Source organism: Chenopodium quinoa, unplaced genomic scaffold (genome assembly GCF_001683475.1).
Source record: "Chenopodium quinoa cultivar QQ74 unplaced genomic scaffold, ASM168347v1, whole genome shotgun sequence".
In the NCBI taxonomy this organism is placed as follows: Eukaryota; Viridiplantae; Streptophyta; class Magnoliopsida; order Caryophyllales; family Amaranthaceae; genus Chenopodium; species Chenopodium quinoa.
This window is the reverse complement of record NW_018743937.1, coordinates 913,304-985,392: the sequence shown is the minus strand read 5'-3', so window position 1 is coordinate 985,392 and position 72,089 is coordinate 913,304. Positions and strand designations below refer to the sequence as shown.

Genomic DNA, 72,089 nt, shown 5'->3' with positions numbered 1-72,089 from the left:
GATTTGCACGAGCTTGAAGAAAAGATAACAATAAAAAAAAAATTCATGGATTTCGGATGCAAAAACAGCAGGTGGTTTGTACTGAGTTTTCGGAAAAGTAAACTCCTTCGGCCTTTTCTCCCTGGCTCTATTACCACCATCACTCCTATATAAAAAAAAGTGGTATTCATTCCTTTCTACACCAAATCAACTCCCTTCTTCTTCTTTCAAGCTTTTCAAGTCTTATTTATTCTCTCCTCAAAATTCTAAGAAAAAATGAATGCCATATTTCAAGAATTCAATGAAATCAGTGCAGCTAGAAAGCTCCAACTAAAAGGGGTGGTAGAAAATATTTCTCCACCTCGCCTTTCCCCTTACACAAGTGTCTTCACCAGAAACATTACCCCTCTTCTAGCTATTCAACCTCGGTATGATATGATTCATGCTGCTGTTGAATTTTGGGATGAAGAACGTCATGTCTTTCGTTTTGGAGAGACGGAAATGGCTCCTCTTCTAGAAGAAGTGGAGGGTTTACTAAGTCTTTATAAAGAAGGCCGTGTGATTACACCCGCTGACCCAAGGGCAACCAATGCGGCCATGAGGGATTTACTAGGCATACCATTAAATATGGAAAGCAATTATCGCCTGCTTGACAGCCTAATCTTAGAGAATTTCCTTGAGACCTTCTCTTTATCTCATTGGGAATATGCCAATAATGAGGATTTCAAAAGGTGCCAAGAAAGAGTTTGCATCCTTTTATTGCTCGGCCTTGTTTTGCTCAAAGAATCATTATTTCCCTATCATGTTCGTTGCCTTTCTTTGCTGTCACAGATTGAGTCAGGGAACCGTTTAGGGCCTCTTATCCGAGGGGAACTTATGATGGGGCTTGACCATTTGAAACAAAATCCAGGTGGTTTCGTTAAAGGGTGTCCAATTGTGCTTCAACTTTGGTTATGCGAGAAATTCAAGCTGTCTAGACCACCTTTTCGAACTCCTTACCAAACCCGACATATTCGGGAGAAAGGCTTTTTTCCTATATTCCGTCAATGTTGCAACCAAGGTGGATGGACATAACTTTTTGCCGCAGCTGATGTGGAATGGATCATTTCATTTCTCAATATAAATTCCATAACAATTAGCACTAGCAGACGCAAGGGTGTTCAACTTCCAGGATTATGTCGCGTCACCTTCTATCTTCCTTGGAGATGTTTGAGACAAGCGGGCCAACTCCAACGACTCCTAGAGCTTCATGAGCTTCCAGCGGTAACTTGTACCACCTATGAGATTGGTAATGTGGAAGCTCTTAGGGCATCATCTCGTGTATGGCAATTTGCACGAATGATCTCTGCGTTTACAGTCCTTGAGAACGATGTTCCAACCCCATCCTACACAACATGGTTGTTGGAAGACCTCGAGGGTGATGCTTGAATCAATCCTTAGAAGAATTTCTTTATTGTAATTCAATACTTGTACTTGTGTTTCCTTTGTTTATGTATTTTCAATTCCAAAAGAAAAATCGTATCCGAAGGCGTTGGTCTTTAGGGTATGGTGTATGTGGTTGTTGTTTTCATGGTTTAAAGTGGATGTAATCTCGCTAAAAAGCGAGAGAGTTTGCGTTAAAAAAAATGTTTGTCCATTGTAATCATATTTTGTTAAGTATTGACTTGATCATGATCTTTTAATAATAATGAATATTTCTACATGACCATTAAGCATGCAAGGCAAACATGAATGAAATCTAAACTTTAACATGATACACATAACCATCTAAAGCTAGTAGGAGATTCAAGATTTTTTTTTTTTTTTTGGGAATCCCATAAATACAACACTGTACCAGTCAAGTATAATACTTTTTTAACTGATCAAGGTTGGTGAAATGAACAAATTCATTTCCATCAAGATCCATCAATTTTACTTCTCCCGCTGGTGTAAGATGTTTGACCAGGAAGGGACCAGACCAGTTTGGCTTGAACTTTCCACGTGGATCATGAATCGGTGCTCGATTTTCCTTAAGTACGAAATCTCCTTCTTGGATATTCCTTTCCCTAACCTTTTTATTAAAAGCCCGAGCAATGCGTCTTTGATAAATTTGAATGTTGTGAAGGGCTTGTAACCTTCGTTCACTTGCCAAAGAAAGTTCATCATATTGTTCTTTAAACCATTGTTCTTCAGATATCTCGCTTTCATTCATTACGCGAAGCGATTGAATCTCCGTTTCGATTGGAAGAAGCGGGTCCATTCCATATACCAAAGAATATGGAGTAGTCCCAGTTGGTGTTCGAATGGAAATTCTGTATCCCCAAAGTGCATAGGGAAGTTTATCAGGCCATTCTCGAGCCCTATCTGTCATCTTGGCGATCATCGTCTTGATGGTTTTGTTAGCTGCTTCAACAGCTCCATTGGTTTGAGGAAGATACGGTGATGATTGGTGATGTCTGATTTTGTACTTCTCAAGGGTTTCTTTGAGATGGCCTTCAAATTGTGAACCATTGTCTGAAATAATTTCAAAAGGTATCCCATACCGACAGATAATGTTATTGATTACAAATTTTGAAACTTGTTTTGCCCCTAGTTTCAAATATGATGATGCCTCTACCCATTTCGAAAAGTAATCGACCGCAACCAATATATATTGATGCCCGTTCGAAGCTTTCGGATGTATTTGCCCAATGATATCTATGCCCCAGCTGGAAAAAGGCCATGGTGAAGTAAAATTATTTAGGCTAACTGGCGGAATATGATTAAGGTTTGCAAATAGCTGACATTTTGTGCATATTCGTACGAAATGGATGCAATCACTTTCCAAAGTGGTCCAATAATACCCTGCTCGCAGAATCTTTCGAGCAAGCATTCGTCCATTCATATGAGGTCCACATTCTCCCCCATGTACCTTTTCCATGATCCTTTGTGTCCGCTCCCCATCGATGCATCATTGCAAATTTCCATCGAAACTTTTATGATACAACAAACCTTTCAATATTGTGAAATGGGAAGCTAGCCTTCGAATAGCCAAATGATCCTTCTTGTGACTTCCTTTAGGATATTCTCCATCGATTAAATACTTCTTAACATCAGTATATCAAGCATCCTCATTATCTTCTTGGGTCAATAAAACAATTGTTGGTTCAAAATTAACCACGGGAATTTCTTTTTCTACAATTGTTACTGACTGTACCTTCACATCATCGTCCCAAGTTAAATTTACCGCTAGATTTTCCAAAGCATCAGTGAAACTGTTTTGTTCGCGAGGGAGATGTTTGAACTCTATTTCTTCAAAGAATGGGATAAATTGTTGAAGATACTCCGTGTACATTTGCAACCTTTCGTCCCGAACTTTCCAAGCTCCAATAGTCTGGGAAATTATGAGAAAAGAATCACCGTACACCGTGAGATTCTTGCACCAGCTTCTAATGCTGCTTTGATTCCATAGATGCAGGCTTAATATTCAGCCGTGTTATTCGTCATTGGGAAACTAAGCTTCACATCGAAAGGAATATGTACTCCATAAGGATCGATCAATAATACCCCTGCACCATTTCCCCTTCTATTTGAGGCTCCGTCGAAATACATCTTCCACTGTGACGTACTAAGACAGAAAATATGTTCATCTGGAAAATCATCATCAAATTCATCACCCGATATAGGTCCATCAGCCAAAGCTTCAGATATAGCCCTCCCTTTGACAGACTTTTGATTCACGCACTGAATGTCAAATTCTGACAATATCGCATGCCACCTTGCTATTCTTTCACTCAAGATTGGTTTCTCAAAAATGTACTTGATTGGATCTAACCTTGAAACCAGATAAGTAGTATGTGCTTGCAAATAATGTCGAAGCTTCTTTGTCGCGTAAATAAGGGCAATGCAAGCTCTTTCTAAAGGAGTGTATCTAGTTTCATACTCAAGGAACTTTTTACTGAGGTAGTAGATAGCTATTTCCTTCCTCGTACCCTCTTGGTATTATGCCAAAAGAGCTCCCATGGCTGTTTCTGTAATAGTAAGATATAATATCAAGGGCTGCCCTGGTTTCGGCGGCATTAAAACCGGAGGATTGGAGAGATATTCTTTCATTGAATCAAATGAGGCTTGGCATTCATCATTCCATTTTATAGGAACATTTTTCTTAAGTAACTTGAATATAGGTTCACACCAAGTTGTCAATTGCGATATGAACCTACTAATATATTGAATTCTACCAAGAAATCCCCGAATCTCCTTTTCTGTCCTTGGCGGAGGAAGCTCTTGTATGGCCTTTACCTTGTCAGAATCGACCTTAATTCCGTCTTGACTTACGACGAAGCCTAAAAGTTTTCCCGAAGTTACTCCAAATACACATTTCTAAGGATTCAATCTCAGGTTGTATTTCCTGATTCTATCTAAGAATGATTTTAAAGCATCAAGGTGCGTCTCACGATCATGACTTTTGACAATCATATCATCAACATAGACCTCCACAATATCATGGATAAGGTCATGAAAAATCGTCGTTGTGGCCCGTTGATAGGTTGCCCCAGCATTCTTTAATCCGAAAGGCATTGCTCTATAACAAAAGGTTCCCCATGGGGTAATAAAAGAAGTTTTGGACATGTCCTCTTCCGACATAAGTATCTGATTATATCCCGAGAATCCATCCATGAATGAGAACATGGCGTGTCCAGCAGTGTTATCAACCAGAACATCAATGTGGGGCAATGGAAAATAGTCTTTTGGCGATGCTGAATTTAAATCCCTAAAATCAATACACACTCTGACTCTTCCATATTTTTTGGGTACTACCACCACATTCGCCAGCCATTCCGGATGCTTGATTGGTTTGATGAAGTTGGCATCAAGCTGCTTTTGAATTTCTTCCTTAACTTTGAGACTAACTTCTGGTTTCATTCTACGAAGCTTTTGTTGCTTTGCCTTGCTATCAGGGTAGAGTGGTATACGATGTTCAGCAATATTACGATTGACACCAGGCATGTCAGCATAAGACCATGCGAACACATCCACATATTCTTTAAGTAAAATTATAAATGCATTTTGTTCATCGAGGGAAAGGGAAGATCCTATCTTGACTTCTTTTACATCATTATCCGTACCTATGTTTACAGTTATAGACTCTTCCATGGGTGTCACGCATGATTTAGGTTCATTGAAAAGTTCATTATTAGAAAATGCATCATGATCAAGATCAATTTCTTGTACGCAAATATGTTTACAAGTAACTTTATTGATATCTTCATGATATGAGATATCAGGCAATATATGAATAGGCGATTGGCTAGATGATGAACTATCGGTTTCATAACCGTCTGAGGTAGAGGATCGAAAGGGATATAGTTCGGGGAAAGGAAGGAATTGTTCTTGAGTTTCGGGTCGAATATCATTTTCAACTTCTGTTCTTATTGGAGTGATAAGTGTAATGGGATCGAATCTAGCTTCATAATCAGAATTTGACGAAAACAAGCCTCTTAGAACTCCTTGCTTTAGATAGTCATCCCAATCAACATCTTTCTTAAATACTTGTTTCTTATCAAACCATTTCTCAATAAATTCTTCATTCCTTGATTCTGCAAAGAAAATTTCTAACCCAGGGTGAGTTTTCTCTTTATCCAAGTCACGCCAAGGTTCAAGAAACTCATAAAACGGCTCAGTGTCGTTTTGCAACACAAATTGCCCATTCAAGGTGAGAGACTTCCTTTTTACGACTTTAAAACCCATTTTCTCGTCAAAACCCAAACCATGACGATTTCGCTTATCAATTATTGGGATTGGATGCCTCATGCCTTCACCATTTCGTCCTAAACCAGTTCCTGGAACATAACCCATTTTCAACATCAATTGAAGTCCTCTGGTAAGTGTTTGTGGTATTGGGTCTTGGATTTCTTGAATGGAATTTGGGGGTAGAGTAGATTTTCGAGTTTGGTTGGTCATGGGTTGGCAAAGGATACCTAAACATTACATACTGAAGATTAGGATTTCCTCCTTTTTTTAAAAAAAAAATAATTAAAAAAAGTAAACGATAAATGCAAAAATGCATGCGGAAAAAAAAAACTACGTAAAAATTAAAGGACGTCTATTAAGTTAGATAAGTTAGTGGGGTGTTCATTCCCAAAAAAAAACTTTTTAATTATTTCGGGTCGCGCCATTAGGCTGCCTACGTATCTCCAAATAGATTTTTTTGTATTTTCACATTTTTTCTTCTTCTCTTTTTTTTTGGAGAATCAGACCCGTCGTAGTAAAAACGGAAGAAGGAGGTTTTTTTTTTAAACAGCTGCACTTGATCAGAGTTGCCTACGTACCCCATTAACAATGTCCGTGCAAGTACAATTTTGTGTATGATCATGAAATAGTGCTTTAGGGGATCAAGCTGTACGTAGTTCTTTGTACCAAAAGAAAACATAAGGAGAAAAAATAAAAAAATAAAATAAAAATGCTTGGTTTACAGTGCTCATACTACCCCTTTTATCCATCCTTCTTAATGGAGGGTAAGATAGAGGTCACCATGTCGTTGTAGATGCTTCTTTTCCCATGTATAGATTTCTTAGGCTTCAAGGTTTTCAAAAGTCTTTCTCGTAGTCCGAGCAGTGACGAGCAATCAAAAGAGTGGGATCATCTTCATGTGTCCAAAAAGAAAGGGAATTTATAAACATTTTCTAATTCGGGCAGGAAATTCCAGTTGTGCGCTTTATACACCAACGGAGGGCGTGACACTCGTTAGTATCATGGCCATGTAACTGATGATAGTGACAATATTTGTTGAGATTTGGTCCAACAAGATCAGCTCCTGCTCGACGAGGTAGTGGCTTGATACGACCTTCTTCGAGTAGTTGAAGGAACAAATCAGCTTGAGAGGTCTATGGCTGTGCTGGGCTTGTCTCTAGTACGCTAGACTGAGGATGGGCCGGAGTGATGATCCCACGATCAATAAGATCCTGGATTGCACATTTAAGGTCGTAACAAGTATCGATTCTATGCCCATATAGATGACAATAACTGCAATATTGTCTCATATCTGTCCCATGTGGTGGTAACGAATACACATAGCTTTTTGCCCGAAGAATACCCTTTTTGCTCAAACGATCGTACACCACACTCAATGGTTCGTCGATTCGAGTGAATATCCTCATGTTAGCTCTTTCACCATGAGGGTGCACCTTAGACCTTCTTTCCTGTAGTCGATAGGCATCAATTTCGTAACCATATCTCTCCATGTGCGAGAGATCGGCGTATTTGATGGAGACCATATGTTGATAATAAAAATCATTAAACTTCCTCAATAATATCAACATGAACTCCCGATCAGTAATAGGTAAACAAAGTTGAGCTCGAACGTAAGAACATCTTGAAAAGAGATGCGAGAATGATTCCCGGTCACTTTGCTCCATATTTACTAGCTTCAGCTTTTTAGTGTCAGTCTGTCGAAACTCAAATCCCCAATCACTGAATGCTTGAGCAATCTTTCCCCAAGAACTTTTAGTTGTTACCCCTGAGGTGTAATACCAAGATAACGCATGTCCATCCAAACTCCTGTTGAACAACATGGGAAAATGCTCTTCTGGAACATTTAAGGGATATAAGGTGTTCACAAAGTTGTATAAATGGATGATGGGATCTCCCAACCCGTTGAACTTCTCAAACTGGGGAAGATTATGGTAACGATCATCATGCCTGTTGTTAGGGAAAAGAACCAACTCCTCCGGGTACACTAACCTTCTATAGCACAGGATATTGAAATCCAAATCAAAATCCTCGGCCCTAGATCTTTTCCGAGATCCTTCATCATGACCCCGTCTAAAAGAATTACTTGTCCAAGACTCTCCTCTAAAACAAGGACCGTTGTCTTTTGGAGTTTTGGGCTCTTCTTCTGCCTCATCTTCATTGGACCAATTTATTCCACCTCTAGCTTCTTGGGAATTAACTTCAGAGTCATTGTCATTCTCTCGAAATTCCTCTTCTGGATCTTCCTCAGTTTCTTCTTCCGGCTCTTCGTCGGTTTCTTCGTCTTCCTCCAAGTCCTCCTCCGGATCTTCCTCCGTTTCTTCTTCTTCTTTCCATAAGTCTATTGAATCAAATCCAATATTGTGAATAGTGAATCCATCTAATCGACTACCCTCTTCTTCATCTAAATGGAGCACCGATTTTCCAAGAATAGAAACATTCATAACTTCTGGATTACCCACAAGTGTCACTGCACCATGATCCGTGAGCAACTTCACCTTTTGGTGTAATGTAGAGGCTACTGCCCTGTTCTCGTGAAGCCAAGGTCTGCTGAGCAAAAGGTTAAAGCATGCTTAAATATCAATTACCACAAATTCAACATTTCTAGCCACCGGCCCATATTCCAAAAGTAACTCAATTGACCCCAAAACATCTCTTTTGGCGTTGTCATAAGCCCTAACAACCTGGCTTGAAGGTGTCAAATCTTCTTTTTGAAAACCGAGCTTTGTCATAACTCGATAAGGACACACATTGATGGCGGAACCATTGTCAATGAGTACCCGAGGTATCGTCCAACCATGGCATTTAACAGTTATGTGCAAAGAGTTATTGTGGTCGACACTTTCTGGGAGATCATTGTCGGTAAACATTAAAGTGCGGTCGGCTCCATGAATAAGTCCTACCATTTGATCCAGTGTTATGGATGGATCAATTGAAACTTCATTGAGATGTCTCAAAACGGCGGCCCGATGAGGTTGTGAATGAGTTAATAACTTCCATATAGAAACATTTGCATTAACCTCCTTCATGCGCCTAATAGCATCATCTTCTTCCTTATCCTCCCTTGCTAATTCCTTGTCTTTTTCTTTCCTCTTCAAGGCTTCTACGGGGTTCTCATCCTCAAGATATGAAGGTTCAAAGTGACGACCTGCGCGAGTCAAATGAGCCACCCGTAGATCTTCATCATCACTAAGATCATCAAGGTAGATTGGACATTGAAAATTACTAGGAGTATTAAGGCGTGCCCCAGCATTTTTCTCAGCAATTGACAGCAATGACAAAGCATCCTCTTCATCATCCATTAGGCAAAATGCCCCATTATACCATAGTGGCGCAGACATCAGAGAACGGATCCTTTTTGAAGATAACATCCGAACCCTTGTATGGCACAAGCTTCACCTTTTGTTGAGTGGAGTGATCATACACAACACACACATAATTCTCGGATAATGGCATATCATATATTCGAGGGGAATTTCGAACCATTAATAATGTTGGATCAATTTGGTTACTAGAAGTGGAGATGGTGTTTATGGAAACAGGAGTCTTATGATTGGGAAGAGGATTATTAGTGATGCTTGGTTGTGTGTTTTTAAATTTATCAGAGGATGCCCCGACTGAAAGCCTTCCTCCATCCACTAGATCTTGAATACGGTGCTTGAATGCTGTGCAATTTTCAATGTCATGCCCAGGCCCTTGGTGGAATTCACAGTGTTGGTTTGGGTTGTAACTGGGAGGAGGGTTTCTTGGGGGTGTCCTTGGGTTCAAAGGTTGAACGAGGTTGGCCTTTTTTAGTTTGGAGAAAGCTTGAGCGTAGGTCATGTTCAAAGGAGAAAAATTCCTTTGTGGCCTAAGTTGGAATGTTGGAGCGGCGCCAATATTGTGTATCAAGTTGGTTGGTTTTGAAGGTATTGAATCATTGTTATTGGTTTTCCTGTTGCCCCCAAACTTAGGATTGTAAGAAGTATTACTACTGCTCCCTTCATCCTTCTTGATGTCTCCCTTTTTTATGGCATCCTCCACCAAGGTTCCTGTTGATATGAGAGCCTTGAATGACGGAAAATACTGGAAAGCCATTCGTCCTTGATAGACAGGAAGAAGATTCTTCACTATCATTTGTAATTGTTTTTCTTCGTTTGGCCTATTTACCATGTTTGCAGCCTTGTTTCTCCACCTAGTGATGAAGGCAGAAAACGTTTCATTGTGATTTTGGGCAGTTGTCTCCAAATCCCTCCTTGTTACATCGATCTCTTCGTTATATCTATATTGGCTAGAAAATTCTCGCACTATATCAGCCCATGAAGTTTTCTTTGAATTTTCCAGATTAAGAAACCAATGAGCAGCAGCCCCATCTAAATATTGCTGAAACAATTGTGCCATTAAAGGTTCATCAACACCCCAAGGACTCATAGCCCCTACGTACAATTTCAAGAAATTGGTGGGACTTCCTGTACCATCGAATCTCGTGAGATTCGACATCTTAAACCCAGGTGGTATTCGTGCTTTCGGAAATAAGGTGAGACCATGAATATCTAACCAAGGTTCCGCTTTGGTCATACCCTTCAGTACTTCCTTGAGCCTAAGAATATCTTCCTCGATTTTGGTAGGAGCTTCTCTATCACCATTTCCATCATCTAAATGTAATGGTGAAACTATCTCTGAATCATGATGAGGAGGAGGAGCACTTGCACTCTGTCTTAACAAACTCTGTATTGTTTGTTCCATAGTATCTTGACGATCAAGGATAGCCTGCATCATCCCTCGAAGATCATTAGATGGATCAGGGTTTAGCGTACTTTCATGACCAGGAATCTCAGACATTTCGCTCAGTGGTGGAGAATAAATTTCCCTTGGCGTTGAATATCCCGGTGAGAAGGACACTGAATCAGACTGTAAACTGTGAGAAGAGGTTTGCCGGACAAGCCAAGATCCTGTGCGGGTCCAGGTAGACTTCCTGGGGTAAAAAGGGAACATTACAAAAACTTCTTTGACAAGTTAAATAAATAAAAGATTTTTTTTTAAAAGAAATGAACACCCCTTTTTCTAAAAAAGAAAGATTTTTTTTTAAAAAAAATAATTAAAAATTATATAAAAAAAATGGGCCCTATTATGAAGATTCCTTGCGTGTCGAGCACACCGTTGGTTACTGGCTTATAAAAGCCTAAAACCTGAATAAGGATCGTTCACTCAAACTTCTTCTCTCTCTAAAATCTCAAGTGTTTTCCTTTGAGGTCTTCCTTTCTTTGCTCAAAGTCGAGTTATGGACCCTAATGCCTCACGCGTTAGAGATTTAATTCACTACTTCTCAGACACTTCACGCTCTTCTCTCCAAGAATTACGGGAGAGAGAACGTATCAAAATTCTTAATGCAACACGACCAGAAGATCATCCATCTCAATTCTCTAGGGAGAACCTCTCTCTCCCCTACGATCAAAATTCTCTGGCCATTCCTCCTTCAGTTCCTCTAGTGAAACTTGCACTAGTGACTGGTCCACCCCAAGTATTTGAGATAAATAGCTCCCTAGAGTCACTTTCCTTATTTGTGGCAGATACAATGGTGCTAGCTATGTCTCTATCTCTACGTTTCTCTGAAGACTCGTTTTACCCTATCATAGCTACTATAAACCAACAAAACCTCCCTTTCTCTAGCCAACTCGTAGAGAATCCAAACCTATCATCACATTACCCTTTTAATTTACCCATGTATTCGTCTCTCAGGCTATTGTTTTGGGATGCTCGTGGGTATGGTACGAGTCAAATATTACATAATATCTCCCTATTACACAAAACACATATTCCTACTTGTTTGGTCTTACTCATCTCTAATTTGTCGATTGGCAAGGAGGTCTCTGAAAACATAGATGTAACAAGGTCTTGTATTCTCGCAGGGCATAATTCTCTCCCATCAATTCTATTCCTATGGAGTGACACGTGTTTCCTTTCACTCACTCGATTTTCTGAAGGATCAATAGCCATATCGGCTTACAATACCCCTCGCAGTATTTATTCTGGGACTTCCTCGCGCCAAGGGAGAGGCCCACCCCCAAGCTCAGTTAATCATCCCTGGTTGGGTGTATCAGACTTCATAACCTACAATCACTTAACAATGATGATGGGTGGTCCTTCAAACTATCGAGAATCTAAGGAGAATTTTCTTCAAAAACTACCTCCGCGTCATAGGCGTTACGTGTCTCGTCTCCCTGAGACTTTATGGTCAATAGGTCAAAGAAGTCTCTTCATAATAATAGATAGATTAACTAAGGCATTGTCGACTACTCCTTGTTCACAAGAAGATCCTCATACTCTATCTCTAGAAGCCTTATCGGATAGCTCAGATGGATGTAGAGGTGGGTATATATTGCGAGAGCCCGGGCATGTTTGGAAGTTTGGTTTTGGTTCAAGGCTTAGAGGACCTAAATTTTCCTTTTTCTCGCTTTGTTTACTTCAAAATGGATTGCAAAAGGCTCGCTCTCTAGAGGTGAAACAATTAGAAGTAGTGATGGACGTTAACCGCTTCATCTCATCTCTGTCTAAGCTTGATGTCTACCCAACAAATACCGAGCAAAAGTTGTGCGACATACTGCTCCTAATGCGCTCTCGTGGTTGGGAAGTTAGTATTCGACATTTCCCTCAAGACATGATTCGAGGAGTCTGTCTTATGGTTGATCATTGCCAAGGGTTTACTTGGGGTCAAACAGAGGTGTTCGAAGCTCCCCCGTCTCCTGAGATTCAGTTAGGGCCTTTTTGACTTTTGCATTATGTATTTTTTTTTATTTACTGTTATGGTTATATCACTATGTAAATATGAATTAATTTTCTTTTTCGTCTATTTTCCACCTCATGATGAAGGAAAGAAAAATAAATAAATAAATCAATGAATAAATAAGTGAATCCTGCAGCAATAACAAACTGTTAGTGGCCGGGCCCGAAGGCTGCCTACGTATTCCAGAGTGCGGAAATGTGCTGAGTGTAATGTGATTCAGGAAATCAGGCCTATCGTAGTTTGACACAATAAGGAAACCAACTTTTAAATTTTTGCGACTACACTCAAAGCGAGCTGCCTACGTACCCTGTTACAAGATTTTTTTTTCATTTTTTTTTAATTTTTCATTTTTTTTAGGGATCAAGTCGCTCGTAGTTCGCAACAAAAAAAAAACTTTTACAAAAATAACTTTAATGAAAATGACACTACCATGCATCTATTTCCCCGGTCAAAAGTCGCTTCTCCCAAGCAGCTTTCCGTTTAGCAACATAGAAAGGGTTATCTTCTTTGTCCAAGATCCATGATGCCCATGCTTTACATACTAATGTGCACGATTCCGTTGTAAAAAGGTCGATGTTGTCGAGGAAGATGTAGGGTTCCATGATTTCTCGAAGAGATGCCACTTTATTTGCAGATGTTTCAACCCCCTCACAAGGAACTGCTATATCTTGGTCGTAAAGCCAATTAAACCTTCTTCGGATATCATCGGCCTTTGCCTTATTAGGCATCCAATTTGGCTTGTCCCGTTCATTCTCTGGAATAGGAAAATATATTGTTCTTTTTGCAAAGGGTGGACGCCTTATTACCTCAACAGCTTCACTATTTTCTATGCAATAACCTGTTGTGCTTATGGTGTTTATCCAACCACCATACTGTGACGAGCTTTCTCCTTCATAGGCTCCCCTGCTATAGTCACCACATATAGTGATGATGCCCCATGACGCTCTCATTCTTAATTTTTTATGTAAGCTAGACGAGACTGCTTTACACCCGTGCAGCCATGGTCTCCCTAGTAAAAAGTTGCATGAGAGTCGAAAATCCACTACCATAAACTCTATGCTGAACAGAGCATTCTCATGTACCAAAGGTAAGACTATAGACCCCGTCACTTCCCTGGGTAATTGGTCAAAACCTCTGAGAAGAATGGAGCGGTAAGTGATATGTAAATCATTGTACCCTATCTCATACAGGTATTCTCGGGAACAAAGATTAACATCAGATCTGGTGTCAACCAAAATGTGATTAATATAACTTGCACCGTGTCGAAGAGTGATATGCAGTGGTTCATAGTGATAGTGATTAGGGGGTAAATCGCTATCTGTGAAGGTGAGTCCTGGATCAATATCGTGATGTTCGGCATTTTTCCCTTTTCGTGAAGAAGAGTGAAAAGCGTCTAAGGTTTTAAATATGTTTTGAGAATACATTGATTCATGGACAGGCACATCATATAATAATTCTGGGCTAGTTTGACGAGAATGGGGGGCAATGTTTTCTTGGCGAGAGGCCTTGGATCGTTCTATAGTGGAAACTTTTGGATGTGGGCTTTTATCATTTGGAGATTCAGGCCTTAAAGTTAAACTCTTAGAGCCATCATGGAAGGTCAAGTATTCACGAAGTTGGGCCGGCGTCTTTTGGGATTGAACTAACATAAGGGGATGAAATTGGTAAATCCAAGGCTGACCAAGTTTGATATCATAGGGAACTGGTATATCACAAATTATGAAACTTGTGGTGAAACTTACACCTTTGTATTTAACGATTGCATCAATTTTACCACATACATTTTCATATAAATCATTGTTACAAAAATCATCTATTGTTACAGGTTTAAGTTCTTCTTCCTCGAACTCCCAATCAATAAATGTATGGTACGGGCACATATTAATGGAAGATTCTTCATCAATGTGAACATGATAATACTTGATGTTATGACATATCATTGCATGATCCAGTGAGTCATTTATAAAACCCTTTGTAATCAAATCGTCTTTGACCTAGTGCGGATCAAGTTTGAAGATTTCCCTAAAATCTCTAAAAGGGGTTGAGGCGTTTATGATTGTTCTTTTGAGATAATCACTAAAAGCCCCACGATACATTGAGGAATTTGATAGTAAATCTCATAATGATTTTTCACAATTCTCCTTCTTTGGTTTCGAAGTCGAACCTTCCCCAAGGCTCACCATATTACACACCGTGGTTGTCGTGTGCGGTAGGAATGCATCCCCATGAATGGTTATTACGCCGCCCGGGGTTGAAAATCTGACTTTCTGATGGAGTGCAGAGGCAATTGCCCCTATGTGTTGTAACCATGATTTTCCCAGGGTAAAGGTGAGGCTTTCCGGGTCATCGATTACCTGAAACTCAGCATTACAAACCCAATCATGATATCCTAATGGAAGGGTGATTTCTCCAATTGCCTGCATAAAAGTGTGATTTCTTGTTCTAACCACCTTTTTTGAGGGTCTTAAAGGAGCATCTTCACACCCCAATCGCTCAAGAATAGTTTTGCTGTAAATGTTGAATGCGGACTCATTGTTCACCAAAATTCCTGAGACTTCATAACAATCCGATATCAAGGTAATGGACAAGGGCCGGTCATTGTTGTAGTCATCTAGCAAATCCGCATTGGTGAATCTTATAGTAGGTGGAGTCCATGATCTTGGAATGGGAATTTTCCCATCATCAATCAGTTCTTGGACAGCATGCCTTATATCACTACAAACATTTGTGTTGTGCCCATAGTCATGACTGTAGTTGCAATATTTTCCCATGTCAGCCCCAAGAGACGGCATAGTGTAGTTATTGTGTTTTGACTTGAGGAGACCTTGTAACTTCAACCGATGATATATAGCACTTAGTGATTCACACTTCCTAGAGTAAATCTGGCGGATGGAACCCCAACGTCGTCCTCCAATACACATTTGTGCTCCTGTATTCATATCTCGATCTCTAAACAACAAGTAAACTGGTTTTTCAAAAACATGGTTAAGAAAACCTTCAAGGTGTTGAGGGGTATAAGACTTTCCTTTAAAACAACATTAACTCATATATTAATTCATCAATAGTGATTAAACCATTCTTTAGGTTGAAAATTAAGGTTTTAAAGGAAGATTTTGGCACTGCTTAATGCACCACATGTGGTGTTAGTAGTCTTTAAAAAGTTAAACTCTCTTGAAATCAAATGAGGGAAGGTCTAAGGATAACTCTTAGTTTATTATCGGGTCCTTAAGTAAGCTTTCTAAAAAAGTTTCACTTAAAACAAATTTTTGTTGAAAAAAAAGAAAAACTTTCATGACAACACGAATGAATCATTAACACAAATGACCGTAGAAACTTCATGTATGTATTGATGCACATGTTTCTTAATCTAAAGGTCAATCCATTTTGAGGAAATTATTAACCAAGTGGCCTCGTATCACTTCCAACTGTGAACACCGAGGTTGGACGTTCCTAATAGAGCCGATTGCAGTAGCGCACGGATGTAGGTTTACGCCCTTAATTCATTAATTTTGTTGTCTAAATCCGACCTTACCAATAGGAAGAGGTGTCAGCCTAAAAAAAGAAAAAAAATGAATGCTTATGCTCATGACAATTGATGAATGATGAACGACCACGTGCATATACTTAAACAAATTAGCAACGCAAATTCAGGTTTAAACCACTACACATTTAAAAAAAAAAATCCCCAGTGGAGTCGCCAGATTGTGGTACCTGGTTTTTAAGGGACAGAGGGTAGTCTATAAAGGTTCCACTAAGGTATCTAATAAGACTTATAAACAAAAATTAGAGTCGCCACCTTATTTTTATCCGAATAAGGACGGATTTTAAAACAGTCAAATTTAAGAAATAAAATTAAATAAATAAATAAAATTAACTGCTAACTCCATAAAAAAAGGCACAGGGTTCGGGGTTTAGGTTAAGAGAATCGAACGTCTGGAACTCGTCTTCTCTTCCGTTCTAAGGAACGGGCTCTTACTATTGCGTTGTCAAAAATCAAGTTTTAAGACATATTAACCACATAAAAAAAAATTAATACAAGGTAGGTTTGAGCACCAAAGTTGCACTACGTACCGATCATAGTGAGATTTTGAATTCACTCACGGATCAAAACCTTCGTAGTTCGGACAAATGTCATGTTTTAAATAACCAATTCCATTGGTTTTTTTTCTGGGTTGTTGACATAAACGTCATTTTTGTAAGTGGGATTTTAGTGATCTTTGACGGATTCACACATAAAAGTAAAATGAACCACCTTGGTTGAGGAAAATCACCCCGATTAATGATCACCAAAAATGTCTTTTGAATAATACAATTCAACAAATGCGTCCCAATTGACGACTTTTTAGTGGGTCAAGGTATTTTTTGGAGCGAAACTGTAAGGGTTCACTATATAATCTCACTTTGGGTTTAAATTCACTCAAGGTTAATTTTTTGTAAGGTTTTAAGGGTTATGTGTTTAGGCTTAATGGAATTAGTCAAGTAAAACACGACACCTGTCAAGGCCTTTCTTCCAAATAAAAGGAAAACTATTTAATCATATCCGATTGTCAATTAATCCATCGGGTAATTATAATGGGATGTAAGCTTATTTTCATGGAGATGGATAATTGTTACAACCTTATATGACTAAATAATTAATCTTAACCTCATGTTTGGAAATGAGGCCATAACCTCATATTAACTATTATTACTTATTAAAAACAAACAATCAAAGTTATGATTCATTCTTTTTCACAAAAGGGTTTGAAATAAGAAGGTTCACAAAATTATAAAAGAAAAATAAAATTTGTTAAAACTTTTATTTCTAAAGTCTTAAAAGAAAATTAAAATCCTTAAGACATCATTTATTTCAAAAGTCATCTTATAATAAGATTAAAGATTTTAAAACAACAACATTTAGAATTAAAGACACTTATTTCTGAAGTCATCTTTAAAATAAGGTTAAAGTTTCTTAAAACAACACTTAGAAATAGGGCTTGTTAAAACTCTTATTTCTAAAATCATTTTTAAAATAAGATTAAAAACATTTTTATTAAAACTTCATAAGTTAGGAAATATATATATAATGTGGTGTAATATAGGTTTCATGCCACCATTAATAAAAATTTTAAAAGGCAATTAAAAAAAACGTGCATATATCAATTTTTTGATAGTTTAAACTAAAAAAATCATTAAAAATTATAGAAAAATCGAAAAATTATTGTGAGATATGGTTGAAAAGCTCTTGAAAAGTTCTATCACTTGAGCTAAAGAACTGGAACTGATTCTGGTCGTAAAGGTTCTTTCATAGGCCATATTTGGGACGTGGTAAGTAACTCACTACTCTTGAATAAACTCTTAATTCATTAGGTCTTTAAACTCACTTTAAGAAATAAATCATCCTTAAAAATATGCTTTAAGAAGAAATATGAATTTATTAATATTTCATATTTAAAATGCATTATAAAGAGATGCAATGCAAAATGCAATTACCCCCCTCTTTTAACCTATCACCTCACCAATAGGCTTGGCTTTCTAATGTGGAGTAATGAAAGATTTAGGGCTAATTTAGCACCTAATACCATCATTACCCCTATTGGTAACATCACATGGAAACAAACATGTTAGTTAGCATAATAATAATAATTAAGGAAATTAAGAAAAGATTGAAGATAATACCTTGAGCTAGATGTAGCAATTTTTTGATAACCACTTTGGTTTAACAAGGATGAAAATATGATCACTCCTTTAAAATTAAATTAAAGAGTCTAAGTAATTTTTTTTAATTTTTGATATATTAAAGAAACTAAATCAAAAAGAAGCTAATGAACTCTTTTTTTTTATTAGAGAAAATAAACTTGAAAAATAAAGCTAAACTTAAGAAATAAACTTTTGTTTTTGGTTTTAAGATAGAATAAGAATACTTAAGCAATTAAACTAATATTTTTAACAAAGATAATAATAACAACAATACTTGAACTTGAAATATTTTTGTGTTTTTTTTATAGGAATTAAAGATAATAACAATACTTAAATAAAAATAGCAACTTAATTATAAGATGCTTTTTAATAAGCTAATAACTTAATAATAAAGCTAAATTAGAGAGATTTTAACTAAAATTAAGATTAGAGGAGAATTTTTAGAGAGAAGAGTTGTAAGAATTTTTTTTGTGTGTTAAAACTTGAGAATTAGGGGGGTATTTATAGGTAAATAAAGATAAAAAATTAAATAAGTTAAAATTCAAGGATTACTTTGGTAAATATTAAGATCTTGGTAATAATAAGAATCTTGATATTAAATTCTCTTGTTTTACATGTAACAAACTTGCTAATCTGTTTTGCAACGCTTAAACTGATAAAATAAAGAAAACCGTAATAAAATCAACTCTAAAGGTTCTAAAATGCCATGGTATATATATATATATATATATATATATATATATATATATATATATATATATAATATGTATGACCAAGTCGTGTCATAACTCAAAAAAAATAATAATAATACTCACATGGTATATAATAAAAAAGCGCCTAAATTTAATTAGTCACGATTATACTCACCAAGGTGTTAAAACAACACTTATATAAAAAAAGTTAGCTCTGAGATGTCAGCTCTAAAAGATATACAAAGACATTAGGTTACAATACTAAAAGGGTTGGACAAAATATCTCAGAGTTAGTAAAAAAAGTAAAAGAGAAATAACCCCTACCCTTATTAGATAGTACATATAAATTTACCCAAGAACATCTGAACATACAACAAAACCTTATACATACGAGCATTTCAAATAATAACCCTTACTAAAAAAAGTGGATCATATAAAACCATAAGATTGACATGGTCAACGTGAAAATACATCATACAATACTAAGTCATACAACCTGAGTTTAAGGTGGTCAAGAGTAAAATATATTCCCTTAACCGAATGACCTTAAAAAAAAAAAAAAAAAGTGAATTCTTATCTTACTTTACTCTACTAAAACGCGAATTTATATTTATCATAGTCGTAAAAAAACCAAAGACAAAAGATACAAAACTAGATCAAAACAACAGGAAAACAAATAAAATAGAAGCCAAGTATATGTCGGCAAAATAAATTTTCATAACAGAAATTACTATTTGGAATAGTGCCAAATAGTTTTTGCATAGTGTCAAATAGTGTTTCGAATAGTAAAATACAATACAGGACGCGTATGAAATCCTGCTATCCCAATTAGCGTCGGATAAATATTGATACAATTGATCCAAATTGAAATTTATTGGATACCACATTAACCGCGGGGGATAAAAAAAAGGTAAAGTTAATTCACTTTTGACAATTGCTTATCAAAATTGAAGAAGGAATACACAAACTAGACTGAAATATACAACATAAATAATAATAATAATAATAAATAATAATAATAATAATAATAATAATAATAATAATAATAATAATAATAATAATAATAATAATAATAATAATAATAAGGGTGTCAGACGTTCCATGCAATAATGCATGAACTTCTAACAACAACAACACACAAAAAAAAATAATAAAAAAAAGTAAAAGAAAAGAAAGTAAAGGCTACCACGCAATGAAACATAAATGCCAAAGAAAATGTCAGAGCAACGTAACGAAATGAAAACATAATCCGATATTATCGCTGAAAAAAACTATTCATCTGAAGCTATACACAATTATACACAATTATACACAATTATACATATGTATCCCTCGTCTAAACTCGTCCATACAACTCCTAGATAAATATGGACAGGTTAGGTCCGGATTTGTATTTATCGGATCAAGTATTAACTGCGGAACAAAGATATTAGAACAGGCGTACATAAAAGGATGTCCCTTTAGCACTACAACATATAGTACCCATTTAGATGTGGGAATATTTGTCATTTCCCTATATTGGTTGGACACGAGTCTTTAGAGCAATGGACTTTATAGCTTAGGTAAATTGGTCATATGATAGGATAGTGCACAAATAAAAAAAAAAAACTAGATAAAACAAAAAAAGCACCCTAACGGTCTAAGTGAACATATTAATATACTTACTATACTCTAAAGGGTTAAACAATACTTGTTTATAAGGAAAATGACATATTCCCCTAGCGAGATAAAAAAAAATATTGTACTTTATATTATACGATTATTATACAAATACGTACAAAAATACGATTATTATACAAAAATACTTACTTTTTACTATAAAAAGAAATTACACTTATCCAAAATCTCCACTCACCACTTAATTCTTATCTTCTTCCATCTTCCTCCTTACCCGAAAAAATCAAACAAAAACCACCATTAAACTACCACCCCCATGTTTCAAGAAAACCAGGAAAATCAGCCTATCTTCACCTTTGAGGAAGACATGAGGATGATAAGGGTGTATTTCATGTACATTGTGGGGCTAGTGGTCCTCCTAATGGTTGTATTAATTTACCTGTTAATCCATAAGTAAAAACCCGAAAATTACTTCGGTGGAGCAAGGTAGAAATGTATGTAGTGTCAGTTGTACTTCAATATTTTGTAATTTAGTAATTTAGAAGTACAAATTTTAACATGTATTTTGAAAATTATGAATAAAAAACATTGTTATTACTCGTTTCCTTCGTTTTATGATATAAAACAAACGTCATTAAGTTTATAAAAATAATTAGCAAAATAATAATTATTATTTGCAAAAAAAAACAATAATTATAAAAATAATTAATAGTAATAATTAAAAAGGTAGGATCAAAATTTGGTGTCTACAAGTTGTTACCGCAATGTTTTTGGATTTGGCATTTGCATGCACCATTCCTTTCCCAGGGACCTCCCTGAAGTGTGTCTTTATGAAAAGCTCATGTGCAGTTGGTAACTGCCCTTTGTTTTTCGCCTCCTTTGAATGTACATGCACCAAAACAAATTAAACTTGTCATTTCAATGTAAACCACAATTGTTACCTATTTCACTTGCCTTACAAAAAACTAACCATCCTTTTTGCATGTTGTACAGATGAAATTGAACCCTGGTAGTGGGTTGGTTCAACCACATTGTCCATCGATCCACCTCTTCTGAACTTCTTGTTTTGTTAGGATCGTTTCTTGTACGTATTATCATTGGCAACAATGTGCATCATTTTCCAGTGGACATCCTCGATCAGCCAGTCCGTCTTCTCACCTTTCATCTTGTGTGTGATTGTGTGAAACATGTCCTTCAGCCGATATGCGAACTTGGATTCGAAGGTTCTCTTCACATGTTCGTTCAACACTTAAACATTTAAAGTTATCAACCACAACTCAATCAATACATTTAGTAATACATAGTTATAAGTATAAAATGTCATACGCAAAACAAGTTCCACCAATGCTCCTTTGTTTTAGCATCAACCTCTCCGTAATTCCTCCAAGGCTTTCGATAGTAGCCTGTTAGGGTACCGGAGATGGCCTTTACCACGGGTTTATCATCAAACCTATTTTAACGTACATTAAGATCAAAAAGTAAATAAGTAGTTCATGTTAGAGTAATCCATAGGTCATGATATAAAATATGGATACAAAGGGATTGAAATAACAACTAAATACAAACCAGCACGTGGCAGGGTCTATTACCACCCTCTGAGAAGACCGTGAGGCTTGTTTCCCCTGAAGCTGTTGAGCCTGAAGCTGTTGCTCATGATGCTCAATCTGCATCTGTGTCAAAAGATCCTCGTCGTCACCCAAATCTTCCGCGTCCTCCATTTCCTCGTCATCATCATATAACAAAACTTGTCTTTTCTCCTTTCCCTTTCTTCTCTTCGACGTTTCTCCTTTTTTCCCTCCCGCCATTGCCACCTGAAAAAGATGTTAGTAACATGATATGATATTATTAACATTACAAAAATTAGAAGTACAATGAGATGTAAAAGAAATAAAATAGAACGACAAACTCTTTAATTGGTTTTACAATAACAATCAAATTAAACCGATAATTACATTCAAAGTACAAGAAAATGCATCCTATTTATTTTACAATAACAACCACATTCTCCTAGTCGTGGCTTTCATCGCTACTATCGCTACTGGTATTATCACTACTATCATCTAAAAACACATCGATGTCATCCTCGTCACTGTCACTAGAGTCGACGCTGGATTCATCATCTGATTCGCTTGAGATTATTAAGTCTCCATCATCATCTTCGTCGTCATCCTTAACTAGGTCGTAGTCAGGAATGTCATTCGGTGGACAAAGCGTTGCATGTACTCTGGGGACGGTGCCTGCAAAAACTCAAGGTCTACTGGAGCATCAACCACTGACCTTGCTTGTGTTTTAAACACAGACCACCATTGAACTCGATCCCGTTTTAGGCTAGGGTAGGATGTGTAGTACACTTGGGTCACTTGATAAGATAATACGAAGGGATCATACTTGGGGTATTTCTTAGTATGATTCACTTCAACAAGCTTGTATTGTTCATGTATGTTCATACCCCTACCACAATCCATCCAACTACACTTAAACAATATAGTCTTATACTCTTTTTTTAGACCAGTGTAGACAAGTTCAATTATATCGTCTAGAATGCCAAAGTACTCTCCACCGTCCTCACTAGACACACAAACTCCATAATTCATCGTAGACTTGTGTTTTCCATAGGAATGTGTATGGAAATTAAATCCACCAACAAAAATCTACCTCCAAGTTTGAACACGCTTGAAAGGACGCATGCACAATGTTTGGAGGACATCCGAATTTGGTTTCTCTTCAACCACCTATTTACGTCACAATAGAAGAATTAATTAAAGTTAATAGAATGTCCCTTTCACAAATTCCGGATTAATAGAATGTCCAACCTTCCTTTCATACATCCAGCTACGTTCTGTTTGTTTCATAATTACAACTTCTACACAACTCACGAATATGTATAATTACATTAGTCACAATGCGTATTGAATATTCATTATCCATAAAAATGTTATAAATATGCAAATAAGATTGTAAATGATGTCCAAAGGTCCTTATCACTCCAACCTAACCTATCCTTGTTTAATCTCACTAGCGAATGTATGCCAGGTTTTCAATTCTATGGAAAATCCGGCAGCATTTCCCTTAAGTTCTCCAAGTACACGATCTAGGCTATTAGATAACCCGTCATATGTACCCAGAGAACATTGTAGAGAAATGACAAGCCAGGTGTAGACACCAAATTTTGATCCTACCTTTTTAATTATCACTATTAATTATCTTTTACTACTATAATTACTGTTTTTTTTTTTTGCAAATAATTATTATTATTATGCTAATTATTTTTATAAACTTAATGACGCTTGTTTTATTATTTAAAACGAAGGAAACGAGTAATAACAATGTTTTTTATTCATAATTTCCAAAATACATTTTACAATTTGTACTTCTAAATTACTAAATTACAAAATATTGAAGTACAACTGACACTACATACATTTCTACCCTGCTCCACCGAAGTAATTTTCGGGTTTTTACTTATGGATTAATAGGTAAATTAATACAACCATTAGGAGGACCACTAGCCCCACAATGTACATGAAATACACCCTTATCATTCTCATGTCTTCCTCAAATGTAAAGTTCTTGGTTTTCTTGAAACATGATGGTTGAGTTTAATGGTGGTTTTTGTTTAATTTTTTCGGGTAAGGAGGAAGATGGAAGAAGATAAGAATTAAGTGGTGAGTGGAGATTTTGGATAAGGGTAATTTCTTTTTATAGTAAAAAGTAAGTATTTTAGACCGTATTTTTATATGTATATGTATAATAATCGTATAGTATAAAGTACAATATTTTTTGTCTCGCCAGGGGAATATGTCATTTTCCTTATAAACCAGTATCGTTTAACCCTTTAGAGTATAGTAAGTATATTAATATGTTCACTTAGACTGTTAGAGTGCTTTTTTTTATTTTATCTAGTGTTTTTTTTTTTTTTTTGTGATTTGTGCACTCCCCTATTATATGACCAGTTTACCTATAAAGTCCATTACTCTAAAAGACTCATGCCCAACCAATATAGGGAAATGACAAACATTCCCACACCTAAATGGGTACTATATATTGTAGTGCTAAAGGGACCTCCTTTTATGTACGTTTGTTATAATGTCCTTGTCTTTTTGTTCTGTGGTTAATACTTGATCCGATAGATATAAGTTCGAACCAAACCCATCGATATTTATCTAAGAATAATTGAGTATTGTATGGATGAGAGTAAAAGAGGGATACGTATGAGTGTAAATGTATAGTTGTACGTATAATTATTGTATGAATAGTAAAATCACCTAAAAAATAGGATCATGTCTTTGCTATTATGAAAAATTATCACTTTCTGACATTCATGTTACTTCCTTTTCGTTTTTTTCCTTTCACTTTTTTTTTTGTTTTTTCTTTTTTGTTTTGTTCTTTATTATTTATTTTTTTTTTCTCTAATTTGTTTACTCGGTCTAGTTTGTGTATTCCTTCTTCAATTTTGATAAGCAATTGTCAATAGTGAATTAACGTTACCTTTTTTTTATTCCCCGCGGTTAATATTGTATACAATGAATTTCAATTTGGACTGTATCAATATTTATCCGACGCTAATTGGGACAACTGGATTTCATACGCGTCATATATTGTATTTCACTATTCAAAACACTATGCAAACACTATTTGGCACTATTCCAAATAGTAATTTCTGTTATGATAATTCACTTTGCCGACGTGAATTTGGCTTCTGTTTTATTTGTTTTTCTGTTGTTTTGATCTAGTTTTGTATCTTTTGTCTTTGTTTTTTTACGACTATGATAAATATAAATTTGTGTTTTAATAGAGTAAAGCAAGATAAGAGTTCATCTTTTTTTTAAGGTCATTCGGTCAAGGGAATATATTTTACTCTTGACCACCTTAAATTTATGTTGTATGACTTAATATTATATGATATATTTTCACATTGACCATGTCAATCTTATGATTTTATATGATCTACTTTTTTAGTAAGGGTTATTATTTGAAATGCTCGTATGTATAAGGTTTTGTCGTATGTTTAGATAAACTTGGGTAAATTTATATGTACCATCTAATGAGGGCAGGGGTTATTTCTCTTTTTACTTTTTACTAACTCTGAGATATTTTGTCCAACCTATTAGTATTGTAACCTGATGTCTTTGTGTATCTTTTAGAGATGACCACTCAGAGCTGATTTTTTTTTATTGTATAAGTGTTGTTTTAACATCTTGGTGAGTATAATAGTCACTAATAATTAAATTTAGGCACTCTTTTATTGTATACCATGTGAGTATTATTTTTTGAGTTATGGCACGACTTGGTCATATATATTTTTTTATATATATATCATGGCATTTTAGAACCTTTTTTATTATGTGAATATTTGAGTTGATTTTATTACGGTTTTCTTTATTTTATCAGTTTAAGCGTTGCAAAACAGATTAGCAAGTTTGTTACATGTAAAACAAGAGAATTTAATATCAAGATTCTCATTATTACCAAAACTTAATTTACCAAAATAATCCTTGAATTTTAATTTATTTACTTTCTTTTATTTACAAATTAACCCCTTTATTTTCCTATAAATACACCCCTAATTCTCAAGTTTTAAACACATCAAAAATTCTTACAACTTCTCTCTCTAAAAATTCTCTCTAAAAAAATTCTCCTCTAATCTTTGTTTTAGTTAAAATCTCTCTAATTTAGCTTTATTTTTAAGTTATTAGCTTATTAAAAAAGCATCTTATAATTAAGTTGTTGTTTTTATTTTTATTTAAGTATTGTTATTATCTTTAATTCCTATTAAAAAAAAACACGAAAATATCTCAAGTTTAAGTATTGTTGTTATTATTATCTTTGTTAAAAATATTAGTTCAATTGCTTAAGTATTCCTATTCTATTTTTAAAACAAAAAAAAAAATTATTTCTTAAGATTTAGTTTTATTTTTCAAGTTTATTTTCTATAATCAAATATAAAAAAAAAAGAGTTCATTAGCTTTATTTTGCATTAATTTCTTTTAATATCTCAAAACTCCAAAAAAAAATTACTTAGACTCTTTGATTTCATTTTAACTAAGGAGTGATCATATTTTCATCCTTGATAAACCAAAGAGGTTATCCAAAAAATTGCTACATCTAGCTCAAGTTATTATCTTCAATCTTTTCTTAATTTCCTTAATTATTATTATTATGATAACTAATGTGTTTGTTTTCATGTGATGTTACCAATAGGGGTAATGATGATATTAGGTGATAAATTAGCCCTAAATATTTCATTACTCCACATTAGAAAGCCAAGACTATTGGTAAGGTGATAGGTTATAAAATAGGGGGGTAATTGCATTTTGCATTGCATCTCTTTCTAATGCATTTTTAAATATGGAAGGATAATACATTCAAATGTCTGCCTAAAGTATATTTTTAGGAATGATTTATTTCTTAAAGTGAGCTTAAAGACCTAATGAATTAAGATTTTATGTAAAGGTTGTTCAAGAGTAAGGAATTACTTACCACGTCCCAAAGATGGCCTATGAAAGAACCTTTACGACCAGAATCAGTTCCAGTTATTTAGCTCAAGTGATAGAACTTTTCAAGAGCTTTCCAACCATATCTCATAATCATTTTTTCGATTTTTCTATGATTTTTAATGATTTTTTTTTTAGTTCAAGCTATCAAAGAGGTGAAATATGCACGTTTTTCTCTTAATTGCTTTTTTTTTTTTTTTTTGAAAACAAGCTGCGAATTACCATTAGAGAAGATCAATTTCCGCCAAAGTTGTCAAGCTCTGGGGAAAAGGACCAAGACGCATTTGTTGAATTGTCAAGCTCTGGGGAAAACAAGCTGCGAATTAACTCAAAAAAATACCTTGACCCACTTAAAAGTCGTCAATCGGGACGCATTTGTTGAATTGTCTTGTTCAAAAGATATTTTTGGTGATCACTAATCGGGGTGATTTTCCTCAACCAAGGTGGTTCATTTTACTTATATGAGTGAATCCGTCAAAGATCACTAAAATCCCACTTACAAAAATGACGTTTATGTCAACAACCCAAATTAAAAACCCAATGGAATTGGTTATTTAAAACATGGCATTTGTCCGAACTACGAAGGTTTTGATCCGTGAGTGAATTCAAAATCTCACTATGGTGCTCAAACCTACCTTGTATTAATTATTTTTTTAATGTGGTTAATATGTCTTAAAACTTAATTTTTGACAACGCAATAGTAAGAGCCCGTTCCTTAGAACGGAAGAGAAGACGAGTTCCAGACGTTCGATTCTCTTAACCTAAACCCCGAACCTGTGCCTTATTTCTTTTTATGGAGTTAGCAGTTGATTTTTATTAAGTTTTAATTTCTTAAAATTGACTGTTTTAAAATCCGTCCTTATTCGGATAAAAATAAGGTGGCGACTCTAAGTTTTGTTTATAAGTCTTATCAGACACTTAAGTGGAACCTTTTATATACTAATTTTTGTCCACTAAAAACCAGGTACCACACCAGGATAATCCCTAGAATCGATCAATAACAAGGCATACATTCACCACCTAAGTGAGAATAAACGTCTAAAGACAGTCCCAATCGGGGACTATTCAAGACATACTCCTAATGAGTATGCCTTGAACGGGTATCTAGGCAAATGATTATGCAAATGATTCATTCAAAAATATATAAAGTTAAAAACACACCCATTGTTATAACACATTCATTATAACACATCCATCATTATAACACGCTCATTTTAAAATATGCCAAGCAAATAACACAACAATTATAAAGTAAAGAACAAAATTAATTAAATTATAATAATAATTATAAGTAAACCAAATATATCATAATCATCATTAAATTAATATAAATAATCATATATAAACAATTAATATTCATAATTAAATTGATACAAACAATTATTAATCATTACATTAACTAAACAAAACTAATGAACATTATATTAAATTAAACAAAACTAACATACATTATTAAATTTTAATAAATTAAACTAAGCTAACATACATCATTATACTAAACTAAACCAATATAAACTAACATATAATGCCGTACGTTATTATAATAAAATATCAACCTAAACTAACATATCATGTCATACATTATTATACTAAATCAAAGCAAATTCACATGTCATGTCTTACATTATTATAATAAACCAAATTATACTAACATATCAACCATTATTATTATACAAAGCAAAATAAAAACTTGAATAAACTAAACTAAGAATTTTAAAAATTATAATGTCACTAACCTCTAGATCTGCACTTTTTATTGAGATTCAAAGCAAGTAAATGTTCAAATCCTACAAATAGTAAAAATTAAAATGTCAATTACCGGCTGCAGAACGACGGGAGGTGAAGATGGTGGTTGTTCTAATCGGAGCAAGGACAAGATTGGAGGAACCTGTAAAAAAAGGGTGGTGGTGGTTAGGGTTTTAAAAAAAATAACCAGAAATAAAAAAAAATAAAAATAAAAAATAAAAAAAACAAACAAACAAAACAAAACAAACCGGCGGTGGTGGCTAATTGTAAAGGCGCCGACTGGAGTGACCTGAGACCGGCGGCAGTGGTGGCTGTTCAAACCAAAGGTGGCATTTTTAAATTAAAATTAAATAAATAAATAAAATAAAAAAACTAAAACAACACTTACCGGCGACGGAGAACTGCGTGAAGGCTGGGCGACGCGGGAGCTCTGACCTGCGGCGGTGGTGGCTGTTCAAAGGGTTCGGTTGTGAGTGGAGGCGTTTTTTAATTAAAATAAAAAAAAACCAAAACTACACTTAACGGCGGCCGAACAACGGAAGGGCTGGGCGACGGTTACCTCCGGTGGCGGAAGACCGGCTGCGGCCTAGGGCAACGGTTCGACGGCGGCAGATCTGAGTTTTGCTGCTTCCCTCCCTTTCTCCCTTTCTTTCTTTCTCTCTCTTCCCCCTTTTTTCCCTTTCGTAAAAATGATTTCAAAATTGTGAAACCTGATTTTGTTTTCCAAATTTTCTGACGGAATTAATTTCGGTCGGAAAATTTAATTTCCGACGGAATATTCCATTGGAAAGTTTTACGACGAAATATTTCGTCGGAAATTAAATTTTCCGACCGAAATTAACTCCGTCGGAAAATTTGCGAGGGAAATTCCATCGCAAGGCCAATTTTTCGACGGATTTTAACGACAAACGTAGTTCCGTCGTTGATTTTATGTTTTGCGACGGAAAAAATGGTCCGTCGGCATAATTCGATCGAAAACTGGCCATTTTCTAGTAGTGATTTATAACATGTACAAGTTTTCTCAACCAGATTCACCACAAACCTATCACTGTAGTAATCCACTTCCTATATGTCCATCCTGGAAGGCATTACATCACAGTTTGCAGCCAAAGTTGACACAAATTAGAACACTTTGGATACATAAGGCATAAATCTGCCTTCATGAATTTGAACACCTTCCTATTTCAGAGTGTTCCTCTTCATGACATACCTCCTAATCCATTCTAGACAAGTGATTATAGGTTTGTCTCTAGCTTCCTTCAAAACAGCATTGAAACTTTCACATATGTTGTTTAACAACATATCAGATTTGCTATGAGTGGAAAATGCATACTTAACCCAATGCCTAGGAGGAATTGCAACTAAATAGTGGAATGCATCTTCAAACAACTCTTTGATCTTCAGCATGTTCAATTCAAAATCAACCTAAAAATGATTAAAATGATGTGTTTTAGATCAATATGAAAACATTGCTCAAAGTAATAACACACAGTGACCAAAGTTAAAGATCATTACCCTTGTTGTTGACCTTGCTGACTTCCAGAAAAATTCTTTAAAGGCTTCACCACCAAACTTGAGCTTAAAATTGGCCCAAATGTGCCTTACACAAAACCTGATTTCAGCATCAGGAACCACAACAGCAAAAGCTTCCAATAGTCCCTGTAAAAAGGCATAACTTAGGCAATTCATTACACAAATATTGGTAACATGTTAAAAAAAAGGCAATTACAGAAAAACTAAGTACCTTTTGCTGATCTGACATCAAAGTAAGGCTCTTCCCCCTTGGTTTCTCAATGTCCTTGATTAGGAGCTCCAAGAACCATATCCATGTATCCTTGTTTTCCACTTCAACCACTGCCAAGCCACTGGGTAGATATTATTGTTACCATCCTTACTGACAGCAACTAGTATCATACCAGGGAAAGCACCCTTCAAATGACACCCATCTACTCCAATCACAGTCCTGCAGCCCCTCTTGAACCCAACTTTGCATGCTTCAAAGCACACATACATCTTCTGAAAAATGGGGGAGGGTTTTCAATCCCTTCTAACACCACAATGGGTGAAGAACCAGGGTTGTATTTAAGCATAGCCAGTCCATAATCACACACCCTTGCATACTCCTCAGCGGAATCACCATACAAAATGCCCTTGCCCTAGCAAACCAGACCTTATAGTATCCAATATGAACCCCTAAATCCCTATACACCCTGTGTATGAACACATTCAACTTCCAAGTAGGGTCAGATCTCCATTCATCTAAGTATTTATCTGCTAGATACTCTAATGTAACTTTAGAACTCTCATGATGAAATCCACAAGTATGGTTCAAGTTCAAATTTCTGATTTGGAGAGTATGCTCCATTCTTGGCTGCCTCCACAGAATCTTGAAGTTACACTTGTTCTCATAGTTACATGAACAAACTATCTTCCCATGCTTCTTGTCCCATGGACACTCACATTTGTTTTTACAGTAAACACTCACCTTACACTTCCCATTATGCAAAAAATAATAATCTTAATTGTTTTCAATGCTATGACACCTAATTTCTTTTCTAACAACTTCAACAGTAGGGAACTTTAACCCTTCAACAAAACAAATCTTTCTCTTGAAATCAACCTTAGGATAAAAGTGGGATTAGGATCTACCTCATCATTTGAGCCTTGTAGAGACCTTAGCTCTTCTGAGTCATATTCCACCTCCACAGCATCACCTCCATTGAATTCATCCTGGCTAATTTCAGGTTCAGTTGTTTTCTGGTCAGCTTCCTCTTCTAAGATGTCTTCATCTTAAACAGCAAAGTCTTCATCTAAATCTGACTACTCAGATTCATGAGACCACTCACCCTCCCCACTCCAATCTTCCCCATCAACACTTAAATCAGTCACTCTTTTTTATTTTGTTTTTCTGTCAACCTGTCCTTTACCCTTACCCTTACCCTTACCCTGAGCCTTAACTTGCTTACCCTTTTTTGCTACAGTTTTCTTTGAATTTCCCTTTGAACAAAGTGTTTTCTTTCTAGGGGTAGGTGTTTTTAGAGGGGATGAGCTGCTAGGGTTCACTGGAGGAATACAAGAAGAACTGGGCAGCTGACTTTTTATTTTTGGACTAACAGAGAAAGTAGGGGGAGGGCTTTCTGTGGATATCATTAGGCTTTTTTGTAGCTGGCTGATATGGCTGTCATACTCAGCTTGGGAAATCACAACAGCTTCCCCATCATCACCATCATCAACATCTAGTTTCCCTTTTTTAGGAGATAACCTCAAACTCCACCTAACAGGCTTCACTTCTTGGTTAATGGTCTTCAATTTTTTGTTAGGTGGTAACAAAGAACTATTAGGAGGTGGACTGGGTTGAATGTTTGGTTCTGGTTTAGGTGTGACAGATTGTAGCTTGGTTGGGTTCTTTGTCCTTGGACCTAGGCCATGTTGAATAGGCTGGACTGGGTTTGGTTTCTCAACTAAGGCCCAAACTATAACTCTATCATTCAGATCCCTATTGTTGACCAAGTTAATAATGTCATCAAATGTCTCCACCTTCCTCCTTCCATTTGTCAAGTTTCTGCCATGTAATCTGTACCACACACTGAAATGTTGGGGTACCCTACTACACACTAAATCATATGCATATATTACCCACTTCCTCAAATTCAAAACATTCATTTCCTTCAACCAACAACTCATCCTCATAAACATTCCTCCGCCAACATAAGTTGTCCTACCCTTGTTGTATTCAAATTCCCCCCCCCCCCCCACAACCTAGATATTCATATCAACATATTCTGGAAGCTCCCTACATCATTCATGAAAGAAATTATTTCAATACCAACACCAAGATGCACAATTATCTAAGCTCAACACCTATCCAGTCAAACAACATGCACAACAATAAAAGAAAAAAAAGCAGGGCAAAGCAACCAAGCAACAGATGCACAATTATCTAAGCTCAACAGCAACCTAAATAAAGTTTGTAGGTTATTGTTAATTAATTATGTGATAAAGCATTTCAATTGTTTAATTGTCCAACCAATTTTATCAATTAAAAAATTAGGGTTCCAAATTCGAGTATTAAAATAATTAGGGCTTTCTAATTTTCTTCATTATTTATGGAAAAGGACAGAAATTTATGGTGAAAACAACAATACCTTGAAGGTCCTCTTTTTGCTGCAGTCAATTGAGTATTTACATCGCTTTCCCCTTTGTCCATTTCTGTAAATTACCTCAGTTAAACCAACTTACCCAAAAAAGTTAAAACATGAGTTGGAAGAGAGAGATAAAGCAAAGACAAGGATGGTAGGGCTACGAATTTATGAAAAAGGGACGAAGATGATGTTGAATATTCGCTTATTAGGTCAGAATTGGTTGTAGGTCAATGAAGAGAGTGAAAGGGTAGAGTGGAGTGATAATTGAGGGAAATTGAAGAGGAGAGAGAAAAGGTAGTTGGGGGAAATTAATTAAATTTGGTGGGTTAAGTTAACTGTTGGGCCCCACTAACATCTAAAATGAACGGAAAACGTTATTGGGTAGTGCTACCCAAACGTTTTCCATCTTCCGGGTAATTGTAAACAAATAAAAAAATGGGTAGTTGTTAACAAAACATCCTATCTTCCGGGTAGTTTTAGACAAAATTTCCAAATTTGTGAGAGTACATAAATGAAAATAAATAAACCTAAAATAATCAAAAGTTCAAGTTCATTTCTTACTCCACTTTCTCTCTCCCCACCTTTTCTCTCTTTAATTTCCCAACCCACCATTTTAACATCATCATATTCTTCATTCATCTCAACAAAAACCAAAAAAATTCTTTTGATTATTGTTTTAAACACTCAAACAAGCACAAAATTGCTCAATCCAAGTTGAAAATAAATTTTACTACATAAAAAATGATTGATATTCATAAATAATATAAAGATACGAGAATCGCGAACAAGATTGAGCAAAACAAAGTAAGTAGATTTCATTTGTTTTTGTTTTTACTTAAAGTAACCGAAAATGTACTGCTAATTTGAACTAAATATGTTCATTTGATTTGATTCAATCGAATCTTTGTTATTTTTGAATTTGCTAAAAGGTTGTGCTATTTTACGAAAACTTTATTTTATTTTACTAATTAAAATACTATGTAATTTTGATAAAACATTATGTTATTTTACGCAAATCTTGTGTTATTTTGCTAAAATAACCTTGTGTTATTGTAGGCGCCGTTTGAAGCGCCCCTACGTTAAGCATGTGTGAATATGTTAGGCACTCATAAGAAGTGAGAATTGACATAATACAATTAGGGACAAGGAAAGTAGGGAGTCGCCAACAAGTTTTTAAGGAACTTGTAAACCGTTCACGGATCATAAAAGACAACCACAATAAAGGGACAACGAAAGGTAACAACGATTGACCCGTGAAGGTTACACCCCATTCATATGGTTTGGAACCACGAAAGTAGGATCGGGGATGATGGTACGAATGAGTGATTCATGGAGTCACATTCGCCCGTATTGGCCTCTACTCGATTCTTATAGCAAAAAGTATTCCTACGATCTCAAAGGCATGCAAACAAAATATTCAATTTGCTCCAAACTATTATTAAGCTAATATTAATGCAACACATAATTCTAAAATATTTGTAATCACTTGATTAAACAACAAGTTCAAAAAGGAACCTAAACTGGTCGCCCAAATTATCTTATAAGTCGTGATTTTCAATTATATATTCCCTTTAAACATGCAATATGGTGATCAATAAAAAATAATAGAATAAACATTAATATTGGAAGCAATTCAACAATAAATTGTTAGTCAAATCAAATATAAATTAACCTAATCATGATACTATCAATATAAAAAATAAAATACGTAATTAAAATAATTAATTACTCACATTTCGCGCGCTTCTTTAAATTGCTACATGAATAAATTGTCAGTAACTTCAATAAAAATATAAATCAAATGGAATTTAAATCAAATAAATGTAGAGTTGATTTGGTCCAACCTTTCACACCTTAGTTTAAGGACGGAATCTCGGGTCGAGTGTGGACTCCTTGGAGTGCTTAATGGAATAATGGTGTAATTAAGAATATAGGTTTAAGGCTTAGAATATGAGAGAGAGTGAAGAGAATGATTTTTGGTGTAAAAGAGAGGAAGAGAGAATGATTTGATGCCCCAAACTACAGAAAGGACAGGGATATTTATAGATGAAATGAGTAGGGGATCACACGGAACCCTAGAAAAGATAAAAACCCTAGTTTTGGGGCACCGTGACACGGCAGATTTATGCCGCGACATGAGAAGAAATCCCGTGACACGGGGGGAAATAGCGTGACACGGGACAATTTGGTGTGACGCGGGACAAAAAACAGGGTACAAAAGATAAAAATCATTTAGGGATTACGCGCAGAAAACAAGGAGTAACCCCATGTCACGGGATGGGCACCGTGACACGGTACTGGTCGGGCACCATGACACGGTACTGTCCACCGTGGCGCGGTACACAATGCCGTGTCGCGGTGTACATTATGCCCTAATCGTGTCCAGATTCATAAGCGCGTGAGAAAACGCGGAAAATACACCGAAAATGCACGGCAACAGGTATCGTGCCACGTCAGTTTTTTCCGCGACGCGGCATTTTTATACTGTGCGCGGTAATTTCTGTTTTTTACGCGTTTTTAAAACTATGATAACTTTTGATCCGTAATTCGGAATAAGGCATATAATATATCATTGGAAATCTTATCAAGTCTACTTTCCAACTCAATTAGAATCAAGTCAAAATAATTTTTAGATTTTAAGATATGGCCATTTTAGTAGAAGGGTGTCGATTTTGGGCCGAGTTTAGTATTTTGCTCATATCTTTTTCGTTTTAAATCAGAATTGGGCATATGATATATTGTTGGAAATCTTATTTCAAGACCTATCCAACCAAATAATAATTGGACCAAAATTATAGGGCCACAAATTAGTTTCTTTCGATTTTGCGATATGGACACGAAAAGAGGAAAACAAGTTATGGTGTAAGGAAATGAGCTAGGAAATGGATTGGTTTATGAAATGTATTGAATGGAAACATGGATTTAAGAACTCCAAAGATTAAATACTCAACCCGACCAATAAAGGCGATGAAAGGTTGTTCATTATCGGGTTTGGTTTTGGGGAGACATTTTAGGTGTCTACAGTTATTTTGCTAAAACATTGTGTTACTTTACGTAAACCATGTGTTATTTTGTGTAAACCTCAGCCCGTGGTGCAGATACTCCGTGCCTATATTGTCACATTTTGGGAGCTCTTCTTTTGTATTGTTTCTAACTAATAGAGTAATAGACGGTTGCCTAAATATTTCTATCTTGTTAATCATCGAAGCAAGTAAATACATTCTAAAAATTTATTAGACATGATTTGGATTTTTAGAGTTATTGAAGTGCAACATAATATGCTAAAAAATCTTCAAAATCAGGCTCTTCTGAACAAACAGTATTTATTGGCATGGGAAAGCATCTCCATGAAGTTGGAAGTAGCTTAATTCAACTGATAATTACTGAGATTAATCAGATTCCATCAAAAATGCAGAATAAGAAGCTAACATATGAAGGAAACAGTACAATGATGCGAATCAAATCTCACATAGTACTAGAAATCAGTCATACAAACATGTGCACACCTTCATATCGCAAACCTCGATGATAAAACTCAGGTTGGTGAAAAGTGAAAACAATAATGAGATTATAATGTACAGATAAAAAAATTAAATATACCCTTCTATATATTTCACAAACAAACTCACACTCCATTAAATGATCTAGTAAGCCTAAGTGTAAAGGTACAAGGTTCAGTGCAAATGGAAAGCTTCTTGAGCCTTGATTTCGGCTACACCAAAGATCCATTCTTGTTGCATTAGTTCATACGACTCCTTGCAGCACCTTTTCACCTTTGCCATTTCCTCTCTGTGAAAAGAAAAGGAACTATACAGTTAATTAAATCAAGTTCTCTCTTTCTATGTCACAAAGAACTACATAAGCAAACATCAAGGGACTAGAGGAAAAACTAGCTAGCTATATGCTAAAAAGAAGTCTGATAAGGAAAAGAAAAGTGAAGCAGGTATAAATGCAATGCGAAAAAAAATTATAAACATAGGATCAGCTAAATCTTAACATTGGATTTACAGTAGATCAACCTAATCATAAGTCATTCCTCCTAAGATTGCAAACATCAGCAAGGTGTTGGAGCTTTAATTAAGATTATTGACCCGTGTTTTTTAATTTTAGGAATAGTTCACATCATTCGTTCTTTAGTAAGGTAAAAAGCATTTGAAGTTCCACTGATAAATCTGAATCAGAAAGAGGGGTTTGCTGTAATTCTTTCTCAGACAAATATTTTACTTCACATCAAGAAACAGTTTTTGCCACAGGTTAAAGAGCAGGAAAGAAAACATGAGCGGACTTTAGCTATAACAAAATTACTTCATTGACTGGTCTACACTATGGGACTGGTAAAGTTGCATCATTCAGCCAGTAAAATATTATGTTAAACCTTGTGAGTTGTATCACGGGAGTTTAGTTTATACCCTTTATTAGATGTCTAAAGATTTTCCTACTTTTCACTTCACCTCCGCTTTACTAATTTCAGCATGTTAAGGAAAAAGCATCATACGTAAAGAGGTCCCAGAAGGCCAGAAAGGTTGAGGGTTCAACACAGTGTGTTAGACATGTATGTAACTTACATTGGATATCATCAGGGTCAATAGATCATAAGCATATTTTATAATCTTTGAAAAGCTATTCTCTTGATGGAGAAGAATCCAGTTTGATCTCATCACCTAAAAGGATTTAGAAATTACCGTTAGAAGGATGGGAACCATTAGCTTTTGCACTCTCTGACGCTGATCGGTTAATATGAGGAGACCCTTGCCTGCCAGTTGCAGGTAGTGAATGCCTTTTCTTAGAGTAATCTAATTTATCATGGACATCTGGGCTTGATCTAGGGGAAGAACTAGCCTTGGCTCTGGCAGATTCTGTAGCTTGCATATAGCTCGGCAGACGACTACTACTATCTCTGGACTCCTGATCTGCAATGTCAGATTTTGTTGAACCAAAAGAATTTCTTCTCTTTGCACTTTTGTGATCCTTGGGCAAATTCTCAGTACTACTTCTTGCACCCGAGTCCACATTTGTGTTTAATGGAGACCTTTTTTCTGCAGATGGAGGATTACGTTTTTTGTTTGATCCATGCCTTTCAATCTTGTTCCTTTTACCTTTTACTGAGGCTTGGCTGGAAGGTGTTCCCTGAGATTCTGAGATTGTCTTATGGCTTTGAGGTGAAGCTTCAGGTGACAATTTGTACGTTTGACGACCTGTTGAAGGTTCATGCTCTATGGGCACACTACATCCATTTTCTTGATGATTCTGCTTCACAGTTGAGGAGTCTGTTTTGGTCTCAGAACTCACAGGTGCAATATCAGACTGCACATCGGATTCCTTTGTCTCGAGTATTTGATCCACCTGTGGGCTAGCCTCAACGGCTACTGGATCAACAAATACACCATTGCTCTCATTAAATTCTCCCTGCTCAGTCAAAGTAGAAGGTACATCAGTCACACAATTACTGAGCATGGCATCATCTTGCTTCTCTCCGCCAGGCAGACAAGATGTCTCCTCCAAAAACCGGACTTCTGGCAAAGCTTCTGCATTCTCCATATCTGATCTATCAGGCGAATCAAGAGTGGAAGAAATTGAGAGTTCAGTTCCACATTCAGATCTAGCAACATGAATCCGAGGATCCAAAGTTTCAGAAGCCTCAACATCACTAGATTTATTACGTTTCTTGACACCTTCAAGGGAAGGAGCTAAGTTTACATAGGGTTCAGATTCAACATCTTGATCAGACAAAACATTTAATTTTTCTGAGTTTCCAGATGAAGTCAATTCTTCAAACTTTGAGTGAGCAGCAATGAACGCAGGATTACTTGACTTCCTTGATCCATATACAAACTTCTTTCCCTCATCATTCAGCTCGGAAGTTGCTGAACGCTTCATAGAAAGTTTAGGCTGTTGGATCTCAGTGGCTAGTGTGGCAGGTATATCATCAAGAACAGGCTCTTCTTTTGTGTGTGTGATTTCTAATGCACTAGACTCGATCTCAGCAGAAGCCACATCCTCATAAAGTGTGTCTTGCTTTTGCAGATGAGATTGCTCTATCATGAAGTCTGTTGACAAAGGACAACCTGAGCAGGTATCACCAATCGTAACATCATCAGCAATATCTTCAGTTTCAACCGATTCTTCCCTATCCCTCATACTGAAACTTGAATCTAATGAGTCACAAAAGACTGGTGGCGAAGACTTATCATCTGCTTGCAAAGCACTTTTCTGAGCCTCATTCAAATTGTCTGGTTCCTCACTAGGTTCTAATTTTTCAGCAACTTCAGATGTTGAGACATCCATCCATCTCTCCAACCAACTCCAGGCTGAATTAGGCTTCATAGGATCACATCTAATATTTAGAGATTTGGGCTTTGACGTTGACTCCAATAACTAAACAATAACAACAATTGACCCCAATTAGACAAAAAACTTGTTTCAAGTTTCAATGTCAGAAACAAAGGGTGGCCCAAGTTGCCAAAAAAAAAAAAAAAAAACGCTTACCTGACGGGTAAAACTATTTTGGAGCAGCTTCACAATGGAAAATTGAGCATCATTTGGTTTAGTTTTCTGGCCCTGAAACAAAGTGAAATAGGTTAGAACAGACACTTTAATCCTACCGTAAAAGTGGTAAAAGATACTTTATTTAACTACATAGTGTTCATGTATTTATTAACAAAAAATAGATAAGGATACACTGCATATGATGCAAAAAGGGTAGTATACTCAGCAAACACAGCATTGCAATAGAAGTTACTCCGTATGAATGAAAGCTTGAACATACAAATAGTATTATACGAAAGGAAAATAATGGCTTCACATCAGCATAAGCTGCAACGTCATTGTTATGCTTGATTTATTAAGCTAAAAAATTTTAAATACAACAGGATTCTCTATTCCACAAGGTAAAGGATAACAGATGCCAAATAAATACCAAATATTACACTCCAACAAAATTCTTCAGTCAACATTCATCAACATGTCATAGGACAACAGCACGTATGTTATATATTGGACAGCAGACAAAATTGAGCCCAAAACCGAATGGATATAATAAACACATAGCGCTAACTATGTTCTTTCATATCTCTTAATATAAAAACATATTGTACTTTGCAAGCAGCCAAGCACTAGCCATATGCTGATAACTAGGCCAACAATTCCCTCAACACCTTCTGTTTTGTCACCGTTTATTTATATACGAAGCAAAATCTTATACATCGAAATATATAACCATAAAGCAATAACAGTGGGTATGCAGTAACCAGTAGAATAGTGCATTACCAATGACTTTGAACTGCGAGCGCGAACAAGGGATTGAACCTTGACGATTGCTTTGATGCAATGTAGAGTTTCAACAGCATTTCTCCGCACCAAATGTCCATGAATAACAGCTTGAAGTTTAACAGCACTCTTTAACTGGACAAAGGTTCTTCGAGCCTGACAAATAAAATTTGAAAAGATCATCAAAATATGTTGGTCTGGAAAATCAGCCCATAAAAATATCTGCATGAGTAATAAATAGTTACCAGGAACCCTCTCACAGCTGTTTGAATAATAATAGCCACAGTTTCATCCATAATTAAACTGTCATTACAAGCAGTTTCTGAAGTCACCTCTGACTCAGACAATTTAGGTTCATCAGACTTGATGCTTGAATCTTTTGTTTCAGAAGATTCACTAGCTATACTTGATTCATCGGATGTATCATTGCTTTCATTTTCTGAAACATCAACAGCCTCAACCACTTTGTATTCAGCTGAAGTTTCCTTGTTATCATGTTCTGAACCAACAACAGCATCAGCCATTTCAGATTCAGCTGATGTTTCCTTGCTATCATATTCTGAAACAACAGCAGCATCAGCCATTTTGGATTCAGCTGCTGTTTCCTTGCTATCATAACCTGAAACAACAGCAGCATCAGCCATATTGGATTCAGCTGACGTTTCCTTGCTATCATATTCTGAAATAACGACAGCATCAGCCATTTTGGATTCAGCTGATGTTTCCTTGCTATCAAATTCTGAAACAACATCAGCATCAGGCACCTTGTATTCGGCAGATGTCTTATTGCTAACACTTTGGAAAGCATCCTGATCCTGAATAACTTTTGATTCTTCCCGTGTTGAACCATTTTCTGAAGTGACCACCACCAGTGATGTTTTCAATTCATTATCATTTTCTGAAGCAACAACTGCTTTACTAATTTCATCAACTGGTCTTGGCAATTGTGGCTTCTCATCAGCACTTGTAGGCTTAACTGGAGCTTGAAAATTTATACTACCAGCTTGTGGGGTTTCTTTTTCGGGTAAAGTGGTAGTTTCCGAATTGACATTGTTGCCTAGCACCCGATGTCTCCCAGATCTTTTCCTGAAACTCCATCCGCGTTTATCATTTGGTGTCTTTGCCTGTAAGTTCAGGTGCCAATATTTAAGACAATGTACAGAAGCAACAATATAGCAACCAACTACCTCAAAAATGAATCAACAGTAATTAAAAAAAATGAGACTTCAAAAGAAAACAACATTCATGAAGGTAATAACCCCGTTAGTATACCATGCCATGTCAAAATTACATTGTAGAATGTAAGGTTATATAAGAAATGGAAACATCCACAGGAATAAAAGCCTAAAATATCCCCTTCCCGTTTGGTATCTTAGCACATCTAGAGAATTCTTATTTTGTTCTAGTTTGGCACAAGTTGAAATTTTAATATTTATTTTTCTTACTCTTATTTAAATTCAATGTGTCCTCTCTTTTAACAATCATTATCAGAATCATTCTAAAACTATAGCACTGTCTATCATGAATCTCATTCAACTTAGATCCATTTCATTGAATGAGATTTATCCAGAAAAATCCATAGAGCATGTCTAGCCTTAGAGGATATCAGGGAGTTATGCAGGCATACAACAGTTAATTCAACAATTCATAAGTCCTATATTCAACTGATCATAAAGACATAAAGTTACCCGAACGCAAAAAAAAAAAAAAAATCTCATTCAAATGACATTTGTAAGGGAAAAAAAACATCAATCATGTCTTGCAGATTATCAAAGGGGACTATTCTCTGCCTATTCCCAAAGGGGGGCTAAATTCCACTCTAAAAAACTGCTGTGGAAGCAATACAAAGAATTAGTATCCTACTTTTACGGAGAGACTGACAGCTTATACATTGAAAGAGTAATAGGTTGCCATTCTAGTTGAAGTCCATAGTGGTGTTTGGTAAAGAGTAGATAGGAAAAGAGTAAATTCAATTCCAAATAGTAGATTTGCCTAGTCAATCTAGTATTTGGTATTGTTTGGTAAAAAGACGAAATGGCGGGGTATCTACTTTTTTTCAATATGTGAATAAGAGGATCTTATTGAAGAGTGGACATGCTTTAAAATTAATATACATTTTTGCCAAAAATAAATAAATAAATAAATCTAATACAGTCTGCTAATTTAATTAGTTATTTGATATCGGCTGTAATTGCAAAACGAGGCACATTAATCTTTCTGCCACTGTAATAAAACAATGTTAACAGTTCTTAGGTCCAAGACAGAAAGATGGAACCACTTGTTAGTCAATCTATGAAGGTATGAGAAATAAAAATTCTCAGGAAATGCTCTACTTTATTGTACTTTTCATGTTTGGTACAGCATCGCTTTCATAAGGAATTATTCACCAAAAACACTCAATATGATCTTGACACACAAAAAATTTTAAAATTTACACAATACAGCATGGACAAAGGAGAATCAAAACACCAGCTTATGATTCTTTGACTCGACACTATATGAGATTACCACATTTCAATTTATCTTTATTAAAGAGATGCAGGACAATCTAGATTTTTAATAAACTCCCGAGAAGTAGTTAATCGAGTTTTATGTCAAAATTTGATAGTGTTGAGATACAATGAATGAAAAATCAAGCAAACAATGGACAATCATTGCTAACTGTGAGGAATGGACAACCATAACTAATGAGGGGACAATGTCACAAGAATCGGGTTACATATTGCAGATACGACGGTCCCACTATATGCGTTTCTCTTCGATCTTATCTTTGATTGCTTTTTATGAGATCGCACCAGGAGCTAATGTCCCTAGGTGCTCTAATTCGAAACACAAATTCTCCTACACAAACAAGGGCAACAATACTCTATACAGCCCTTACCAATCAACCAATTGCGAATATCAAGTAAGCAAACGACCAACATAACATCTGATAAAGTATAGAACATATTCCTCGGGCTTAACTATCAGCTTAAGCTTTTGGTTAAGTTGGTCACGTTTTAAAGAAAATATTATTCAGATCCAAAAACAGCAATTGCTTTCTTTCACTTAATAACTTAAAAGGGTATCAAAATCAATGAGCTTCAAAGTTCAAACTTCCCAAAATAGATATTTTTTTAACTCAATAATTGCCCAAAATCATGTTTAACTCACTGATTTCCGTTTTTTGAATCTGAAGTTCTAAACTATGTGATCAGATCTTACATAAACACAACTAAATCAGAACTAATAGCATTACTCACCGTTTTTTTTTATAAATAAAAATCAATAAAAAAAAATATATAATCAACTTGAATATTAATACTTGATTAATTAATTAAACTAAACACTGGTTAAATTAAACTCCTGATTTATTCAAAAATTAAAGCTTTAAACACTGATCGCACCAAATTACTAATCAACTAAAAACCAAAAAACAAAAACTAATCTTTTTTTAAAAAAAATAACAGCCAATGCAGATTCAAGCTCTGACAAACCAAAAAAAACTGCAAATTATTAATTAAATTAAATTTTTGGAGTTATGCAAAGCTTAAAAATCCCAAAATAATTTATAAACAAAATTATATAAAAAAAAAAAAAAAAAAAAAAAACCTCAGAAGAAGAATGAACATCATCATTCTCGGCCGCATCGCCACCACATACAATGATCTTCAAACAAGAAGACGAAGATGACTTCCCCATTTTTCTCTCTTTTATTTAAGTCGAGATAAGTTTCGAGTCGAGTCGAGTCGAATCAAGTGGGATGGAAAGGAACCGAGAAAGTAGTACTAGTACTATAGCAACATAGCATTAGGAATCTAAAAAAGAGGTGAAAGAAGCATTGGTTATTATTGGGAATTGGAATTGAAGGGAACCATACAAGGAATCAATAATAATCAAGGATTGAGTTGAGTGAGACTAATACTATAGTCGGAAGACTAGGCAACACTATTAAAGCACCTGTAATTAGATTACAACACGGATCTCAACGTTTCTCCTTAAATCTAGCTTTCTTTTTTATCTTTCGATTCCGTTTTTTTCTTTTTTCTATTCACTGACTAGTCTCTTTTACCTTTTTCTTTTTTTTATTAAACAAATATTCTGTATTTATCGCCTTTAATTTCAAATAAATTATCCATTTTTTTTTAATTTGTTACATGTACCCTCAAGGTTTTTAAAAATATATCGTGTATCCTTAAAAAGTTTTAAATGTATCATGTATTCTTGAGGTTTGTAAATAAATGCACCAAATAACCCTAATCCTCTAACAAATACACATGTTATTGACTTATCAAACTGAAATCTGTCCACACACTGACTTACTTGTAGTTCTTTATATTTACATAGTAAACCACCAAAAAGCAAAAATTACATCAAAAATTAAACTCCGTCAATAATTCTAAATCCTAAATTTTTGGGTGTTAGAGTTTGCTTTATTATTTAAGTTTACTTATAATTAAATTATTTAACATTAAAGTGATATTAAACTACTCCTTATAATAATTTAATAGAATTTAATGCTTAGGGAGTCTCAGTTTAACAAAATTAACATTTATTGTGAGTCTAACGGTATTTGGTGCAAGTTTATACAAACCTCAAGGGTACACGGTGCATTTCAAAGTTTTCAGGAGTACAGGGTGCATATTTTAAAACCTCAATGGTACAAGGAACAATTTCCTTTTTTTTTTTTAAACTACTTCCTCCTTTTTAAGTTGCTACACTTTTATTTTCACGATCTCCTAGACGATTTTTTTAGAGGTGAAAGATAGAAGGAAAATAAGAGGGACCCATGTAAATAGGAGAGATAGAGTGAAATGAATGTAAAAAAATGAAAAGTATTGCAATTAATTAACAATTTTCAAAATAGAAAAGTGTAGAAACTAAAAAGAAATAGAGGAAGTACATAGTTTTGAACTATAAATCTCAAAGTATGACCACAAATCCTTACCGTAGTTATAATGATGCTCACTTGATAAATACTCTTACCTCAAATTTTAGAGATTTGGATTTAAATCTTACCAAGATACTTGGGATAAAGATTCTTTTATCCTTCCCTTTACTCCTAACTTCCTAAGTGTGTGGCTCCCAAATATTAAATGAATAAAAAAAATCGTGATGATTGAAGTTTGATCTAATTTATTATATAGTTAAAAAAAATTACGAAGTTACTTGAATATTGTTGTGAAAATTATTTTTAGAGTTTACTTACTTAGTACTATGTAATACTTCCTCCGTTTTTTTTTACATGCATCACTTGCATTTACACGGAGTTTTAGGAAAGTTATTTGCTTCAATATTATATTGTGCAAGTGGGGCAAGTGGATGATTAATTTATTTTGATAAAAGTACAATGTGGGTCATGAAATAGATAGTATGTGAGAGAGAATGATTTATTTAATAATTTAAATGGGGACCATGAAATAGAGTGAAATGATAAAATATTTTGAGTGGGGTATTTGAGAACAGAGAGAGATAATAAAATATAGTATAAAGTTACCAAATATAGAAGTGATGCATATATAAAAAACATCCCTAAATAAAAAATGATGCATATAAAAAAACGAAGGGAGTATACAGTTAATCTAGCATTGGATCGGAGTAGTATTATAGGGTTATTCTTTTTTTTTTTTTTTTTTTGTGTTTAAAAAGTCACAAAGGCATAGTGACTAAGTGAGAATCTTAACTCTACTTTGTATTTTACTCTTTTTGAAGCATACTCCGTACTTTGTATTTTACTTTTTTTTTTTTTTTTTTAAAACACTACTTTGTATTTTACTTAGGAGTAGTTTTTTACGAGTATTTATTTATGGGTAAATACAAGTTAATCTCTGAGATTCACAAAATTTGTTTATCACATGACAATTTTGTAAATAAATCAACAATTTTTTCCATAAAAGTGGGTCCTAAAGTGATGATGACTGGGGCTTCCTCTTTATTTACGTTGAAAATTACTTAGTTTTTAATTAGTGTAGATAAGTTTGGAGTTTTTTTTTTTTTTATTTATAGCTACAGTGATAAACCGTTACGATACGGAGTACAAAACAGGAGAGAGAATAAAAAAAAAAGAAAGAAAGGTGTCAGATATCTTGTGCTCACTAACTTTTTTTATTTGGTGGTACCAGTAACAGGTGAGGCTATAAATGAGTAGAATACCATAGTGTAACAGTACTCAATACAACTCTCAACTCTTTTCATTATCACGCATGCATCAAACGGTTACCTATCTTACCATTTCATACCTCAATTAAGTTAATTAAGGCTTTTTTTTTAAGTGAAGATCAATTCATTAATTAAGGCTTCAATTAGGATTTGTTCTCTTTAATTAAGACCGGGTTCTTAAGGCTTTGAGTAGCATTACTTTCACCGGTAACTTTTTGGTGCAGCAGGCCACACCGTGTGGCAGGAGGCCAAGAGCCACCCGAGTTATTTTATTAAGGGTTACTCGAGTTGCTCGGTCAAGGGTTACTTGGGGGGTTCGGTCAGGGGTTACTCGAGGGGTTTACTTTACTTGAGGGGTTACTCGGTCAGGGGTTATTTAAGGAGATCGGTTAAGAGTTACTCGATCAAGGGTTACTAAAGGGTTCAGTTAGGGGTTGCTTGAGGAGTTACTCGGGCAAGGGTTACTTGAGGGGTAACTTGGTCAGAGATTACTCGAGAGGTTCGATCATGGAATACTCGAGGGGTTACTCGGTCAGGTTACTTGAAGGGCTACTCAGTCAGGAGTAAGTAAAGTAACCCTTGATTGAGTAACTTGAGCAACCCCGACAGCTCAAGTAACCCCTAACGAGAAACTCGAGTAACCACGGTGACTCGAGTAACCCCTGCCGCATGATACAAAAGGTCGCATACAAAATGTTGTGTACTTTCAATTATTATAGGAAAAATCATTTTTATGGGTTTTGAAATTTAAACTTTAGATATGAGTTTATAAGCTTATATTTATTAATAAGTGATGAATCATATTTATATAGGATTTATAGGCACGTTTATGCTAAGTTTATAATAGCTTTTTAGGTCTTTTTGTTGCTTTTTAGGTCGCAAATGCATAAATTGTTTGTTTTGTGCTCTATTACGCTATGTTTGTGTTTTTCTTAATGTTTCAGGTGATTTATAGTCATTTGGATGCTTTCATAGTGTTTGGAGTTGATTCGGATGATATTTAGATGGAAGCCAATGAATTGAGTTTATAAATCGAAGATCCCATGTTTGTGGATGTTGATTTTGATTACTATGTGCTTGAGGAATGAATATAGCGTTCTCAAGGGACGCTATACATCTTACACAAATGAATTTGAGTTTAAAACGAAGAAAAACGATAGTTTAATTTGCAAAATGTCAAAACAGATCTTTGGTCACTCTTTTGATCATAAGTTGAGTTCTATAGATCGGATTGGAGCTATTCAAATTGCGTTGGAAACTATACTTGAAGAGATTTCCAACGATAGGTCACAAGCCCCTATAATCTTCCTAAAACGTGAGATATAGCCCTTGAAAGACAGCCCTGCAAACCAGCGGGCGAGCTGCGGGCGCAGGTCGGCACTCCCAGCCACGAGCGAGCTACTGGTCAGCCCGCTGGATACCCAGCGGTCACTGGTTCGAGCGTGTGCAGCAGCGACAGGCCTCGTCTTTGGGCTTCACCTTCACGTCTTCACAAGTCTTCATCGACTACGATTCTTTCGATCAACCAACCATTGGACCACTAATATTAATTTAATTTTCTTATCTTTTATTTTTATTTATTTATTTTTATTTTAGTTTTAGGATAATATAAATACTCAAGGGATAATATTTTTCCCGTATGTTTTTTTATATCTTTTATTATTTTACGTTCCTTTTAGTTTTCTCTCTATCCTTAGTTTCTCATGGACAATTCAATAGATTCCTCCATAGTTTTGTTCTTGAGTTTGTTACTTTAATTTATAGAGTTAATTCTATTTCTTTTCTTTAAATATATTTTCTTTATTAGATTTATTTTTTAATTATTTATTTCATGTTTGAGTAGTTTAATTTCTAGGGTGTGGGAATCCATGTTTATAATATGAATCTTGATTGATATTTTTGATATTTTGATTATTGATTTCTCTAATTGATATGTTTTATTGATAATCTTGAAACCTGATCAATTGTTTGATTAATTATTGTTAATAAGAGTTTGAATCGAAATATCTTACTTTTAGAGGCTTACCTACAATTAGCAATTCTGATTATGTTAGGATCGAACTACATATGTTGAATTGAGAGCATTAAGACCCGGTCGTTGGCTTAACAATTGTTCTAGATATATAATTGATTGATTGAATTATTGTTAATGGTGTTTGATAGATTCATAACTATAAACATGGTGAACCATAACCCTAGGTATTTTTATTATTTTTTTTTTAATTTAGATTACTTTATATATTATCCAAATTTCGTGATTTGTTTAGTTACTCCATACCTTAGAACTTAGATTGAACACCATCACTCTGTGGATTTGACCCTACTTACCCTACTACATTGCTAGTTGATTTTGTTAGGAATTTATTTTTGACAGGTGTACGACAACCTATCAATAAGATACTTTTTATTAAGTTTAAATAAGATCAAATACATTCTAAAAATCATGTGAATTGAATAGAAAAGAAGTTGGTTGATAAAAAAATGAACCAATTGCCCCTGAGTTATTTTTTTATTCACCAAATACCCATCAAAACTTTCAAATTCACCAAATACTCCTGAGTTTAAGAAAAATGTCACCAAATGCCCTTAATGACTGCCGGCGGTTAGTGTTAATGACTAATATGCCACGTGGCAGCCTCTAATTGGTTGGTGTAATATTAGTTAATTAATTATTAAAAAAACTTTAAAAATTAAAAAATAATAATAAAAATAATTTTAAAATAATTTTTTTAAAAAAAACCCCACCACCCCCAACGGCCCACCACCAGCCACCACCACGCCAAATCCCACCCTCCCCTTCACCGGTGGTCCATAATCGCCGGTGAGGCTACCCCCACCCTCCGACACCCCCTCCCCTACCCCCAACCCCTTCTCCCTCCGTTTCCCCTCCCCTTAAACCCTCCCCCACCTCGAAAAACCCCCCTCCTTCACGGGTGGCGGCCAAACCTTCTCCCCAGCGCCGGCGAACCAATTTCGCCCCATCCCCAGTCATCTTTACCCCCTTTCCCCCCTAACACCACCCAAAAAAACCGAAAACCCCCCAAATTGAAACCCTAGATTTCGATTTGGGGTTTTTTCGATTTGGGGAGTTCTCGGTATTTAGGGTGGTGGTTTAGGGGGGAAAGGGGGTGGGGATGGGGGGGTTTGGGGCGAAAGTGGTTCGCCGGCGCCGGGGAGGGAGTTTGGGCGTCAACTGTGAAGGAGGGGGGTTTTCGAGGTGGGGGAGGGGTTTAAGGGGAGGGGAAACGCAAGGAGAAGGGGCTGAGGGTAGGGGAGGGGGTGTCGAAGGGTGGGGGGTTTCCCTCGCCGGCAAAAAGGACCACCGGCGCAGGGGGAGGGGTGAGATCTGGGGGTGGTGGCGGTGGTGGCTGATGGTCGGCCGTTGGGGGTGGGGTGGGTCTTGGGTGGTTGGGGTTTTTTTTTTTTAATTTTTTTAATTAATTTTTTTAATTTTTTAAGTTTTTTTTAATAATTAATTAACTAATATTACACCAACCAATTAGAGGCTGCCACGTGGCATATTAGTCATTAATGACTAACGGTGTTAACTGCCATTAGTCATTAAGGGCTTTTGGTGACATTTTTCTTAAATTCAGGAGTATTTGGTGAATTTGAAAGTTTTGATGGGTATTTGGTGAATAAAAAAATAACTCAAGGTCATTTGGTGAAATTTCCGAAAAAATGAAATATAAATTAAAGACTAAGTTCAAATAAATTAAGCTAGTTCAAGAAAATGGGTTTAAATAAATTCTAATAAAAGTTAATAAATTACAACTAAAATAAGTTTTAATGACATCTAACAAGTTTTGATAAGTTAAATAAATTCAAATAAGTTTATATTGAGATCAAACCTTAATTAACTCATACTACATCACCTTTATTTTAGGTGAACAAAATATGAGTAGGTTCATGGTAAGTATAAGTTATTAACTTGAAAGTTCCCTTATTGATGAAAAATAAGTTAATGCTAATTGATTTTAGAAAAAATTGAAAAGAATAATCCCACCTTTGTCACTTATGCTCAAAACAACCCCACCTTTGAATAATATAGAAATAATCTCACCTTAACCCCCTATCCACTCAAAACAGTGTAATACCCCTCATGATTTCTTTTTTTAGGATTTGATATACTATTCATATTAACAAGGTATATCTTCTTTTTAGGGAGCTCATTTGCTAAGATACTCCACAGTTAAGCGTGCTTGGCTGGGAGTAGTCTTTGGATGGGTGACCTCCTAGGAAGTTTTCCTAGGGCGTGCATGAGTGAGGACAAAATGTGCCGAAAGGACTCGTGTTGGTTTATGAGGACAGTTGTTAGCCCTTGATGCGCATTTCGTGGCAATAGGCCCCTCCTTAATTTGTTTGGGGTCGGGTGCTACAAATGGTATCAGAGCAACCCTGTGACCGCGTGCTAACCGTGGATAATTAATCATATGTCAGTCGTCTAGCGGTGGATAATTCTGGGGCCATATAGTCGTAGCCAGACTGGATGTAACACTTTGGCTACCCAGTTGCCATTAGGCGTAATACTGGATTCCCTAGCTTTCCAGGCGCAACGAGGGCGTTGCCGTTCTCAAATGGGGGTGTATGTAATACCCCTTATGATTGCTTTAAAAAGGATTTGATATATTACTCATATCAACAAGGTGTATCTTCTTTTTAGGGAGCTCATTTGTTAAGATACTCCACAGTTAAGTGTGCTTGGTTGGGAGTAGTCTTGGGATGAGTGACCTCCTGGGAAGTTTTCCTGGGGCGCGCATTAGTGAGGACAAAATGTGCCAAAAGGACTCGTGTTGGTTTGTGAGGACAGTTGTTGGCCCCTGATGTGCATTTTGTGGCAATAGGCCCCTTCCCTAATTTATTGAGGTTGGGGTGTTACAAACAGTCTCATGATCAGTTTGCTAATTTGGTGACCAGTTTTAGGAGGTGACTTGCCAAGTGTCACCTTATGATTCGTAGTATTGTTTTTAATAAAAAAATAATAATTATGAACTATGTTCCCCTTCCTTCTACCCCAACCTTAACCAGCCTTACCGGAGCCTGCTGCCCCAATCCCTTCCCCCATCCTCCGACTATACCAACCCCCTCCCCTGACGAAGACTGCCCCACCTCCATTCTCGATTTCTCATTCCCTTTACCCACCAGGACCACCGCCCATCGCAGGAAGACCCATACCTCACTCCACCACCACCCTCAAATCCCCAGCCACGACCACAACCCATCGCACCATCAGCTCCTAGCCACGACCACCGACCATCAAACCACCACGCCCCGTGCAACATCCACACCCCACGCAACTCCATCACATCAATTCAACCACCAACCGAATTTTGCAGCTCAGCTCAACAACACAAGAAGAATACGGATTACATGAATTGGAACCACAATAATCATCATCATTACTATCATTATAATTAAGATTATTAATGTGATTTTCTTCTAATATAGTTTTAACTAATAATCTAAGCCCTTTTACAATTCGTTACCCTACTTGTATCTCTTTCAAACCACCCCTGTTTTTGCAATCCAAAATAAAATTTTGTTATTTAAAAAAAAATTAAAACCCATATCAAATCTCAGACCTAATTGAAATGGGTGTTCCTCAAAATTTAATCTTGATGAGTAATCTTACAAAATTTATAAAAAATAACAATTTTATAAAGAGAGATAGTAATGAGTGAAGGAATGGGGCACGAGAGAGCGAATGTCAAAGGGTGGGTCAGGTGAGGGGGTCATGGTGGTCAGGTGGGGTCAGCTGAGGGGGTCATGGTGGTCAGGTGGGGTGTCAAAGTCAGGTGAGAAGCTGTGGTGGGGGTCTGGTTGGTGGTCGTGATAATAGTTGCCATTAAAAAGGGTGGGAGGAGAGATTTCAGGGAAGAACATAATTAAAAAGAAAAAAATTAACCTACTAAACAGATTGTAGGTAGATGGTACCATTTTGATCAGATGTGTATCGAAGGTGGGATTATTTCCAGATTAATTGAAGGTGGGATTGTTTTGAGCAGAAGTGGCAAAAGTGAGATTATTCTTTTTCATTTTTCCTTGATTTTAAGGTAAATAAGTTACATTAATTAGTTGATTTTTCACTATAACTTAAATTATATAATTGTAAAAGTTATAAAGTTGATGATTTTTAAAATGTACTGAATGAGATGAAATAATCCCAATGTCACCCGTTTTTCTTTAAATAATTCTAACTCTAGGTTTTTTTTTGTTTTTTGTTTTTTGTTTTTTGTTTTTTGTTTTTTTTTTTTTTTTTTTTTTTTTTTACCAATCCTAATGACCAGTAACTTGTTGGGATGGTTATTTTTTTTCCCAAAAAATCCATGTGTCGCAAGTTAGTTGGTTACAAAATTAAAAAAGAAAAACAAAATAAAATAATTTAAAACAAAACTAAAAATTCACACCCCTCCCTGAGCCCACCGACTAGCCACCTCGATCTCTCCCTTTGTCGCGCTGGTGCCCAGACCCTAACGCCCTCCCCAGCACTGGTTTCCCCCTCTCTCGTGATAGTGCCCAGCGGTGAACCTACTGGCCCACCCCCCAACACATCTCTCTCCTAATTTTCTTGTCCCCCCCACCCAATCTCCCTCCACTCGAAAGTCCCTTGAAACCCCAATCGCCCCTCCCCCCTCATCGTTGAAACCCTAGCTGCTAAGGTTTCGGGGTAGGGAGAGGGGTGGTTGTCGATTGGGGTTTTCAGGAGTGGGGGATAGGTTTTATTTGTGGTTGCGTGGGGGAATGGGGGGTTTCGAGGAAGGGGGGATGGTAGTTACAAGGTAAGGCCAAGGGGTGACACCAGGGGTAGGGGAGGGGCTGATGAGGGAGCTAGGCTATGCTGGGCGGCGGAAATTGGGGTTAGGGTAGTTTGGTAGGGGAAGGGAAAGGGTGGGGGTTGGGGGTCGAGTTTATTTATATATTTATTTTGGACCAATAATTAGGGTTTGACACGTGTCAAGTAACCTGTTATAATAAGTCATTGACTTTTTTTTACCGATGACAGGATAAAGTTGTATCTCCTATTAAAATGATTTACCTAAGTCCTCTAGCTAAAATAGAGAGGGAAGTAGGGTCGAATCCACAGGGAAACAAGTCTTTCTATTCCTAATTAATTATATAATCTAAAATATTAAGTAGCCAAATTGTTTTTAGAGGAATTAAACTAAATAGAATAAGTAAACTAAAGCGATTGAAAATTATAGAAATAACAATGAAACAAAACATAGGGTATAGGCTCACCAATAAATAATATTTCAGGCTAAAACATAATAATTAATCATCAATGCATCAATTAATCATATCATACAGGGCTTTCGCTACGTATTATAATCATTGAATTAATCTATCAGTATTAAATCACATCTCTCGAATCTTGACTTAACCATTTATAATATAACCTGCCTATTGAAACTAAGACTAAACACATTATCTTCTATGTTCTCTCAAATGAATATTACAAAACTCTTACAATCAAACCAAGCCATATTTTTTTATGGATCCTCACAACCCTAGAAATAAATCCATAGGAAATCAATCAAAGCATTGAAAATCAACAATAATAATTCACTCCTTCATATTTTTTATGGATCCCCACAACCCTAGAAATAAATCTACTCACACATATTAAAACCTAAACTAAGCAAAACAAATAAACAAGACATGATTAATCAAGCAAATAAATTACTGAAAATAAAATAGGAAGTAATTGTTACCAAAGTAAATGGAAATAATGAATTTCATAAACCAAGAGTGTAGAGAGAGAACAAGAGTATAATCCAAAGCTTAAAACTAAATCTGAGAAATTAACTAATGAGAAGAGGTAATCAATCCCGCTTAACAAAAGTGTATTTATAGTTAAGCTCAAAAATTCTAATTAAAATCAAACTAAAAGGCGTTGAAAATCCCTTAGAGACACGCGCCCGGTCGGGCCCGCCTTTTTGTCGAGTGGAGTCTCGCTTGCGCCCGGTCAGGCGCGTACCAGGGCGAAGCACTTTTCTTCTTCCTTCCTCGCCCAGCTGAGCGCGCCTCAGGGCGAAGCATTCCCCGGTTGGGCGAAGGTCCAGGCAATATAGGATCTTCAATTTGGGTTATTTCTCTTGGCTCAAATCCGGGTTTCCTCCTTGGGTCTTGAATACTTGGTCCATTGCCTCGATTTCTTCTTTGTTAAGCCCTTAATCACTGGTTTGATGACTCTAACCGGTCTTGGGCTACGGAAGATGGTCTTATTTCTCCAATGCTTGTAGTGGCTATCATAAGTACGAGAAAATGCTCCAAATATGCAATTTCCTATAAAACGATATCAAATATATGAAAACACTAAAAAACACATATTAGTAATAAAAGTGACTCTAAAGAGCAAAAAATTCTCCTAAATATGACCAAGGGACGGGGGTAAAACACTATATAAAAATAACATATCACCCGATTTGGGATTATTAGAAAAACCACCTTCCAAAATTGGGATTATCTAAAGAAATTTGGGCAAAGTTGGGATCATCAAAATTAATTTTTCCTTAAATAAGTTTATTAATATTTAATATACTACGTATATTGATCAATGATAATGCTTCTAATGAAGGGAGTTTTCATGGTTTAAGGGCTTATTTAATTCATCTTATTTTTGTTGATCTGATCTAGTGTGGTTTGATCTGATTTGATTTTAATCTAATTTGATCTGATCTGATTGTAAGATTTGACCAAATTTTGACCTAATGTATACGATAATCTATAAAGAAGAAATATATCAAGCGCAGTCTTTTTTTTTTTTTTGGTGAAAGAGAGGGGCAAGCCCCAAGAAAACAAACAAACAAAAAATAAGAAACAAAACCAAAATAGAACAAACTAAAAACAAGAAAAAGAAAGCAGAAAAAAAGAAAAACAAAGTTAAACAAACTCGACACAAGACCAGCTAGGCACGATCCTTCGGAACCAATCTTGCACGAGCTACCCCACTTATATCCTCCAATAAAACGGCCCGAAGATCCCCGGGGATCGCCTCAAATAGCACTATCTTCTGGTCAGAGTTAACTCCATAATTGGCCAACCAATCCGCAACTTGATTAGCTTCTTTATAGCAACGACTTATAGTCACTTCCCACCCTTGACGAGAGATAAGCGCTCTACATTTACGAACAATATGAATATAAGGAGAGTGAAGGGACATCCTCTACCAAAAACCGCACCACCACCTCATAATCCACTGTCAATTGCACCTGCTTGTGTCCAACATTCCATGCTATGACCAAGCCTCACATTACTTCAAAAAGCTCAGCGGAGTCTTGTTAGATTCATATTAATGTATATTTTATTAATATGTAATTTTTATAATTATTTTCAATTACGTAATAAGAGATATGTAGCGAAAAAATAAGTTAAACTAAACTACAAGACTAAACAATCTCAAAAAGTAAAAATTGAATTAATTAAATTGTAAAGCATAGCCGTAATATTCAACTACATTTCTTTTATTTTATTATGAAAGCGATTCATGACCATTATCCTATATCCCTTCCCAGGCCATTCTTAACATTAAAAGAAGTTGGTAAGATTTCATGATTAAGGTGTATTAACCATTTGATTAAGGAATTTAATTACATTATTCTCTAAGGAATGAAGGTAATTAACGGTTAACTAGCTAACTTTCACTAATTGCATGTCTTAATTAGTCAAAAATCAAAGAGCAAAAGATAAGTTGGTCCATCAAATTAAAATCTCAACATTCAATATGTTAACATTCAATATGTTAACGAGTTCTATCTCAACATTCAATATGTTAACGAGTTCCATCAATTTCTGACTACTACGTTAGTTTCTTTTACCGACGTACACCTAATTATAAAAGAGAATTAAGATAGCAAGCAAATTTAAAAGCTTGATACCAACCTCATATTTGCAGTGTATAGAGTAGTGTAGTGTGTACACATACATGATTTGAGTAAGTTGGACTTCATTATTTGAGGGTTTATCAAGACGAAAATAAGGTAAAATACAGTGAAGTTGCACTTCACCTTACTGTTGAATTGAAATTACTCTTTATTGAATTTAAATTATTTTTGCAGAATGCATGAATAAAAATTATTTTTACTGAATTGAAAATATTTTTTTTTTTTGAAAACAAAATTGAAATTAATTTTACTGAACTGAAATTATTTTTGCTAAAATGAAGTAATATTTACTAAACTGAAATTATTTTTGTTGAATTATATTATTTTTACTGATTTTCTATTATATTTATTCTCTAAAGTTACTAAATTTTACTGAATTGAACTTATTTTTATTGAACTAAATTTATTTTTACTAAACAACCTTACTTCATAGGATACTAGTTTAGTTCCCATGCCATGCACGGTATTTTTCAATAACTATTATTAAACTACCATTATACTACGATTTTTATCAACATTTTAAAAATATAGTTGATAAATTTTGATTAAAATTAAGGATTACAAAAGATATGTTAGATATACAATGATGCAGAAAATTATCAAAATTATTTGTTAAGAATTTTTTTTTATAGCTATATAAATATTTTTGTTAAAGATGTGTCAAATTTTTTATTTTATTTTAAGTAATTATATTATATAAAATTAGGGAATTATTTTGGTATAATATTTGTTTCTTTAATTGACTTTTATTTAATTTTTTTTTTTTTTTAAAAAACCATTAAGGACTTACTATAAGATGACACGTTTCATTATTGGTGTGTCTTTTAGTATATTGTTATTGATATAAGTCATAGATAAATTTACCCATGTAGAGCAAGTAGTTTAGTATTGGAAAGAAAGTAGTAGGGTCATAGGCCTTGTTGCAAGTCTTGGAACTACTAATCAACTATACATAACGTTTCATGTGAAGGGAATGTGCAATTCAGAAGATTAACGATTGGTAGTACAAAACCTTCAGCGTCTCCATCTAAAATTGTCTTTCACTTTCACTTTCACTTTAATTGTTGGAAAACAAACAGTGCCTTAGTTAGGATTACATTACTTTCCAAAAATAAATCTTCTAAGTTGAGAATTCAGTGGCATCTTACCAAATATAACAACTAGGCAGACAGCTCTTTTGTCTTGTTGTACACGTGCTACAGCCTCATGAAGACACGTATGATTGCACATGGTAGTCGTTTAATCTTTACAAAAATCATTGTGCTTCTTCTTGTTTTTCATCCAATGCCATGTTTGGATGCTGCAAAAGTGAGATGGCATGATATTATTATTAACTACTTGTATATATGCTCCATTATTAATTATTGTAACGTGGGATCCATTATTAGCAATTTGCCATGTTTCATAATTGAGGGAAGTAATATAATTGTGTAGAGTAGTTACTAGCTAGAGTGAAAAAGTACCGATCGAGTTTAATTATGGTAATCTTTAGATTCTATTCTTTTGAGATTCTAAACAAAGCAGAGTAGTCAGCGAAGTAGAGCAAGATAACTCTAAAGAACAGGGTCTTATCGGTTTGTTAGGTTGAAGCTATATACTAGTCATTAATTACAGAGTATAAAAATATTAGATAAATCCGTTTTTGTAGAACTTATTATGACAAATATGGTAAATCGGTGTAAATACAATTAGCTAAATCTAACATTTTCTTTTGTAGGCTACGTGTATCATTTTTCCATAAAATGGTCAGGATAATTAATTTTGGAAGGATGGGTCATGACAAAATTAGGGATGGATGATTAGAGCTGTTTGATGCTCCTATATATAATAGTTTACATGCTTCTGTAGTCTTGAGTCTTGAATTGTTGCACATGGTTCTTAGGCTATTAGCTAATCAATGTGAATGTATATTAGAAGCAGAAGCAATAATTATGTCAAATAGATAACCTTTTTAAATTGTAGACTTCATAATGTCAAGTTGATTAACATTTTAATTAAGCTTAAAAGTTTAGTCTAGATAGATAGGCGTACTTTCTACTTAAAGTAAACTATATATAGTTAAATGTTGATTAAAGTTGTCTGATATGAATTATAGTACCTTCTCTAATGGTTTACAAGCTCATCCAGAAGGCTACAAAAGTTGATAATAAATGAAGTTTGAATTCAAATACAAAGAACTTGTTATATTGGACCATTTAAATGAATGAATATTAATTTCATTGACTTTTTGTACGTACATACATTTGCCATGATGAATGATTATTTCTCTATATTTGTTTGTGTTAATTGTAGGGTCGTCAAAAGGGTCATATCGTGTTTAGTTCGTATTTATGATATGATGATAGCATTAAACGAGTTGTAATATTTGCAAAATGCTCGACCTAAACCTAATTAACACATCTATATATTAAACGGGTTGAAAATCATTGATCTAACTCTAACTTACAGATTAAGCGAAACTATCCAAGTAACCTTTTACCTAGTTAAGCTTTAGTAAAAAAAGGAGATATGCACACACAAAAAAAAAAAAAAAAAAAAACCCTCCATACAACGCAGTCATATGTATAAGAATCTTGCAAATGAATATCAAACACAAATCCTTATCGATTGTATCTTCAAAATGCCAACTACTGACATGCAAAAAGATACTACTATACATTCATAACTTTTAATTACATAAAAAAATATTAAATAAAAACCCAAAAATTTAAAAAAAAAAAAAAAATCACATTAGACAGTGGGGTGAGAGTAATCAGAGTATGATAAGAAGCTTAGATGTTATGTAACTAAGGCGGGTTCTACTAACAAGTTTAATTTCGTGTGAGGTTGGTGATGAATTTGATCGAAAATAGTTAGCTTAAACCTTTTTATTTCAGGGCGAGTTTATGCTAGGTTAATGTTATAATATCAGCTTTATTTTATCACTGTCTTTAATTAATTTGTGTAAAGTGGCGGTTTTGGGGAGGTTGTTATGTATAAACTAGTTTTATTACCCCTAATTGATTTGTATAATAATTGTATACATGCATGGGACATTGGGACGAAGCTTTTATTGGAGTCCAAAGACGTCTTGAACCCCCCCCCCCCAAGGCCCCTTTTTTTTTTTTTTTTTTTTTTTTTTTTTTTTGCAATTTTTGTATCTACCATCTCTTATATTAGCCAATATATATAATCTCATTTGGGAAATTGTTAGTGTAGCAACGTCATGATTCATGACAATCTTTGCAAACAAATTTGGGTTTACAATCAAAAAACAGTTGATAGATGGATCACCTAACCTAATTTGTGACAATTATCCATAACCTAAACTAATCTGTTAGTGGACCATCTCAACCAAAAGCTTAAGCTGAAAGGCCCTCGCAAACCTGGCGCGAATTAATTCCACTTTTAAAAAAGGGATGGATGAGATTCGAACCCGTGACCTCTATGTCACGTTGGCTCCGATACCATGTTAAAGGACCAACTCAACCAAAAGCTTAAGTTGATGGTTGAGGTTCAGGAATATGTTTTATTGATGGATGCAACACAGACCCATCCAGACCTGGTGCGAATATGTTATATACTGTATCATAATCCATAAAATATTTCTTGTAATAATGTGAATGTCAAATAAAGTGGTTAGAATAAGTGAATAACGTGGTCCCAAGAATATAGATAACAAATTAAAATTATTAATAAACATTGATAGGTGTTCTTTCTACCACCGATTTGAGCATTCTCCCAATAAATTAACTAATAGTTTAGATTTATTTTGTCTTGATATTTGATAGAGATTGTCTTACCTTTTTTTTTTTTTTTTTTTTTTTGGTTAAAAATGAAAATAATAATTGTTTTGCCATAAATTTTGAGCAAAAAAGATGGGTTTTTAGGTGCATTATCAAATCATCATTTTCAAACGAAGTTACTACAAATGAACTGTATCACCTATATGATCAATAATTTGGTGGCACAGTTATGGTTTTTCGTAAGTGTTGTCCAAGGATTGAAGCTACACTAGACCACATTCCTTTAGAAATTCATGTGGGATCTTTATTAGAGTTTCGATTATTCAGGAAATATAATTGTTGAGTGTTATCCTCGATTGGTAAATTTTGTCAATCAAGTTGCTTTTTTTGCAATCTTTTTAATTTGTAAAGAGTACATATAATATGCTCAATACCTATTGAACATGCAAAACATTGCATCTGGTTTTCCAAATACAAATAACCTATTAACCTGAAAAGAAAAGAGAAAAGTATTACTAATTACACTCGCTATAACATATAAAAAATAAAATTAAAAAAAAAATAAAAAAAATAAATTCATATATGGCTGGCCACACCATGTGACTAGGGTACTTATTTAAAGGTTACTCGGTCAATCAAGGGTTACTTATGAGGTTGGTCGGTCAAGACATACTAGAAAAAACGCTGTTAAATAATTCTCTCAATGTGTTTCTCTGTAATTTCTCATTCATATATATAACTCGGCCACAATACAATATTTATATAGTTAGAATACATTGGGGTGGGTGGGGGTGGGTGGGAACCCTAATATTCTCTTTTCACGATAATATCTTCAAGTACAATATTTATCATATTTGATATTATCCCAATTACCCCCCTAAGTTGGAGCATACGGATCACAAATGCCCAACTTGCGGAGTAGATTATCAAATTTAACCTTTCCCAAGACCTTTAGATACATATGACGGACTAATCGTGCCATCAATCACACCGCTCACAAAATGACAATTTGCCTCTATATGCTTGAATTGTTAATGAAACATTGGATTTTGAGCACTATATAAAGCGGATTGATCGATTGTCACAATAAAGGCGCATGCCATTTTCAAGTCGAACACCTAAATCTTCAAGAAGTTGTTTCAACAATTTTAATTCACAGGTCACATCACATGTGAGTGAAAGTATTGTCCTACATTGATTGCCCATATGATTTTGATATGAAACCTCATTAGTCATATAAAATGAACAGTTGTGACGGTATGGCTCAGGCCCGTTTATCGCACTCTAATCGTTTAACAAAGTATAACATATGTTAGAGCCATAAACTTTTCTGAGCTCATAAGCCCAATAGCTTATTACGCTGGGCCTTCAATCCAATATGCTTTATAGTACGCCTCAATATGATGTTATTGTTCGAAAATGTGATCACTCCTTGTCACTCACATATTTGAGAGATTAATCCATGATTTTTTTTCACTTACATAGATTAATCCATCATAATACAGTAATATATTCCACATTTGTAGTTGTTATAAACTTGCATACGTTAGCTATTAAGTTGTCGAATCATTTGAAGTTGGAGCCTTTAACCATTTTTTGGTAATTTGATCTACGTTACATTGTTATTACTCGGACCTTTTATTTGTATGGACCCTTCGACATTTCATTTTTAAAATCATAAATAAATTTTACAATCTAGCCAAATTAGACACTTGAACATGTTGTCCGACCCTTCACTCATACTTGCAACATAGTTTCATGATACATGATTTAAAGAAGCCATTAGAGTAATTAAGTGTACGTACCAATACATCAAGATATATCAATTAAGCACCATCAAGAGAAAAAAGGAAGGTATTATGCTTAGTAGTACATAAGTAAAAGAGCTACAAAAGAAAAGATAAAACCACAGTACATAATTTATTGGAGATCTACCCGTTAATCTAAAAATTAATACAAAGTGCAAGCAAGAAAATCCTATTTATTTTCTGTTTTTTTTTTGAAGGAAGAAAATCATATTTATTTGATCATACTACAAATTAAACTTCTCCATTATTTAGCCGGTACCAGAAACACCCAAGTCTTGCTTATTAGGAGGGTCATCTTTACCGGCCCCGAAAACCGGACCGCCTTTACCGGCAGCATCCTCAACCTTATCTTGAAGTTTGTCAATCTCAATCCCCTTGTCATCCTCCCAAGACCTTAACTCAGTCCTTGGCCTACTCTTTTGCACCTGCTCCGGCACCGACTCGTACGTCGTCGCCGTAAAAGACATAGGCGGCTGCGCTCCTTGTGCTCCTGACATTATTCTCGATCACTAGTATAGTAGTATGTATTATGCAAAGATGTTGATAAAGGGTAAGGTAATGGATAATTGGAAACGTAGCAAAGCTACAATGGTATATAGTAGTAGGCTAGTGTACGTTTATAGAAGGTGAAATATAATGATAAGGATGCATGCATGGAAATGATGAGATGAACATAAATAATAAAAGAATGAATAAAGCCATTTATAATTCAAATGCATAAGACTTTCACACGTAAACATGTAGGTGATACTTGGCAATTCATGGTATAAAGATCGATTTTTGAGCTTTGCCACCGCATCAGTTGGCTACTAAAGCTGTGAAGATTTAGTATTACTCGCTCTCTTCAATTCGTACCAAAATAACTCCTCGTAACACAATAACGTGATAGATTTTTTCTCTATTCATATTTTAACTTTGACTTAAAGGTGATTGCTGATCCGGGCCAAGTTTCATGTCAACGTATCCAAAATGCAGGCCTTTCAAAAAAATCAACTACAAACTTTTATAAATCGAGTCGGGCTAGCTTGGTCCTATATTGGGCTAAAAAAATCTACCCAAAACCCGTTCAAATTTGGGTCGAACTGACTTTGATCATCTTTACTTTGACTATATAATAAAGTGTAATGTTATACATAACCTTCAGGGCTAAAAATTAAGAATTCATGTCAAAAACACGCGTAAATCAGTGTAATTAATGTCTTTGGAATTTGTTGAGTAATTAAGTTTTGATGATTGTAAATTAATGATGAATATCTATCTAATGTGTTTGTTAAGTTGTGCGTAGAAAGAACATGTTATGCTTGGAACATGATATAAGGAACCTAAGCATGTCAAGTATATATATATATATATATATATATATATATATATATATATATATATATATATATATATATATATATATATATATATATATATATATGAGAAAATGTCAAGTATATATATAAGGAACCTGAGCAAATATGATAAGCAATAGAGAAACAAGAAAAATGATGAGTGTCATGGTTGATAAGCATGATGATGGCTAAAGAACCATGAAGGTAATTATGTACATAGGTGTTTGCATAAGTTAACTTCATGAGATAAGTACACTATGCATACATGAGTTGTATATGTGTAGAAGTATTTACATAAGCTTTAAGTTTAATTAGTTCTCTCACTTGAAGTTTGTTTATGACAAACAAACTTCAATCTAATGTTTCTCTTAAGTGTTTATGTGAAGACAAGAACTGACTTAGGTGAAGGCAATGGGTTGGAACATAGAAGACTTCAAGAGGAATAAGAGAGAATGAATGAACCTAAAGCAGGTTCTCCCATGAGAACCAAACCACGAAGGAACTTGAAGGTATTCTCTAACAAGATCTAGAAGGAACTTTCGACAGGCTTTCCCACGAAAGCCGGAGCATGTTCCCTAACAGGTACATGAGGTGTTCCTTAATAGGAATACATAAGGAGTTCCCTAACAGGAACTTCACAACGGGTTGTAACGACCTGGTTCCGGTGTAATGCTAGGGCAAAACCCAAGATCTAGAATACATCAAGACTACAAGATCCCAGAACAAGAGTTTCAGAGAAACAACATGAAGACGGAGAAATCGAAGTATATCGCTCTAGGATTCATGTAAGTATGTTGGACATAAAAGTAAGTCTGGAACAAGTCTATAAAACCAAGGTGAACTCTAAACAGTCAATGAAATTAGAGTTACTGACTTGTCAAGAACTCAGAGTTCTAGAACTAACCTAATCAGAACTTAAGTCTGCACGTCATTAAAGGTCGGTTTAATGATATAAATATTTACCTAATACATGCATATCTTTTAGGGATTTGGTTTTACAGAATAAAGATATTTATTTTCTAATAATTCCCTTTTGGAAAAAGATAAGTTATTTTTGAAAAGTATTTTCAGCAAAATAAGTTATAAATAAAATTTGATTTTATGGTAAGTATATCTTTTGTAAAAAGATAAGCTAGTATATTTGGAAAATATAAGAGTTAAGTAAAATATGATTTTATGGAAAATATTTCTTTTATTAATGACAAAATATATTCTTAACAAAAGATATATTTTGGAAAACTTATTTATGGAAAATATCTTTATTCATATCTTTTGTTAAAACTTGTTTTTACGAAAAGAATAATTTTGGTGTACTATAAATATATGTTCATATGTATTCCTTCAAAGTTGAGGATGACGATGACGAAACTTAGTGGTTGTGCTTAATGGTTTCATCCTTCACCACGAAGCTAAGTCAAACCTCCAGGTCAAAGTTCCAATCAAGTTTGGTTTCAGTTCGTCCAGTAAGTTCCAGACAGATCTTGAGTGTCCAACATATTAGTTTTATCTCTTTATTCATTGATATGTATTTAGAGTTATTCTTTGAGATCTTGTAATTGGGAAAAAGGATTTTGAGTGTTTTATGTATTGGGGTGTGAGGAGTTTGAAAGTCTCTAAAATTCGAGTTGTAGCTGTGAGAGCACAGTGATTGAGCTTCTTGTGTGAAGCCGAGTGTAGGCACTTCAGGAGTGTTGAGTGAATCTAAGTGTGGGGCTTAGGTTGGGTAGGATAGGGTCCTATCAAGTAGCAAGTGTCCTTGGTGGAACTTGTGAGAAAGGTCCGTGTATAATAGGATGTAACTAAGTGTTTTTCCCTATTATTAGGGATGGCAATGGATCTGGACCTGACCCGGATCCGTGGATCCAGATCCGTTTTTCACGGATCTGGGTCTTCAAATTTTGGAACCGACGGATCCGGGCCGGATTCGGGTCCCGCTGACAAAAACGGATCTGGATCTGGGTCTGGGCCCTAGACCCGGATCCAGATCCGTGGACCCGTTTTTTTTATTTTTCCTATTAAAAAAAACTAAAATTGTTTGTTTCTTTATTAAAAATGTTGCTAATGTTAGTAATGATAAAGATTAACCCTTTCAAGAGATGAATTTTGGATGTTCATATTTTATACATCATCGTTGTTTTTTCACTAGCTCATATGTAACATCGTATTTTTTTTGTTGTTTATAATTTTAATTCAAAATATGAGTGTATAAGTTGTTTAATTTGGGGTTGAACTTAATAACCAACAACGTAAGTTTGAAATAAATTTTTTGACCCGAACATTACATTTATTGCAAAAAATTAGTCAAAATATATTGGACCCGTTTGGGACCCGGATCCGGATCCGGGTATTCATTTTCTAGACCCGACGGATCCGAGTTGGATCTGGATCCTATATACGAAAACGAATCTGGATCCGGGTCCATCCGGACCGATCCAGATCCGACCCGTTGCCATCCCTACCTATTATAGTGAAGTGGTTGTGTTGAAATCCCTTGGAGGGTCGAGGTTTTACTTCCAGTTGGGCCCTGGATGGTTTCCTCGTAAAATCCGCTTTGCATATATTGTCTAAGTTCCTAACAACAATCAATTTTATATTCCGCGAAAAGTAGGCACTAGGAACATACTACAATTCACCCCCCTCTTGTAGTATGTCATTCGAAATAACAGAATTATTTTCTAAATTTAAACAATTTTCAAGAGTGTTTTAAATGCTTACTAGTGAGTAGCGAGAGCCCAACGTTGTCCTAGGTTACTACTTTTGTAATTGTGCAACTGCTAATTTTTAAGAGCATTCTAAAAGTTTGTATGTAGTATATGTGTCTTCAATACTTTATGCTATAATATATATAGTGTTCAATGTTGAAGCATAAATGACAATTAGCCTAGATTATGGTTAAACACTAACGTTTCTTCTAAGATGTCGAGTGTTCGAATCTTCTCATCCATAATTTTTTTTCATATATATAAATATAATAATTTTCATTTATATTTAAGTACATAAAAATAAGGTCAACTTAGTATTTCGTCATGTGTACAATATTACTCCATCGGCTTTTTAGTATCATGTTTTGACTGCCACATAGTTTTAGGTGATGTAATTGACTTTAATACGGATTATCGAAAGATCTAAATAGTGTAGTTTGAGTCAGATTATGACACGTCCAGAAGTACATGAAACCCATCACATTTGCCATTTTCCTGATGGGTTTTTTTTTTTTTTTTAATCGTAACAATATTTTCAACCATTCCGAGTAAGTAAATGGCTCAATAAATTCAGTTGCTAATAATTAGTTTACCTTGGCAAGTTGGCATGTATCGCTTCCAACTTCTTAATAGAGAAGCTTAGATAATTATGATTCCGGTTCTAATTGCGGATACCCAGAATTCATGGCTATCGTCGTTAACACTTGTGTAAATTATGGGATAAATTTACTATTATACCCCTTGCCCCTTGGCTTGGGACCTTGCAAGTTGCAAAGCCCCGGGGTTTAGTGTCACATACATTCACACAAGCATCATATAGACATTAGACACCCCAACCCCAACCCCAACCCCGAAGTAGTTGAAGAAGCTTGAAAAAGACCTGAAAATGGTGTTTGGAACAGCAATAAGGTTATTGATTGCCAAGAAACCAAAGCCAAAAATGAAACCAGTCGAACTCAAATCTCAACAACCAGAACAAAATCAAACCATTACCCGCGCCATCTTTGACATCCTCAAGGACCACGGTCCTCTCACTATCGCTCAAACCTGGGAACGACTTCAGGTTCCTCTCTCTCCCTCTTTTTTCAATTACTTTTTTCATCGAATGCTAATCATTTGATGGTTATTTCGGGATAATATAAGATTATTGGACTATTTTTGTTACTATGTGAATGTAATTGCTGATTAATCGTTGATTTCGTGATAATTTTGTTCATTATTTGATTAATAGTATGTAATGCTTTCTTCATACAATTGAATTGCTGATCATTTTTTTGCTTTTGGGAGTTAATTTATTTGATTTTGGGATGTTAATTTTGTAACTAAGAATTGTTGGTTTTCAGCGGCTTTTGTTGTGATTTTGAAGTGAATTAAAGTCTATAATTTCACAGAAAAACGATATTTCTAAGATTTCACCAAGATAAAATAAAAAAAATAAGTTTCTTGGCTTGTCTAATAAAGGTTGATCAGGTCCAATTAGGCGTATACATGAGGTGAAATGAGGGCTGATCAAGTCCAATATTTTAGTGTTGATTTTCTGTATAATCTACAACATTGTCACGTTAATAGTTCAAATTACACCGTCAATCTGTGTAAATAACGGTTTCGGGTGGAGGGAGGACTGCCCTACTCTTGAAGAAGCAGTGGAAGCTAAATTTGATACTATAAGGCTAAATATATCAATTTTCCCTTGCTTCGATGCTCTAAATTGTTGGTGATTTAGATTTTCGATGCTAAAGCTGTTACTAATCGTGTATATTTTGATCATATATGTGTGTCTATAGAATCGGCTTGTACATTGTATAAGAAATCTTGCCTCAAACCTGAAATTTTTTCTTGTTTTCTTTGTTGTGTGGCATGTGTGCCTAATTTGGTGTTCTGATTGATTAGGGAGCATTGGCTGCTGTAATTTTAACATAGTTCTGTTATATGATTGGAGATTTTGATGCATTCTAAAAGTGGAAATCGTTACAAACATTTTAAAGATTTAAAGCTTGTCCATAATGTTTTCATTGTTCCAAGTTCTGATGCTGTTGTAAGGTTACTTCGTATTTTCAAGATAAGGATCATGGCTTGTTTGGCTGCTCTAGATCTGTTGCTGTAACTTTCAGGCACTTTTAACACAATTTGTCTGAATGAGTAATGTTTGATTATTATCTTTTTACTTTGGTATCTAATTATTGTCTTATTGGTTTATCATCTAATGAAATTTTGTCAAAAGTTTGATAGCTAACTATTTGAGCATTGCCTTCTAGCTTCCATAATCACGAATCTTTTTTCATGTGGATTGTGAACACAATTACTTGGGCAGTTGAGGAGCTCATGGTTCACCATTTCCTAAGTTCAATCTTCATTCTCAAGTTTCTATTATGTGATTGCTAATAAGATTTTTGTGTAATTTCAGAGTGTTGATTATTCATAGTTTATGTTTAAAGTGTTAATTTAGTAGTTTGAATAATCATGTGTTTGCTTAAACATTTAAAAGTGTCTTTTATAGACTGGGATTTGAGTAAGTGATATATCCTGAAAGGGTTTGAGAATATGCTCTCTAGCTACTAGATTGTACAAAGTACTCCATATTTGTTTTGTTCATTATTTATTTATGTATGTATGGAAAAAGGAATACTAGCAACTCGTTTTAACCAAGCTGTAATACCTTTCAGGAAGTTGGTTTGAAGGAACTAACAAGCAAGACGCACATGAAAACAGTTATGAGGTGGATGCGAGAGAGACAAAAACTTAAAATGATTTGTAACCATGTTGGGCCTCATAAGCAATTTCTGTATACCACTTGGTTCACAAAGGCAAATATTAAGCCTGCAAAACCCGGAAGTTGTGCCTCAAAGGAGTAAGATATGTGCATCGCCATTAGTGTACCGCTCAAGATTCATTCAGGCTTTGGAAACCTTTTTGTGTCAAGCCAGGCTTGGCTTCTAAATCAAGGCTTTGATCAAGACGCTTTTTTCATATGTATCTAGCAGTCGTAAATACACGTTCATGGATGTTATGAACTTCATTTCTCCTGTAGCCTGTAGTCCTGTACCTATACCCTTTATTTTTTTTGACACAAGTAAAATACAAATAGCAAAATCAATGAACGGGAAGCTAATCAAGGAAATTTTTTGTTCGTTGCCTATGAAGACTATGGTTGGTTATAACTTGTAAACTAACAAATCCCTAAATGGAGGACAATTTGTTGGACATTGTATCTTGAGGATGCTAAAATCTCTTATCATTTTTACACATGATATAATTGAGCGTTTGATTTTGAAAAATATTTAAGGGGCCAAGATTTGAACTATCTCACTCAAAATGCCACAAAATTAGTTGATTTATTATTTACATTTCATATTAATAGAATATTTTTGGTGAACAGATTTCATTTTTTTTGGTTAAGAAAGCGAAATTGCAGAGATGTTAGCAATTATGCAATGTTCAACTCATAAGTTTGATGAAAGGGGGTTATCTTTCTTCATCTTTCTTCTTAGTTATTTTTCTTTCTTTCCTGCTCCTTATTTTTCCTTTAATTTGTTTTCTTCTGTTATTTTTCCTTTGACTGGTTGAGACAGCCAGCTGTCCTTTTCCGTGTAATAGGGTAATCCTCCTAGGGATTGGTGTGCTGATGTATATAAAGGGAATGATTGTGATGTACACAGTGATGATTTCAGAACAAGAATGAAATAGAAAAAGACTGAAACTTTCCCTGCTTTATTTCTCTGCTCTTCTCAACATTCTTCATATTAAATCTATCTTTCTCTTCATGGTATCAGAGCCAGGTTGCTAATTTTGGCAAAAATTTCACGCATTTTTTTCCAGATTTCCCTTAAAGTCTCGGTCTTTCTGCCTTCTCCCTTCTTTCCTTCTCAAAGCTTCAAGATTTTAGCTTTTGTTCTTCAAGATGTCAAAGATCTCTCTTGCGGATATGCAGAATCCTCTGTATCTGCATCCAGGTGATGGTCATAACTCGGTATCTGTTGATAAGCTGACTGGAGCTGCAAACTACAAAGAGTGGAGAAGATCTATGGAGATAGTGCTGGCCTCTAAGAGAAAGTTGGGATTTGTAACTGGATTAGTGAAGAAGGATGCTGAAGATGAAGTGAAAGCAGATCAGTGGGATACCTGCAACAATATGGTGATTGCTTAGCTGATGTCATGCATGAGTGACTCCATCAAAAGGTCTGTGTTGTTCTTAAACACTGCAAGAGATGTGTGGAAGAAAATGGAAATTAGATTTTCTCAGACCAATGGAGCTAGAAAATACAAGTTGTGCAGAGATGTCTATGACCTGAAACAAAATGGTCGAAGTCTGAGTGACTATTATACTGAGATGAGTTCTCTCTGGGAGGAGATTGAAGGGCTGAACTTACTACCACCAATAACTGAGATGAACAGTGAGGTGAATGCTTTTGTGAGTGCTCTCAATCAGCAGAAGGATGAACAACATCTTTTTCAATTTCTCAATGGTTTGGATGAAGACTATACTGCATTGAGAAGTCAGATTCTTATGCAATCCCCTCTACCAACTGTGGAACTTGCTTGTGCTCAAATACAACAAGAAGAATCTCAACGTGAAACCCTGAAGGGAGGAGGAAAACCAGATCCTGAACCACCTACTGTTATGTATGGGAAAGGAGGAAATGAGGAAGGATATTCAGTGTGTGGTAACAAATCTCACACTGCTGAACACTGTTGGAAGGTGATAGCATATCCTTCATGGCATCCTCAGTACAAAAAGCAGCAGAGGCAGAAAGGAAAGGAAGGCAACTCAGGAGCAAAATGGAACAAAAGAAAATCATTCAATGGTCAAAAAAACTGCAGCTAATGCTCAGACTCAGGAAGAGAGTGTATCTATCACAGCTCAGCAGTTGGAGCAGTTACTAAAGCTGGTGCCATCAAGCTCTAAGACAGGCTATGGCACTGAAGAAGAGATAGAGTCTGGATTTGCAGGTATGATTAATTGTAACAATGCTTCTAGTAGTATGAATGAATGGATATTGGACTCAGGGGCAAGTGATCATATGATTTCTGATGATAAATTGCTTGATGAATTTGTACCTGTGAAAGGGAACACAAAAATTAATTTGCCAAATGGTGGGACTGCAAAAATAACTCACATAGGCAATGTTTTGTTAAAAAATGGCCTGCATCTTAAAAATGTACTGTGTGTACCTGAATTTAAGCACAATCTTCTGTCAATACATAAATTGGTGAGAGATGAAAAGTACATTGTTGAATTCCAACCTGAATTGTGTGTTATTCAGGACTCAGTCACTCTGAAAACTAGGGCACTTGGGAGAGCTAGCCATGGACTATACTATCTGATGAATGATAATCTTGATTTTGCAAGCAAGAAGAAGAATGCAGAGGTGAAAAGAAATAATGGCTCGAAAGAAGAACTAGTGATTCTGAAAAAAGGAATTTTGCTGAATGTAATGTAGCTAGTGTAGATTAGTGTACTTTGTGGCATAATAGGCTGGGGCATGCTCCATTTGAGAAACTTGTTAAAATTGGGTGTGTCTCAGGAAGATGTAAGAACAATTCAATTTGCTTAATCTGTCCAATGGCTAGATTTACTAAACTTCCTTATCATGTGAGTGATGCTTGTGCCAAATCTGTGTTTGAATTGATACATATTGATATATGGGGGCCATATAAGGTGGCTGCTCGAGGAAATAATAAATATTTTCCCACTATTGTTGATGATTACTCTAGAGCCACTTGGGTTCAGCCGCTGAAATCAAAATCTGAAGCTTAAAGTGCTATTAGGAAGTTTATGTTGTTTGCAAAAAATCAATTCGATGCAGCTGTAAAAATTATTAAGTCTGATAATGCGTTAGAATTTGATGATACTAAGTGCAGAGAGTACTTTGGGAATCTGGGCATTAGACATCAAAAATCTTGTGTTGACAGACCGCAGCAGAATGGCAGAGTTGAAAGAAAGCATAGAAATGTGCTTGAAATGGCTAGGGCTTTAAGATTTCAAGTAGGCTTAGCCCTGAGGTACTGGGGTGATTGTGTGTTAACAACAACCTATATCATAAATAGGTTTCCTAATTCAGTGCGAGGAAATAAAACTCCATATGAATTGATTTTTGGATAGAACCCGAATTATGCATGTATGAAAGCATTTGGTTGTCTTGCTATTGCTTATAACCCAAATTTGATGGGTGACAAATTCAAACCCAGAGGTGTACCATGTGTTTTCCTGGGATATCCACAAGACACCAAGGGTTATAAGGTGATGAATTTGTTGAATATGCAATGCTTTGTGTCTAGACATGTGAAATTCTACAAGCATATTTTCCCATTTAACAAAGCCAACAGCACGGGCAGTTACAACACACCTCTACCGATCTCCATGCATGAGTTGAGTCATGATGGTGGTCATGAAAGTGGCCAATTAGCACCTGA

The 72,089-nt window shown here is 35.2% G+C and overlaps 5 protein-coding genes across 5 annotated transcripts in view; 2 read left to right on the top strand and 3 right to left on the bottom strand.

Annotated features, from left to right (window-relative positions):
- The window catches only part of LOC110688769 (protein FAR1-RELATED SEQUENCE 5-like), a 10,355-nt gene extending 10,215 nt beyond the window's left edge, over positions 1 to 140 (bottom strand). Inside the window, exon 1 of the mRNA XM_021865533.1 lies at positions 83 to 140. Coding sequence (XP_021721225.1) covers positions 83 to 140 — 58 coding nt within the window. The remainder of the gene's footprint in view (positions 1 to 82) is intronic.
- A 36,110-nt stretch (positions 141 to 36,250) lies between these two features.
- Positions 36,251 to 44,073, bottom strand: LOC110688692 (protein IQ-DOMAIN 32-like). Its single transcript, XM_021865434.1, has 6 exons — positions 43,676 to 44,073; positions 40,330 to 41,208; positions 40,085 to 40,240; positions 39,305 to 39,376; positions 37,501 to 39,193; positions 36,251 to 36,607 (listed from the first exon to the last, which is right to left on the bottom strand). The coding sequence occupies exons 1-6, from the start codon at positions 43,763 to 43,765 to the stop codon at positions 36,588 to 36,590; spliced, it is 2,910 nt and encodes a 969-aa protein (XP_021721126.1). The 5' UTR covers positions 43,766 to 44,073; the 3' UTR covers positions 36,251 to 36,587.
- A 17,556-nt stretch (positions 44,074 to 61,629) lies between these two features.
- LOC110688787 lies at positions 61,630 to 62,308 on the bottom strand. Its single transcript, XM_021865551.1, has one exon. The coding sequence runs from the start codon at positions 62,134 to 62,136 to the stop codon at positions 61,888 to 61,890; it is 249 nt and encodes an 82-aa protein (XP_021721243.1). The 5' UTR covers positions 62,137 to 62,308; the 3' UTR covers positions 61,630 to 61,887.
- Positions 62,309 to 66,397: 4,089 nt separating this feature from the next.
- LOC110688691 lies at positions 66,398 to 68,787 on the top strand. The gene is made up of 2 exons (XM_021865433.1): positions 66,398 to 66,741; positions 68,342 to 68,787. Exons 1-2 carry the CDS (start codon positions 66,565 to 66,567, stop codon positions 68,528 to 68,530), a joined length of 366 nt encoding a protein of 121 aa, XP_021721125.1. The 5' UTR covers positions 66,398 to 66,564; the 3' UTR covers positions 68,531 to 68,787.
- Positions 68,788 to 69,834: 1,047 nt separating this feature from the next.
- Positions 69,835 to 71,116, top strand: LOC110688768. The gene is made up of 2 exons (XM_021865532.1): positions 69,835 to 70,438; positions 70,497 to 71,116. Exons 1-2 carry the CDS (start codon positions 69,835 to 69,837, stop codon positions 71,114 to 71,116), a joined length of 1,224 nt encoding a protein of 407 aa, XP_021721224.1.
- Positions 71,117 to 72,089: the final 973 nt, after the last annotated feature.

Excerpts from the sequence above, each read along its gene's own strand:
- LOC110688692 (XM_021865434.1), bottom strand. The coding sequence starts at position 43,765 with ATGGGGAAGTCATCTTCGTCTTCTTGTTTGAAGATCATTGTATGTGGT. Across the intron at positions 41,209-43,675 it reads ATGTTCATTCTTCTTCTGAG|GCAAAGACACCAAATGATAA; the intron begins GTTTTTTTTTTT and ends CTGAACTTACAG. Across the intron at positions 40,241-40,329 it reads CAGCTGTGAGAGGGTTCCTG|GCTCGAAGAACCTTTGTCCA; the intron begins GTAACTATTTAT and ends TTTATTTGTCAG.
- LOC110688787 (XM_021865551.1), bottom strand. The coding sequence starts at position 62,136 with ATGTCAGGAGCACAAGGAGCGCAGCCGCCTATGTCTTTTACGGCGACG.
- LOC110688691 (XM_021865433.1), top strand. The coding sequence starts at position 66,565 with ATGGTGTTTGGAACAGCAATAAGGTTATTGATTGCCAAGAAACCAAAG. Across the intron at positions 66,742-68,341 it reads AAACCTGGGAACGACTTCAG|GAAGTTGGTTTGAAGGAACT; the intron begins GTTCCTCTCTCT and ends AATACCTTTCAG.
- LOC110688768 (XM_021865532.1), top strand. The coding sequence starts at position 69,835 with ATGAGTGACTCCATCAAAAGGTCTGTGTTGTTCTTAAACACTGCAAGA. Across the intron at positions 70,439-70,496 it reads GAGGCAGAAAGGAAAGGAAG|CTAATGCTCAGACTCAGGAA; the intron begins GCAACTCAGGAG and ends AAAAAACTGCAG.